The 60948-nt window shown below is 41.4% G+C and overlaps 1 protein-coding gene across 1 annotated transcript; it reads right to left on the reverse strand.

Moving 5' to 3' along the window:
• Positions 1-26206: 26206 nt before the first annotated feature.
• Positions 26207-60470, reverse strand: SLC28A2 (solute carrier family 28 member 2). The gene is made up of 17 exons (XM_087814195.1): positions 60390-60470; positions 60166-60254; positions 50062-50156; positions 48777-48960; positions 46504-46645; positions 45783-45896; positions 45354-45431; positions 44223-44303; positions 43700-43780; positions 42127-42252; positions 41914-42044; positions 41323-41491; positions 40909-41106; positions 40230-40311; positions 38810-38908; positions 38489-38600; positions 26207-26321 (listed from the first exon to the last, which is right to left on the reverse strand). The coding sequence occupies exons 1-17, from the start codon at positions 60468-60470 to the stop codon at positions 26207-26209; spliced, it is 1977 nt and encodes a 658-aa protein (XP_087670321.1).
• Positions 60471-60948: the final 478 nt, after the last annotated feature.

Genomic DNA, 60948 nt, shown 5'->3' on the forward strand with positions numbered 1-60948 from the left:
TGCTCTAACTGTTGAGGACATTGGGAGTAATATCGATAGTCGATTAAATAAGAAGGCAAATGACTTTGAGTGGTTTTCTTAGCTTTTGATGGGTCAACAGATGTTACTGATACTGTTTAGTTTTTTATTATTTGCAAAGTTGAGACTGAGTTTAAAATGACTAAAGAATTTTATGAATATTCCAACTCGCCCTCCCCAAAAGCAGTTCAATGCTTAGCAATGGTGAAGTGTTTATTGCAATTTTTAAATTCAGGCTGAGATTGAAATTTTTCTGCAAGAGAACTGCTCTTAACTACTTTTACTGAACACTAAGTAAGCAGCTTTGGATATTAGCTTTTCCTGTAGGCTTGCTAATGTTTAATAAACTCAACCTAAAGTTCAAGGCAAAACAGTGCTTATGTGCAAAACTTATAGTATGGTAAAGTCATTTCGATGACAACTAATGCTGTTTCAATCACAAGTCACATCCAGTTGCTTTATGCACAGATATGTTTTCTGAACTTGAACTACAGTTCCAGCAGTTTTTTAAAACTTAATGCAAGTACAAAGGAATTTCCACATTTAAAAATTAATTTAACTGTGCAGTTTATGAGTTTCTACCTAATCTTCGATTTAAAATGATTAATTTGCAATGTAATGACATGCTAAAAGTAAGCTACGATGAGGAGTCTAATAGTACTTTCTCTCTTCCTGGTCACTTAATGATTACTGGAGAAAGTCATAAAATTTTCCTAACTTTCTTCTCTATTATTTTTTTCCTGATTCCTTTATATTGGAATTGATCCCTTTCTTCTTATGTTCCCCTTTTGTATGTTTAAACATACAAAACACTTAAATGTGCATAAGAACCACCTAGAACTTTTGCTAAAATATAGATTTCTGATCCCTACAACCAGAGATTCTGATTTAGTAGGTGGTCTCAGGGGTACTGACATAGAACATACCGCATTCCAATTTGTATTATAATCTTTATGTACAGATTTTATTTCCTTGGTACACTTCTTTATGTGTGTGTGTGTGTGTGTGTATACTTTAAAAATATATGTCTTTATTGATTTCAGAAAGAGGAAGGGAGAGGGAGAGAGAGATAGAAACATCAATAATGAGTCACTGATCGGCTGCCTCCCGCACGCCCCTGACTGGGGATCGAGCCCCCAACCCGGGCATGTGCCCTGACCGGGAACTGAACCTCAGTCTGGATCCTAGATGGATGCTCAGCTGCTGAGCCATGCTGGCCGGGCTCCTTGGTAAACTTCTTGAGGTCAGGGACCATTAATTTCTGAGCCTTCCTTGCCACCTCATACTTAGTAGGTACTCTAGAGATACGTAATCGTTATTGAGAGAGAGACAGAGAGAGAGACGTCATGACAATTTTATTCTAATAAACAGCACTGCCAGCCATAATTATGCTTCGATCAACACCTAAAAAATGAATAAAATTGTCAACAATTAGCAAGAGCAGGGGCAGAGCGCCTCTAAGAAAAAAAACCCTGGAAGGGCTCTTTTCTTGCAAACCCATCTTTCCCCTTGCTCCACTACACAAAGTTGGAGGGAAAGATAGGAAAAAAGTAATTAATTTAGTAGCTGGGTTAAAGATGAGAAACAAAGTGGAGAAAGAAGGGGCCAGTGGGGGAGAGAACCAAAGTCATTATCAGGGTGCTATCTCCCAGCCAAGAAATTAATGCCCTAATACCAGCTGGCGTGGAGAGGGGTCAACTGAGGTCTTATACATGTCATAGCCCTAGAGCAGTTCTCACCTTTCCCTCTCCCCAACACACACAGATTCCGATTTGTTCTGTTCTCAAGCAGCGGCGCGCTTATTCTTGCTGGGATTACATATATTATAATTAGATATATTGTGACTGTAGCATTAAAACAGGGGCTTTCAAAGTTCTACAATAACTATGGCACATTTTCAGAGTGTCAGTTTCATTCAAGGTTTTGGAGGAAAATTGTTTAAAGTGTTTGCCCCTTAGAAGGGTTTTGTAAAAAATAAAATCAGCGAAGTTCAGCTTTTCCATGTCAAACTTGTGTTTTTCTGGAATGCATACTAAAGGGTAGAAAACTTTTATGTGTAGAGAGTGGTTGAAAATTCTGACTTTTTTTTTTATATAATTGGAAAACCCATTGATATTAACTCTGGAGTCTCTTTATGTGAATGCAAGATATTATATGAGGCAAGAACAAGTTTTGTGGATATCTGTGGCCCACATGGTTTGTACTTTGACCAGAGTAGACAAACTAAGACATGTGACCTGCCCGGGAGTCTGAGAAGGCTGAAATAGCTGTTGTACAACAGACATTTATGTCTATCATAGAATAGTTTGTCATCTTATAAATCATTGTTATTACTTGGGTTGTATCCAAAGCCATTGGCTCCTACAAACAATTTAATTTACTGACATAATTGCCCTTAGTCAAATGTTTTGGTATATGGTAAGTACTTATAGATAAAATAATATGATATTTAAGATTCAGTTCAGAATAATGTGATGGGGCAAGAAAAGAGATGTGACAAAAAAAGACAAAAACCTGGATAGTCAGACTAAGGTGTTCATCTTGATGATAAAGCCTCACTCAGTTGTCTTATTTGATAGGTTTTGGTTTAAGTTGGAACAATTCCAGAAAACAATTGCAAAGCAAAGCTTTGCTTTTTTTCTGTGTATCAATAAATTTACTATAATAAAAATAAAGATTGAGAGTTAGATGAAAAGCAGGAGTACTATATCATTAGAGATCCTTAAGTCACTTAAGTGTAGGGAACGTTATCGCTTTAGTAAAATAGAAAACGCCATCAGTCATCTTTCTTGAACGTAAAATTCCGCGGATGCAGTTACAGGGGCTGAGCAGCAGATCAAAGACCGGATCATATGACACGGGGCACTTGGCCTGTTAGCAGGATGGTGCAACCATGAGGATTTTCTGTCACAGGATCCTAAAAATGCTGCACCATAACTTTCTCTCCTGCAGCATTCTGAGAATGTTTCCTCAGAATTTACCCTTTCTAACATAGAGCAGTGGAAAACTGTTGCCATTTTATTAGTACATATTTTTGTGGGTGTGGGTTCTAGACACTGAGACTCTAAAACAGAGAAGAGAAATTGCCTGGATGATGATCCTGATATTGGTGTCAGCTGCCTTCAGATCAGCCCAGTTTTTTGACATGGACAAAATATATGAAAAGCAATTTCTTCCTATTAAGATAAAATATTAGAGGAGAAAGAAATCCATAAACTTCAAAAGATATTATCCCCATATGTTTTCTTAAAGTATTTCCTACAATCACATCTGAGTCTTGTCATGTCATGCATAGTGTTGGCATATCAAGCAAGAATTAAACTTCATTTTAGACATTTCAGACAATAGGAATACTGGTCTCAGTAATGGTCCATAGCGATGCGTGTCTATTCTCTTCTTTCCTGTAGAGTAAAATTTAACTGGTAGATTTAAAGCAATATTATCTGTATCAAACAAGCGCTGTTACAATAGGGCCTGCATCTTTCAGTGCCCCTGAGAGTACACAGTCCTTGAGTAACCCACACTTGTACCTCAGGGAAGCTTCAGAAGACTGTAGGCTGGCAGAGGTGGGGATGGGGTGAAACTATTCTAGCCCACAACTATTCCAAGGAAGCTCTGTTTTTAATTCAATTAAGCTCCAAGTATTCTGAGCCAACCTGGAATGCCCTGGAATTCTTTAAAGGAAAAATAAATGCACAGAAGACCTAGAATAAAACTGTCCCATTGGAATTCTCCTAATAGCTAGCACAAGACTTAAGAACCTTTTGCCCCAAAGCTTACCCTGAATGTATGAGATCCCTTAGCCACCCTAAAGTTTGTGGACAGGCTAGCACTTCCCAGTCTCCTCCCAAGATTAGGACTGGATGGCAGGACAAGTACACCGAAGGGATTTCTTAATTCTTAACATCTTTATCGTGGTGGCTTCTGAAACATACACACTGGAAAGTTAGGCTACCTTGAAAATAGTTATTGATATTTAGGCGATGTTCTCAGGGATAAATTATACTGGACAAAAAGAACACCGTATTTAGGGTACTTGCAGTCTAGGAATTCAATGGGAAATTTCCCCGGGGTTCTCATTCTTTTACCTTAGTGTCCCCTAAAGGACATAAGTTCTTATTAAACCTGGTAAGGAAATGCCTACATATATATTCCAGATCCAATTCTCTGGAAGGGGCAGGTATATGACCGTATTACATGCCTAATATGCAATATTAGTTTACATTTCCTCAGGGGATCAGCGCCTAGTGCTCTGGCTTTTGCCAAAGGCTTAACAAAAGACATGCAGACATATGTCACACTTCTTGCAATGCCCCCAGTCATTAAGGCATGGATTTTAGAGAGCAACAGTCTGCAATATACGAATGAGTTAGTAGAAGCGTCTCTGTGACAAACAAGAAAGATAACCAGGATTGGGATATGGGCAGCCACAAATTAAAGAACACTCGCTACTCTGCTCATGAAACAACTCCAGGAGTGGAAGTAACAAGTTATTTTAGTGTGGGAACCAGAATTTGGAGAATTACACAGTCAACCATCAGAAAGGCCTGAAGCGAAATGAACAGCAGGGATGACTTTCTATCGTTGTGAAAAGTTCTTACAAGAAAATTATTGAAAACCTTCTAAACCCAGCAAGGCTTTGGGGACTCTGAGATGTTCTCATGAAAATACCTGAGGTTACCTAATGAAAAAGATATATATACTACTGACCATACTCCCAAAAAATGTTTCCTGCTACACTGAGAGTTTCTGTGGTTACTGTGCCCAAAATAATCTGCAAGCAAAATGACAGAATAAGCACAATAAAAATGTATTCTCCTTTTTACCTAAACGGATCCCTAGAACTATACGCTGGTAACATATGAGTCACCTAACTGGTCTGCACAGTGGTTTTACTTTGGCTTCAGTCAATCCCCCTGGAATCTCCCAGTGCAGAGATGGCTGCTTGAGCCGGCTCAGGGAAAATTGCTTCATTGCTATTGACCTATAGAGTAACTCAATTTTCCATGTGCAGATTATCACCCTGAGGTCATTTATAAACCTAACTGTCCCATCACATAGACTCTTTTATCCAACCACAGGAGCTGAATTAATTTTTTCTAAATTAATATATTTACTCCCTTACTGTAATGAAAGTCAAGCCTCTTTATTTGCTCTATAACGATGAGAGTTAATTATTAGTCTGCAGCAAGCATTCTAGAGAGGGAAGGAAAGACATAGCGCTACTATTCCTCTAAATTTATCAATTTCACATAATTACTCTTTCAGTTGAACTGAAGATCAAGTCAAATTACCAAAAAAAAAAAAAAGAAAAAAAAATCCAGTTATAGTTTCTAGTGAAATTTCATTGATACCATAGATTAATGCAGGAGAAATGGATGTATTTATAATATGGAGCCTCCTGATCAAGCCTTTTTATATCTTCTATTATTTTTATGTTTTTCTTCATCTATGTCCAGCGTACTTCCTGTTGGGATTTGCTGTTATTGTTTTGATTTGTGATTGTAATAATTTTACTTATGATAATTTTGAACTGGTTTGGGTTGGAATATAATACTATCGATTTTTATACATTTATTGGTAATGGCTGTCTTATTGAATGGTCCAATTATTTCTAATAACTTTTAAGTTGATTCCCTTAGGTTTTCCAGGTATATTATGTCATCTGCACGTAATGATAATTTTGCTTCCTCCTTTTCAATATTAAACCTCTTATTTTGTTCTTTTGGCTGATTATCAAGCAGTTATCCTTTTTATGAGAAAAACCTGGAAGTAGGAAAAGTCTTCTGAATTGGGAGAAAAATAATATTTAGGAAAACTATTTTACATATTTATTATTTAGACTGAGATGTAAGTGCAGTGTGACATTTCCAAACCACCCTTCCCAAATGCTTTGAATCAAAACTTGCTCCATAAGTAGCTTCCGGGACTTGTAGTTTATTTAAATATCCCATATCTGCATGGCTCTGAAAGAACTTTCTGCAGAGTCTGGCTTCCAGGCAACAGCCCTTTTTTCCTTATTTACCACTTTAGGCAAAGGTTCAAGGGGGACTTTTCATGAGACTTTAAACAAATCATTTTCCCAAGGAGTTTATTACATAACAAACTTTGGCTCAGAAAAACAAGAATCACACATGTAAAGATAAATACAGACAGATTCCTCTGAAAATCCAGAATGCAGACCACAGCACAAAAACAACACAACCGGGGGAGCAGGGAAGACAAGGGGCGAGAGACTCAGCCTCCGGAGGAAAGCTGCACCCTGTGCCAGGCACTGGCTCCTGTCCTTTGACAACAGTTGTTAATCTCTAGAGCACTGGGAGTGCCAGATTTTTTACATAGGTAAATACATTATGGGTAGCAATCTGGGAAGGGGAAGCTAGATGATTTGCCTCAATTTAGTACTGCTCCTGTGTAGTAAGCACACAGTTTTTACTTAGATTGCATGCTATACAACAATAAAAATAACATTATCTAAAGATGCTTTTACTTATAATTTATGAACCTTTTTCTTTTTAAATACATGAATTATGATTCTGGAGGGGGGTTATGGAGCTTATGAAAATTGGTGGTGGGATTTAATGCTCTCCTAGGCCACTCCTTCGTATCACTAATCTATAAAGCACTGTTCTAAATTGTATAAAGTATAAAGTTTCAAAGGATACAATTCTTATCCTCAAAAAAAGCAAACAGTCCAAAGGCGCAAACAAATGGGTACAAAGAGAATGCAAAGAGTGAATCAAAGAAGGTGACTGAGGTGGCTGTTGGTTACGGGCATGATACAGAACTACTCGGCCTCTAGGTTACAAATGAAAACACTGAAAAACATTGGCCTGTCCTCTTTAGCTCTCAAATGGCCACTTCAGGAAAAAAAACAAAGCTATAAATTTAAGCTGATTTTGCTATTACTCTGGAGGAGGCAGATTTAACAGCATTTTTAACTTAATGCCAAATGTGAGGCAGTTTAAACCAAGAATGTCAGACTAAGCCTTTCAATTGCTCATATCAGAGCAAACCCCACCCTAGCCTGGATCAGTGATATCCACCAGAACTCAAATGTATGGGGGAGAAAGACCAATTTAATTAATGTTCCTCACTGAATTCTTGATTCTATCCACCATGCCCTCCTCCAAAACCTTTCTCTCCACACCTCCTCCACTTGAGAAAATGTGAACCCATCCACCCAGCCATTTGCTCCATCCAGAGAGGTTAATGCTCTAACCTCCCGATTCAGACAATGACCAAGTCTTGTCAATTCTACCTCCGATACAGGTTTACAGATATTCCTATGGAAAATAATAATAAATAATACAAGAATAAACTATTTCATGCATTCACAACTGTAAACCTACCTTTGCTTGACCCTATATATATTGAATTCATCTACTTCTCTTTCCCCTACCATCACCCAAATCCAACTCACCTATATCTCCCACCTGGGCATCTGCAATAGCTTCCTAACTGGTCTGCTTACTTCCACCCTGACCTCTATCAAATTCTTCAGATATATATATAATTTAATTTGTTTATTGGATATTTCTTTCCTCAGAATGTATGCTTTGTGGAGACAGAGACCATGTCTGATTTTTTTTTTTTTAAACTGGAGTGTTCCTAGGGCCTAGCACAGTGCCTGGCATCAATAAAACTTGTGAGAATGAATGGTTTGTAGAATCCTTGCACGACAGAAGTCATGTCCATGACAGACAAGCTTAGAGTCCATTCTTTTCCATCCCCTCAAAGCCACAGGAGCCAGGTCCTCAATGAGAATTGAGTCTTTTTTCTTCCTTCAGGCTGACTGTATGGTGATCTTTTAGGAGAGCCTCTCAGGAAAAAATCAGAGTGAGAGCTTTGATAAAGCATGACTAGATGTAATGTATTCAGACTGAGCCTCCTGTTTTCTAGCTTTGGAAAGAGATGAAGAAATTTTATGAAAACACCCTCCCCCTCTCCTCCCACCCCTTAGAAATAGAGCCTTTGAGACATCACTGCCATCTGGTGGCAATAATGTACAGGCAACCAAGAACTTTTCTTCGTTTCAATCTTTCTGAAATTTTACGATTTTAGCTTGGATAATGCCTCCTTTGATCCATCATGTCTTCCTTCTGGAAATGCATGTCTTTCAGTTCTAGAAAAATTTGTTGAATTATTTCTTTGAAATGTTCTCTGTTCTTTTGGCAATTTCTATAATTCGTATGTTAGAACTCTTGAATTGATCTTTTAATTTTCTTACCTTTTTTTTCCCTCCCATGTTTTATTTTGCACTACTTTTTCAGAGATGATTCTCTTGGCTCTACCAAATGTCACCAAACAATGTGTCGATGAAACAAAGCGGAGTTTTTTCTTACCGAAGTAAGGGAGAGCACTAACTTTGCATAGTCTCATCTCAGTAGCCTCTTAGAGGGGGAAGGGTAAAGTTGAGATATTTATGGGGTCTTCAAGTCTGAGTCAAGGCAGCTCTTACAATGCTAGTGCTTAATTAGAAGTGGGCAAGGACAACCTTTGGTACCTACTAAGGTCTCAATACACGTCACTTTCACCTTTCTGAGTCTCAGTGTTTTTATTAACCTAAAAATGAGGGGTGCCTACTAGATTATCCTAAAAGCCCCTGTGCCTGCTTTATGTATCTATAAGTCTATGGCTCAAGGACAGGTGGAGGTGGGGCGGGAGGGCGTACTACTATATAAAATAGTCTAACATGAAAGTCAATGAAAGGAAATTCATCAGAAAGGTGGAAATCAGCAGAAACCGTCTTCAGGGAGTTCATGTCAGAGAATGTGTCCGAGGAGCCAGAGTGTCCTGTAAAGGCAGAGGTGGAAATAGAGATGCTCCTTTCTCAAAACCAGAGGATGCGAGAGTGATCCTGCAGTAACTCGGGGTGAGGGAGAGAGAGGCATCAGTTGGTGGCCTCCCGCACTCGCCCCGCTTGGGACTGGGGATTGGTGTGTGGGCTAATGCTCTAACCACTGAACACACCGGCCAGAGCAGCTTTCCCCGATTTCTTTAGCTGGACTCACCCAAGCTTTCATAGTACCAAATTACAGCACATTTCGTACTGTATTGTGTGTACTTAAGCACACGTTTCTCCAATTAAACAGTAAGCTCCTCATTTTATCTCCTGGGACTGGCTTGGAGTCAGTGCTCAATAAATGTCTGTTGGTGATCTTCCAGCTCTGTCACCCCTTGAACACCAAGTTCCATTAGTCTACCACTCACTGTTTCATGTGATCTTCCCTTAGGGGCCCCTAAACTCTCTTTTTGAAGCTCCATGGCATATCCCCTTCTTTTAATATTGTAGAATTTGGTAAACAAATGCATGTTCACTCATGATTTTACTAACTTCAGCATTATTTCTCCTGAGTCTTCTGTAGTTCTAATGTAATAATTTATACTTGAGCTGAGTAAGCTTTAAAAGCTGAGTAAGATTTCCAGAGTGAGGAATGAAAGGGTGTGGCTCTACCACGTCCTCGCTGGATGATCTCAGGTAAGCATCTTAACCTCTCTGAACATCACTTCCCTCATTTATAAAATGAGAATGCTATGAAAACTTAAAAAAAAAACCAAAAAACAGTTAAAATGTGCTGACTGAACACTAGTGGGAAGCTGGCTGGCAGAAGGGGAAACGAAGACCAGTTCCATGGAAGGAGCAGCGCTGACTGGGGCCTGGGAGGGCTCCCCTCCCAGCTCTTCGTGGTCCAGCATGGGCAGATGGAAGAAGGAAGATGGAACTGACTCCCTGGTCAGACTGGAATATCCAAAAATGACTTAGCTGCAGTAGACTAAGGCTCAGCTATTGCTTAAGCAGATTAACTTCCCAGGAGGTTTCCCATGTGGGCTGAGAAATAGGGAAGAAGTTCGCCTTCCAGGGTGGGAAGTGGTTTGGGGGGACAACCCACTGGTTCGGACTCCATACTTGGTGCAGAGTTGCTTGCCTGCGAGTTGACAGCAGGTGCAGTAGTAGAGAAGCAGCAGCAACTGAAGAGCATTTACAGCCCTGGAGAGAACGACACATTCAGTCTCAGGGGGTGGAAGGACTGGAGCAGAGAAATTCCCGGGCAAGTGCATGGCTCAATGCCACCCAAGAACTGAGGTGCCCCTGGAGCAACCCACCAACACCTGAGAGAGAGGCGACTCCTCAAAACGAGGCTGTTGAGGGAAAACACTTATGTTCAGTCTTTGTGTTTCCAAGTAGAGAGACTTCAGCCGGAACGAGTTTCCCTCCTTCCCTCCTCCTTGGGTACTGTATTTGGGATGTGGTGAGTTTGGGAGAAGGGACAGAGCCTATAAGGCTCAGCCTCTAACTTCCTCCTCTTTGGAACTGGGCCTAATCTCAGGATTCAAGTATTTTAGTGGGTAGAGCAAAGAGACTGTTCCTTAGGGAGAGACCTGAGGTTGTCCTCAGCCATTTGTCATGGGTGGGAAAGTGCTGCACATTCTTCAACTTAAGCTTTCATCATCATAAAAAAAAAAAAAAAAAGCTGATACTCTCTTTTAATTATTTTTTAAAATAATTTTTTGAAATGGATAAATTACTAACTTTATTTTATTTATTAAAAATAAATTTAAATTTATTTTCAGACCTTCAGAAAAATTAATACACTTAAAAATGCTTATGTCTAAAGAGGCAAAACTATGGGCTTGTTTTTAAATTTCCACCCCCTTTATACTCTCTTTGAGAGGTAGTCCCACTGACACAACCAGGGTTCAAACAAAAATCCCTCAGAGGACTGTGATACCACACCAAAGTAATCCCAATAATGTGTTTACTTCAAGATATTTCCCCGAGGGCCATCCCAGGTCATCAGGACATAATTTGGCAAGTAGTTTGATGAGGACAGATGGTGCTTTTTGAGGTGAGGAAGTGAATGACAGCTAGCAGCAGAATGAAGAATACTAGGCTGTTTGAATTTCAGTTTGTGAAAGTGCAACAAGTCTTTCTGGAGAATAGCCAAATATAAAATAAATAGATTTTTGCTTCCCAGGAAATTAAATTCCACTGCTGAAGTTTTGCAAGCAATGGAGGGAGGATGCCAATAAAAAACATCCTTCTTCCCTGACCCGTTGAGGGTCAACTGGAGGCCAAAGAGGTTGGTTAGACAGATATTTTTTAATGCGATAAGATCTCAATTAGGAATCTGAGTGAGGGGAATATGGATGTTCTTTGTACTGTAACTGGGTGCCCCGTAATTTTATTTGCTAAATCTGGCAGCCATAGGGCCCGACTGTGGAAGACTTTATTACATACTAAGAAATTTAGACTTTGTTCCATAACTAATAAGGACCCATTGTCACAAAGGAGTGACATCGATAAAGTGGTATTTGAGACTGGCCAGAAGACAATGACAGCTGTCCAGGTATGAAATTCTGAAATATACGACTAGGACGGCAGAAGATGGAAAGAAAAGAGGCAGGATATAGCAGCTGGTTAAATATGGGAAGATGACGAATGACAAGAAATCTAATACGACAGGTTTGCCTCTGGGACAGCTGAAAGAATGACAGACGTACTGATGGAAAGAGACATATCTGGAGGAGGAACGGCTTTGGAAGGAAAGAAAAATTGACTTTGAGACGATGCGTGTATGTTTAAGTTAATTTCACAACAGGAAAAATAACCGTCACCCTTTCTTGAGCACCTTCTCCCCGGTACTGCGGAGACGGGGTGCTGCTCATCCTCGCAGCTGCCCTGCCAGATGGGTGTCATTACTGCAATTTTCTAGTAGACAAAACCAATGCCACCAGTAGGTGGCAGTGTCAGGGTTTAAAGTCCCAAGCTACCTGACTTAAGAATGGGCCTATTTCCACTACTTCACACTGCCTTTGATTAGAGAAATAGAAACAGAACTCCAGGCTCAAGCCGTGGCTGCTGAGAATTGAGAAGAGGGAGCTGAAACGCAGGGACAGTTTGCTAAGAGGACACGGAGGAGGCAAGCCAGAGAGAGCTCTGGCAAACCCCTGGCAGGGAGAACCGCATGGCAAGGGAGGCCTGAGTGAGCCTAGCATTTCGAAGCAACAGCATAATGTGAAGTTTGTAGAAAATGGGATGGTTAAAGGAAATACTGGAAAGACATACAGCACGTCACGAGGCCTTGTATGCCATGTCCAGGAGTCCGGAATTATCCAGTTTTAAGCAAAGGATCAACATAAAGAGATTTGTGTTTTAGAAGATCATGCTGGTGGCAGTGGTGTGAGAGGACAACTGAAGGCCAGTTAGGAAGCAGCTGTGATGATCCAGGAGAGAAAGAATGAGGAGAGGAAATAGATGTTTGAGAGAATTGACAGGATATAAAAGAAAAGAGATGTGGGGTGACAAAGAGAACTTTTCCAGGGTGACTTGGAAAGGTGATAATATTTACAAAACAGGGACTGCAGGAGGAAGAGCACTTTTGGGAAGGAAGCGTGAAGTTGCTCACCTTGAATGTACACCTACAGCATAACTTAGGGCTGGCAGAGTAGGCAAGCACTAAATGCATATTTGATTTGAGTTTGAGTTTGGACATAATTTAGTTTGCGATATCACTAGAACATGCAAGTGGGAATATTTAATAAACTGTTAGAAATATAGGTCTAAGTAGCTTAGAAGAACTATGTAAGCCCGTGAATTAGCTCTGTTAATTGAGACATATGTTGCAGAGTGAGAAAAGGCCATGAACACAATCCTTGAAAATACTCAGCTTATAAAGAACAAGTGGGGAAGGAAAAGCCACTGAAGCAAGCAGAGAAGAGGCAGCCAGAGAGGGAGGAGGGCGAGAGAGCCTGGTGTGATGGAAACAAAGATGTGAATTTCAAGAAGGGAGAGGTTTGCACACCCATGCTCACTGCAGCAGTATTCACGGTGGCCAGGTGGAAGCCACCCGTATGTCCATGGATGGGTGAATGAATTAAGAAAATGTGGTAAATCCAACCAATGGAATATTATTTTAATAGCCTTAAATAAAAAGGAAATCTGTTTTATGCTACATCATGGGTGAACCTTGAGGATATTATACTAAGTGAAGTAAGCCAGTCACAGATGGGCAAATACTGTACGATTCTACTTACATGAGGTATTTAAAATAGACTCATGGAAGCAGAAAGTAGAATGGTGGTTGCCAGGAGTTGGGGGTGAGGGGGAGAAGAGTTGTTATTCAATGGATAGAGAGTTTCGGTTTTGCAAGATGAAAAGATTCTAGAGAACTTTTTAACAATGTACATTAAGTTAACACCACTGTACTATATACTTCTAAGGAAGGGATTGTTTGAAGGGTCTTTCTGCGAGATGTAATAAGGTCTAGTGAGTATGTGTACATTGTATCTAACAATTAGGTTGCTTTCATTGATCATTTTAGTGAAAGCATTTTATTAAATTGTTAAAACCACTTTATTTGTGGTTGTGGTGACAATTAAATTGCACTTGGTTAAGGGGTGAACGGAAGGTGAGAAAGTAGAAACAGCAAGTGAGCCCTGCTGCTTCTGCAAGAAGCTTGGCCACAAAGGATATGACTCTTTTCTGGGCAGCACAATATTAAGGGAAGATTGATTTAGGGCCCATTTGCTTGCTTCCATTATCTCAGGGGTCACAGTCCTTTGCTGACTGTTATGTAATGTCTGAAAAGAGTCATTTCATATATTTTGTCCAGTTTTCTAATTGTTTACTATGGGAGGACATTGCTCACAGCAGTTAAAATGGGCGGAATGAAGGGAGTCTCTTTTTTGCATTTAATGTAAAAAATCATTTTGAAAATAAAAAATAAAATTAAATGGAGTGGGAAGTCAACAAAAAAATCAATCACATTCCAGATCCTCTCTTTTTTCAATATCTCCCTGAGGATTACCGAATGGCCAATTTTTATAATCTTTAATAAGTGACATTTACATTCTGCGTCCTCATGAACAGGGCTGATAGCACCTGCCTGGAATTGCTAATAATTTGTCATCCTTCAAGCCAGTATTTTAAGAATATTTTTTGGGCGAGAAACAAGATGGCGGCATAGGGAACAGCTGCACCCGCCGCCTCCGCAACCACATCAAAATTACAGCTAAAATACAAAACCACCGTCACTCAGAGCCTCCTGAGGTCTTCTGAACAGAAGCCCCACAACCAGGGGACCTGAAGGAGCATCGAGACCGGGAGGAGGGGCGGAGATGCGGGCGGATCGGGGCTGAATCGTGAAGACGCGTCCGCAGGCCCACATCTGATGCCGCCGGGGTAAACCCAGGAGGAGATCTCGGCGGTGGGGGTTTCCCGGAGGAGGGAGGGGGCCCAGCCCCACAGCAGGCCCCCAGCCCAGGGCTCCGGGACCGGAAAGAGACGTCCCCACAACTCCGGGCTGTGAAACCAGCGGGGACTGTCCCTGAGGGTCTCGGAGGCTGCGGGAGCCCCAGCAGCTCCTCCTAAAGGGCCCGGCACGGACTCACTCGGACGCTCCCTCTGAGCCCAGCGCCGGGCAGCAGCCTGAAAGGACCCGGGACACTCGGGAGGAACTGACCTGCCTGAGATCCGGGCGAGAGCTGGAGGGCGGCTTCCTCCCAGGCAGAGGAGCTGGCAGAGGCCATGGCTCCTTTGGCGAGTCCTCCCCGCACACAGCCGGCAGGCAGGCGCCACGTTTGAATCGCCAGCACCTGACTCTCCCCTTTGGCCCCGCCCCGTGATTCCCGGAGGCCCCGCCCCTCCCCACCTGCAGCTCATCCAGGCCCTTTCCAGGGTCTTTTCTGTGCAAGTGGCCTCTTGAGCCTCATCCTTAGGACTTTCCTCAAATCTCTCAAACAAGCAGCAGTGAGCCCCATACAGCTTGATAAGTGGCCCCAGGCCTGGCACTAGCAGCAGCCTGCATTGGCTCATAGCTTGGCCCCTCCTGGACAACGCCAAGCCCAGCACAAGTAGCAGCCAACTATGGTTTGCTGTGTAGCTCATGCTGGGTGGCCCTGGGCAAGGCACTGGCAGAGGCTGACTTTGCACCTCCCCAGAGGCCCAAGAGACAGTGCACCTGGTGGTCAGACTCGACCACGCTGGATTACAACCCTACCACATCCACGAGTGACACTCAAGGGGGGCACTTGGTGAACACCAAAGCTCCACTGAAGTAAATCCTGCTCCATAGGGGTGTCTCCAGCACAGCAGCTCTTTGGCTGTAGTTGCAGCTGGTCCTCACAGCTGATTGTCCGGGGGATCAATTCCTCCCAGTGATGCCAACAGCAACCAAGGCTCGACTACAACAGGACAGTGCACACAGCCCACACAGGGGAGCACCTAGAAGGCCAGCTCAGATGACTGGGGAGGCTGAGCCACTGGACCCTACAAGACACCTACTACACTAAGCCACTCTACAAATTCCAGGAGACATAGCAGCTCTTCCTAATTCATAGAAACAAACACCAGAAAGCAGCCAAAATGTGGAGGCAAAGAAACATGTCACAAAGGAAAGAACAGAAGAAATCTCTAGAAGAGGAATAAATGAAATAGACCCAAGCAAGCTAACAGATACAGAGTTCAGAATTTTGTTTATAAGGGTGTTTAAGCAGACTATTAGGGAAATAACTGAGAAAATTGATAACATAATAAAGTACCAATTTGAAATGAAGGCTATAGGAGCTGAAATGAAGAATAATTTACAAAGAATCAACAGTGGAGTAGAGGATGCTGAGAATCACATCAGCAATTTGGAACAAGAGGAAACAAAAAACACCCAACCAGAAAAGCAAAAAGCAAAAAGAATCCAGAAATATGAAAATAGTATAAGGAGCCTCTGGGACAACTTCAAGAGGCCCAACATTCATATTATTGGGGTGCTAGAAGGGGAAGAAACAAACCAAGAAATTGAAAATCTATTTGAAAAAATAATGACAGAAAACTGCCCCTACCTGGGGAAAGAAATAGACCTATAAGTCCAGGAAGCACAGAGGGTCCCAAATAAGAGGAACCCAAAGAGGCCCACAGCAAGACACATCATCATTAAAATGCCAAAGGTTAAAGACAAAGAGAGAATCTTAAAAGCAGCAAGAGAAAAGCAGTTAGTTACCTACAAGGGAGCACCTATATGATTGTCAGCTGATTTCTCAACAGAAACTTTGCAGGCCAGAAGGGAGTGGCAAGAAATATTCAAAGTGATGAAAAACATGGAACTACAACCAAGATTGCTCTACCCAGCAAAGCTATCATTTAGAATTGAAGGTCAGATAAAAAGCTTCACAGATAAGAAAAAGCTAAAGGAGTTCATCACCACCAGACCAGCACTACAGGAAAAGTCTTTAAGAAGAAGCTAATGAACAAAAGAATCTGACGAACTAAATAGATCCAGAGACTTTGACGCATGCAACAGATGCTCATATTTCAGAGGAAAGAGGGAAGGGGGGTAGAGGGTGGGAAGAGGTTAACCAAAGAAGTTATATGCATATATGCATAACGCATGGACACAGTCAATAACGGGGTAAAGGCCTGGGGAGGCAGTGGGAGCAAAGTGGAGGGGGTATATTGGGGGGGAAAATGGGACACCTGTAATACTCTCAACAGTAAAGATAAATTTTTAAAAATTAAAAAAAAAAAAAAGGAATATTTTTCAATAGTATGTAATGAATCTAGAAGAAGTGTATTTTCCATTATAAAACTGAATGTTGCCCTGACCGGTGTGGCTCAGTTGGTTAGGTATCGTTCCTGTGCACGGAAAGGTTGCTGGATTGATTCCAGGTCAGGGCATATGCCCAGGTTGTGGGCTCTATCCCCACTAGGAGGCAAACAGAAGGCACCTGATCAATGTTTCACTCTCACATAAATGTTTCTCTCTCTCCCTTCTCCCTTCTTCTCTCTCTAAAAATCAATAAAAAATATTTAAGTTTTTAAAAAGAATGCTTTTCTCACAAAAGAGCATTAGTAAATGAGGTAGAATTATCAACTTCTTGAAGTATACCCTTTATTCACTCTTTCAAATGTATAGGAATAGAAAATTCTCAGTCTTTCTTTGTCTGAAAATATCTTTAGCTCTCCTTCAGCTTAGCTAGGGATAGAATTCTATATTGTCCATTATTTCCCTCGGTACTTGGAAGAACTTATTCCATTATATTAAATTATGCTGTTAAGTTTTTTGTCAGTCTAATTGTTGTGTCTTTGCAGTTAATTTGTCTTTTCTTTCTTCCATTGAAAATTTGTTCTTTGTATTTGGAGATCTGAAGTTTCACTACAGTGTGTCTAGCTATACATTTATTTTGAGTTGTCCTGTTCAGGACCTAAGGATTCATGCCTTTCATCACATTGACACCAATTCCAAATTATGAGACATTTTATCCACTACATCAGTGGTCTTGTAGTTTTCTTTTGCTGCTACGATAAAATACAACAACTTTAATAGCTTAAGACAACACAACTGATTATCTTACAAATCTGTAGGTCAGAAGAGCAGGACCTGTACTTCCCTGCTCAGGCTGTGCAGAGCTCTGTCATTGGTTATTAGACTGTAGGCGAAAAAGGGTGGTGGGGGCACGTCTAGAGTAAAACAAGAGTTATCTTGCAATAAATCTATTTCATGTGAGTTCATATATGGTCTTCAGGCAAGGGAAGGCTGTTGTCCTCTGTGAAGAGGAAATGGACAGCTGCTTCTGGCCAAGAAGATTTAGGGACAGTTATGAATTCAAAGTTCTCAGGCTCATGCACCCAGATATTTCTTGCCCAGACCTTAGGTCTCACATTTTTCCTATCTAGAAAAGACTTTGACATGGAAGACCTGTTGAAGCTATGCATTCTCTCTCTCTTGCAGCTCTGCCACTCTGGATCCTGAACCTAATTTTCAACAGTGTTCAATTTACTGCTACAGAGTTGGGAGTCTCCTTTATGGCTGCCACAGAAGTCCTATGGCTTTCATAGTGTTCCTGAACTGGCAATCAGCTGCTTCGAATTATTGTCTTCCTTTTGCAAGGCTTACAATGCTGTCAAAAGCAATCAGTCTATTCTCCAGTTCTTATTATTACCATTTCTTCCATACCAGTCAAGTAGAGCATCCACTCGATATCCCAATGCCTTAACTTCCACCTGCACCTCATCCCAATTAACTATAGGTGAAAGCTTTAGTAGCTGTGATGCATGCCGCAGGGATTGTGTGTTATCTACTTACCATGGGAAAACCATGCCTTTGCCTTCAGGTAGGTGGGCAATTCAACCCCAAAATCCTATTTTGAGGGTCTACTCTTAAAGACCACTCCTGGTACCAGCATTTTGACCGAGGGTCCTAAGGAAACAAAGCTTGAAGCAAAGGATTATGTGTTAAGGCTTTATTGATGGGTGAAATTCCAGGGAAGAAAGTGTGAGAGATAAAGGAAGTGAGGCAGGAAAAATGTGAAAACAAACACGAGAGGTGTGTTACCAGGGTGGCCATAGCTTCATTGCAAACAAAGATGGTTGCTTGATCTTCCAGGGCATCTCCAGAGAGTTCTTATGAAGCGACTGCCCCTCAGAACTGTCTATCACACAGGAGGAGAGAGAGAGAGCAATGCTGGCTTCCTTCTGTCTCCATCTCTCATTGGTTAAGGTTTACCCCACCCCAGACGTTAATTCCCCCACACTTCTAGATTACATTGCCTAGCCCCTCCAGGTAGCCTCTTGGGAAGCCAGAGGCTCTGTATTCCATTCTGGCCAATTTTCAGGTGCTTCATTCCTTCCTTTTACTCAGTACTACATGTGGGAGCCCCTTAGTTTGTGGGGGCCAGATGGCAGCAGGGGCTGTGGCTTTATGACTACAGGACACTTCCTAGGGTTTTTGTGAGGACCCAGTCAAGCAGTACCCAGTGCCTGGCATTTAGTAAGTACTCAGCAAATGTTAGCTATTATTAGGAATAGTAATGAAGTGAAATTTTTGTGTGTGATTATGTGGCATGGCTGTTAGGAGCATTTTCTCCACCCCTTCTAAGCCTTTGTTAAGCAGCACTAGACTCAGTGAGCACTCTGATAGAGAGCCAGACTCATCTCAGTGGTTCAACAATGCCATGGGCTGCAGTCCAGCCGCAATGGCGGGGGAGGGGAGAGCAGCCAGGCAGCCAAATGGTTTTGCAACAAATTCCCAACAGTTGTGGCCACCAGCCAGGCAGCATCCAGCTATGCAATAAAGCTGAGTATTTTGCTTTTATAAAAATATGACTAGTGATAATGCCTTCCATTGTACAGCCACCTTAAAATATTCTCTTAAACATTTAACTTGTCTCTGGAATCCACTACAGAAATAACTTGATACTGTTTTTTGTTCTATAAATTATAGCTATGTAGCTGAGGGATGATTTTCCTATTCACAGAGTCATAGATTTCCTCCTGAAACCACCAGTACAGGAACTCTCAAATGTAAACTATCTGAAGGATAACATTTTCCTTGGGAAATATGCGATGTCATCCTTTGAGCTAGGTTAATCATAAATAAATATCCTTCATTTAATGAATCATTCAAACTTAGTCTTGTCACCATGGAAAAGAGGGCTCCCTTCTCTGTTTTTCTTTCTGAGACACTCAGTGCTACGGACATAATATTTACTTCCCTTGAGGGAACAACAGCTCTTGACAAGTGGAAATATGATTTCAGCCAAGAAATTGCTGTTCTGTGTGATAAAAACAGCTTCAATAATCTGTTTTGATTCCTGTTTAAAATATATGGAGAGGATTTTTACAGTCAAGGTAAATCTATGTACTGGTAAATGTAATAGACATGGGCCTTGAGACTGTGAAAAAGTGAATTTGGGGCTTTGGAAAATATGCCTTTTGCTTTTCTGGAAGCAAGAGTAATGTTTTAAAAAATAAAACTGGTAGAAGTTATTCAGTCTAACAGAAAACATAAGCTGTAACATGGTGGTTTCTAATAAATTTCCTAAATCATGCTTTTCTTGTTGATAAGAAATGTTTATCATAAGAGCCTGATCTTTGCATTAAAACCCTTTGATGATCTAGTTGCCCCTGTTCCCAGATCTATATCACTGCCATTACCTGAATACAGATTTGGCTCTCTCAGCTCTGATTTTTGGACTTGTACCTTAAACATGGCACAGGGCACCTGTCTGGATGCCTCAGGCCACCCCCAACAACTACCAGTCAGACCTAATCCAGCCTCTAGCCCCACCCTTCTAAGGCTACCTTTAGTCCTAGGAGAGGAGTGGGATATGCACAGGACATGGAGCCAAGTGCCATCAAAGTTGCAAATAAAGCCCTAGCCAGTTTGGCTTAGTGGTTAGAGTGTTGGCCCTTGGACTAAGGAGTCCCAGGTTCGATTCCAGCCAAGAGCACGTACCTCAGTTGCAGGCTTGATCCCTGGCCCCTGGTCGGGGAACTTGTGGGAGGCAACCAATTGATGTGCCTCTCTCGTCGATGTTTCTCTGTCTCTCTTCCACTCTCTCTGAAAAGCAATGGAAAAAATATCCTCAGGTGAGGGTGAAAAAAAGAATGTTGCAAAGAAATGTGAGAAATATATGGTAGCATCTCTGTGTTCCAAGTGCTTTAACATTAAGACATTTAATCTGCACAACCCTTTAACGAAGCCATTAGTATCTTAATTTGTGTAACTGTGAGAACAGAGGCTCCAAGAGAGTAGGGACCTTTTTCAAAGTCACTTAGGTATAGATTTCTTAGGGAAAGGCAGTAGTTCTCTGTGGTAGTTACATACCTGGATGGGTGGCATGGGAGTGGTGAGAAAGCGATTGGAAAGCTAGATTTCACCCAGGTAATGGAAAGCCACTAGGCCGGCTTAGGTCCTTGCTAGCTCTGTAGCCAGCACAAGTGTGCTTAACCTCTCTCCACCTGAATTTCCTTGTCCTTAAATTGGAGGGCGGGGGGAGTGATGGCATCATACCTGCCAGAAAAAGTTCTGTTACAGCCAAAGGAGACAAACTCTCCTGGACGTGAGGTGTGGGACAGTCAGAATGGTCAGGAGCTGTAGCCCAAGGAAAGAGCCAGGAAGAGGTGGCTAGAAAGAGGCCCAGACAAGTGGCCGAAAGGGCCTAACGCCTCATTTTAGTATCCAGGGCCTCATCCTCTATGGCAGGGTTTCCTGTAAAGGGCCAGATAGTAAATGTTTGCAGCTTTGCATAGTCTCTATCGCAGCAACTTCACTGTGCCCAGAAGCAGCCCTAGACTGTAGGTAAATGAATGGGCAGGGTGGGGTACCCATAAAACGATTTATGGACATTGGGGGGGGAAACAACAAAAATACTAAAAAATGTGTTAGTTCCAATGAATTAATGTAAAGAAGACATTCATACATAGAGAAATGGCATACAAATTCAACCCATTTTTCATTGTTTCTAGTTGTAAACATTTGCAAACCAGCTGGGAAGACATGTCATAAACACAACCTGTTTGGAATAACCACAAAAGTATAACTCAAGGTTAGCTGCCTCGATGTCCCCAAAGTCTGCCAGCCTACTGGAGAGCCCTTCCTCCTTTAAGACTTAATAGAAATGGTCTCGATCCCCCATCCTCTATCAAATGAGAAAAACCAGTATCGTTCCCAGTATTTCTGAGTTTCTTGGACGTCTTACCTTTCCCCCTGTAATCTCTGACTCTGTTTTGCTCCTGCTGACTGCTTTGTCCCGCTGACCGGACTGTCCACATCACACCATCTGCACTGGACGCTGCCCGGGTTCATGAATTCTTCAAACTACCACGGGCACCAGGCCCCACATAGAGCAGACATTTACTGAAGATTCGAGGGCAAAGCTGGTGGGGCTACAGCAGGACAAGCACTAGGTATCCCTGTCCGGAAACGCCCTTTGCCCATTTCTGCCTTTGAGGGGTCCTCACTGGCCACCTCCTCACAAGCAGCCCGAGCTCAGCATCACTTGGCTCCACTTTTTTCCTCTTGCCTTCCCATTTTCTACCTGCCCGCCTAAGCCCCACCCCATTCCTATTACAGGTATGTAGCAATAATAACTAACACTGATTGAAAGCCTACTTTGTCTCAGGCAGTATAAGTGCTTTATGTATTTGCTTTCATTTAGCAGACATTTTCTCCATGTTTGTTTTGCCCCAGGTGTAGGGCCAAATCTTGGAGCCTCATCTTTTTTATTCCTCAAACAATATTAAACGCCTTTTTTGTTCTTTTGGCTAGGCTGTGCTAGGTCCTGGGCTCTGGTAGCATAACAGACTTGGTCTCTTCCCTCATGGAGCTCCATATTCAAAGAACTGATAGAAGTAGCTTTTTAAATAAAGACAATTTTTGTCTTCAAGGAAATCGCCAGATTTTTTAACGACCATTGTTCTACTTGCTGCCATACTGCAAGAGAAAACAACAATAAGACAAACCGCAAAATAAAGCAAAAACACAAGATGCCACATAACAGGACATGATGGGCACACAGGTAGTTCAGGATGTATAAGTATGTTAGAAGCTGATGAGGTAACGTGGGTTAAACCGGCAGGCCTTGAGGCACAGGGTGAGACCAAGCAGAGGAAGGCGAGGAAGGCTGAGGTCGTATGAGAATTGACACAGTGGTTAAGAGCAAAGGGGTAGTGGGTAGGAAGAGATTAAAAAAAAAAAAAAAAAAGATAATAAAGAAATAAGATTAAAAGATAAATAAATAAATAAATAAATAAATAAATAAATAAATAAATAAATAAGTAAGTAAATAAATAAATAAACAAACCAAGGCTTTTGGAGTCAGACAGAGCCTGGGGTCATCAAATCCCAGCTCTGCCACTTTCTATGCGACTCTAGGGACAACTCAATCTCTCTAACCCTATATTTCCTCCTTTGGAAAACTGGGATAGTAACAGTATCTTCCTCAAAGGGTTGATGTATGGATTAAATGGGGGTAGGAAGCAAACACGTACATTTCAGTAGATAAGCAATGCCAGGAGTGGCACCAAGCGCAAGTTCCTGTATACAGGAGCAGACTCTCTAAGGTCCTTACACTTAAAGTACTTGTGAAAAGAGTATCTTTGGAGCACCTTACCATTTCCACAATGTGGTTTTTCATATACATTATTAATTCAAATTTTCTAGCAGTTCATAAGGTAGGTATAACTATCATCACTTTCATTACTCAGAAGTGGAAACTGAGCTTCAGAGAGATTAAGAGTTTTCACAAGGCTTCAAAGGGACTCAGGCCAAGACTTTGAATCCAGATCCTCTGGCTCCTAACCTTTGTATTTCTGTCTGAAAGGTCAGTTACTCCCACAGAGGTGATAACCTGGCTTGACAACCAAAAGCTTAGCCAAGAACTTTCACCAAGAGTAGACCAGGCACCTAAAGCAGAGTCAGAAGTGGGAGTCAAACACAAACTTTGTGCACCTCAGGCTTCTAGAAATAATTGGTCAAATATAAGTCAATATAAATGTCCATGAATAGGAAAAAGAATAGATAACTTGGGTACCTCTCTACATGGGATGCCACGTGGCCTATAAAATGAATGAGGTACATCTATAGGCACTGGCCTACAAAGGCGTCCCCACACCTTAAGCCAAAAAGGCAGGCTGTGGAACCGTATGCGCAAGAGAGACTCAGGGCGCAGTGTTTAGGGGAAAGAGATGACCCGCTCAGTGACTCAGTCGGCCACTGCCCTTTCCCCATCCCACGGTCCCCTCTCCACACTGCTGCTTCCACAGCCTCCTTTCACAGCTCCCATTTCCCTCCGTCCCCCTGTCTTTTCTCTTACCCACTCTCTCCTTCGGGTTCCTCCCCTCTCTGCCTGGGGCTTCTATACCTGGGACTCAGAAAGCACTGGTTTGTGGAAGCCAAGCGCAGGAGCCCTGGCGCCTCCCGGGCCCCGGAGTGGGCACGTCTGCCCCCAGGATGAGTCCGAGAGTGAGTGATCCCTGCTGCATCTCCCAGGCTGACCAGGCACTTCGCACCCAACCCCAGCCCGCCTGGCCCACGTCCACCCAAGTCACCTGGGTGCTCCGGAGTGGGCCTCGAGTTTGCTGAGATCGAGTTCAGCCCCTGGTTTTCCCGTTCGCTTCTCACGCTAATCAGGCTCCTCTGTGTTACAGGTTGTCAGGCTTCCTCTGTTACAGGTTGTCAAGAGGCCTTGGTGGTACAAGTTGTCAGGCTTCCTCTGTTACAGGTTGTCAAGAGGCCTTGGTGGTACAGGTTGTCAAGCTTCCTGCTGTTACAGCTCGGCCCTCTTAAGTGTGGGATTGTAAACCAGATTTGCTTTAAATGGGAAATTGAGAATTAGAAATCCCACCCTTTCCCCTGAAAGGAGATAAGGAGTTCCCTCCGTGCTACAAGCTTCCTTGTGTGGACTGAATTGCATAGATAACTCAATAAATTGATAGTCCTGAACTACGATCCTTACGTAGTAATGATCAGTAGCAGCTAACCCTTGCATTGAGCCTGCAGTGAGCAGTCAACCTCACAACCTTTCCCTATAAGGTAGGTCCAATTTTCCCCATTTTACAGATGAAGATGGCAAGGTACAGAGAAGGTAAGGAACTCGCCCAAGATCACCCAAGGATAAGTGGCAGAGCCGGAATCAGAACCCAAGTAATCTGGCCTAGTGTCCAGCACCACCAACCACTGCATTCTGCTGCCTCTCAGAGAGAAACCAGGCCAGGGTAAAAACCAGGGTGCAGGTCAAGAAGCAGTTTACTGAGGCTTCTTTTCCTTTTACGTCAACTTTAGAAAATATGAGAGAGGAGATAGGAATGGAGACTGGAAGGAAGACCAAGAGGTTCTGAGCTCAGATAATTGTGAAGTGGAAGAAGGTAGATTAGTTTGGGAACATACAAGGATCTACATCCATTTTTAAATACATATGTAATTTACTGAGGTGAAATTCACATAACATAAAACTAACCTTTTTAAAGTGAACAAATCAGTGACATTTAGTACATTCATAATGCTGTGCAGCCACCACCTCTATCTAGTTCTAAAACATTTCCATTACCCTGAAGTAAAACTGCACACTCATGAAGTGGTCACTCCCAATTCCCCACTCTTCCCAGCCCCAATCTATACTGTCTCTATGGACTTATCTGTTCTGAATATTTCATACAAATGGAATCATACAAAATAGAATCATACAGTAACAAGCCTTTGTGTCTGGCTTCTTTGACTTAGCATAATGTTTTCTAGGTTCCCCTTTGTAAGTAGCATATATCAGTACTTCATGCTTTTCATGGCTGAATAAAATTCCATCATATGTACATAACATGATTTATTTCTCCGTTCAGCCACTGACAGACATTTGGGCTTGGGCGGCTTCCATCTTTTGACTACTGTGACTAGTGCTACTATGAACAAGTATATGTGTATAGTTGTTTAAATACCTGTTTTCAGTTCTTTTGTGCCTATGCCTAGGAGTGGTATTGTGGGGCCATAGGGTAATTCCATGTTTAACTTTTGAGGAACTCTACATCCCTTTGAAACTCTTACTTAAGGCTATAATATTATTAATATTATAAATAATATTAGATATAAGGCATATTTTAAACATTTTAAATCAGAGTGTCTCAGTCTTAACACTGTTGATATTTGTGGCCTGAGAAACCTATGCATTGTACTATGCTTAGTAGCAATCCTGGCCTCTACCCAGTAGATGTCAGTAGCATCGCCCCCATTTGTGATGACTAATAGTGTCTCAAGACATTGCCAAATGTCCCCTGGGGGGCAAAACTGACCTCATTCCCACTGAAAACCACTGTTTTAAAGGATTCCTTGTAAACTTGAAACAAATGTGGCTTTAAAGCAGAATATTAAAACAAAGTAAGGGCCTTTAAGAAATGAACATTCCTTTCATGTTTGCATACAGGAAATACTTTTTGTTTACTATGTAATGTTAAGGAGTTTGTATGTGTGACAACCAGAAAAAATTTTATTGTTATATATTCATGTAATTTTCATATGTACCTTTAGCACCATAAATCTAGCTCATTCACAGAACTCCAAGAAATACAGCTTTTCAACGTAGTACACATTACATACCAAATCACATTTATAGCAGACTGCATCACATAATTTTTAAGATGACAACTAGAAGCAAGATTTGCAAGATATTTTTGATATGGTAATATTTATTATTTCACATATAAACTCAGACAGAGCCCATAAGGAAATTCCTATTTGGTTCAGCCAAATAATGGAAAGACAAATGCTAATTTTCATTATTGGCATATAGTGAACCAAATAAATTTTTTTCATTTACTGTTGAAAATCATGGTGAGTTAGTTGAAGAGTGGGAACTCTTGAGTACATAAATACCTTTACAATAAAAAATCTGTCAAGATCAATACTGTTCTGAAAATGGACCAGCTTTAGGGACACACAGCATTGGGGTAGAATTCACAGCAGTTAGCAAGGGCTACAGCACTGAACTCGTTGTTCTCCCATGGACCAGAAAAAGAAGGAGCGTTGGTGCCATTCAGCGTACTGAAATGAAAGGCCAGAGAGATACGCAGTGGGTCAGGTAAATTTAAATAAAAATACATCAAGACATATCACTAAGTTCTGCCCAGCAACTTCTAAAAAAAAGACCTATAAATGGATCTGATCACAATGACCAATTAAATAGGACAGAATTAAGTGTATTTTCTCATTCATGCCCAAGATAATACCTTTATGCTAGCTTCTCTCTATCCAGCCTCCCCACCGCCAGTCCCAGGCAACCACCAGTCTACTCTGTTTCTATGAGTTTGACTTTTAAAACGTGTTTTTCTTATTCTACATACAAGTGATACCATGCAGTATTTGTCTTTGCCAGTCATTTCATTTTGCTTAATGTTGTTGCAAATACCAGGATTTCCTTCTTTTATAAGGACAAATAATATTTCATTATGTATATACATATATATGTATATATATGCATATGTAGATCACATTTTCTTTACCCAGCCATCTTTGAGTGGACACATAGGTTATTTTCATACCACGGCTGCTGTGAATAATGCTGCAGTGAACATGGGGGTGCAGAGAGTGCTTTCATTTCATTTGGGTATATACCTAAAAGTGGGATTGTTGGTCATGTGGTAGTTCTATGTTTTATTTCTTCAGGAACCTTCATACTCTTTTCCATAGCGCTTGTACCATTTTATATTCCCACCAACTGTGTATCAGGGTTTCCTTTTCTCCACATCAGCATTTATCTCTTGTCTTTTGATAACAGCCATCCTAACAAGTGTAAGGTAATATATCATTTTGTTAATGGTTTCATTTGCTGTGCCGAAGCTTCTTAGTTTAACGAAATCCCACTGGCTTGTTTATTTTGCTTTTGTTGCCTTTGCTTTTGGTGTCAAATCCAAAAAAAATTATTGCCAAGACCGGTGTCAAGGAGCTTACTGCCTCTGTTTTCTTCTAAGAGTTTTAAGGTTTCAAGTCTTACATTCAAGTCTTTAATCTATTTTGAGTTGATTTTTGTGTCTGATATAAGATAGGGGCCCATCCAGTTTCATTCTTTTGTATGTGGATATACAGTTTTCCCAAAGCCATTTATTGAAGACACAATCTTTTCCCCATTGTATATTCTTGGTTCCTTTATTGAAAACTAATTCACCATTTAGCCATGGGCTTATTTATGGGCTGTTCTTTTTTTTTTTAACCCTCACCCAATTTTTTTCATTGATTCTAGAGACAGAGGAAAGAAAAGGGGGAGAGAGAGAAACATCAACATCAATTGTTTGCCTCTTGTATGCACCGTCCAAGGATGGAACCCGCAACCTGGGTGTGTGCCCTGACCGGGAATTGAACTGAAACCCTTTGGTGCTCAGGACAGTGCTCTAACCGCTGAGCAACACCAGCCAGGGCTGGACTATCTTCTGTTCCCTTGATCTATGTGTTTGTTTTTATGCAAATACCATACTGTTTTGATCACTACAGGTTTGTAATATAGCTTAATATCAAGAAGTGTGATGCCTCAGCTTTGTTTCTTCTTTCTCAAGATTTCTTTGGCTATTTTGGGTCTTTTGTGATTCCATATGAATTTTAGGATTGTTTTTTTCTGTTTCTATGAAAAATGCCATTCAGAGAGATTGTACTGAATCTGTAGATTGCTTTGGATAGTATAGGCCTTTTAATAATATTAATTCTTCTAATCCATGAACATGGAGCATCTTTCAATTTATTTGTGTCTTCAATTTCTTTCATCAATGTTCTATGCTTTTCAGTATATAGATCTTTCATCTCCTTGGTTAAATTTTTTCCCAAGTATTTTATTTTTTTGATAATATTGTAAATGGGATTGTTTACTTCATTTCTCTCTGCAATAGTTCATTGTTAATATATAGAAATACAACTGATTTTTGTATATTGATTTTGTATCCTGCAACTTACTAAATTTGTTTATTAGTTCTAACAGTTTTTTGGTTGAGTCTTCAGGGTTTTTATATATAAGATCATGTCATCTTCAAACAGAGATAATTTTACTTTTTTTTTTTTTCTGAGTTGGGTGCCTTTTATTTCTTTTTCTTGCATAATTGTTCTGGCTATGATGAATAAAAGTAGTGAGAATGGGCATCCTTGTCTTATTCCTGGTCTTAGAAGAAAAGCATTCAGCTTTCTACCATTGAGTATGATGTTAGCTGTGGGCTTGTCATACAGGTTGGGGCAAAAGTAGGTTTACAGTTGTTAATATGGAAAATAATACAATAATTAATAAATAATATAATAATAAACTTTGTGTTTTGTGTATTCACAACTGTAAATCTACTTTTGCCCCACCCTGTATATGTCCTTTATTATGTTGAAGTATATTCCTTCTATACCTAATTTGTTGAGAGATTGTGTGTTTTTTTATCATGAAACAATGTTGAATTTTGTCAAATGCTTTTTTCTGCATCTACTGAGATGATTGTATGATTTTTATCCTTTTTTTTTTTTAATGATATATCATATTTATTGGTGTGTGTATGTTGAAACATCCTTGCATTTCCAAGAATAAACCCCACTTGATCATGATATATGCTCCTTTTAATGTATTATTAAATTTGGTTTGCTAACATTTTGTGGAGGAATTTTGCATCTATATTCATCAGAAATATTTGCCTGTAATTTTCTTTTCTTGTAATGTCACTGTTTGACTTTAATATCAAGGTAATTCTGGCCTCATAAAATGAGTTTGGAAGTGTTCGCTCCTCATGTCTTTTGGAAGATTTTGGAAGATTGGTATTAATTCTTCTTTGAATGTTTGGTAGAATTCATCAGTAAAACAATCTTGTCCTAGGCTTTTCTTTTTTTGCAAGGTTTGATTACTGATCCCATCTCCTCGCAAGTAATCACTGTGTTCAGATTTTCTACTTCATGATTCAGTCTTGGTAGGTTGTATGTTTCTAGGAATTTGTCCATTTCTTCTATATTATCTATTTTGTTGGGGTATAATTGTTCATAGTACAATTGACTCTTGAACAACATAGGAGTTAGGAGTGGAAACTTCCCGCACAGTTGAAAATCCACATATAACTATAGTCAGTACTCTGTATATGTAAATTCACAGAATGACCCTTGAACAACTTGAGTTTGAACTGCATGGGTCAATTGAACTTCAGTCAATTGAAAAACAATTTATGTATAAGTTGACCCACACAGTTCAAATATGTGTTGTTCAAGAGTCATCTGTAGTTTCTTATGACCCTTAGTATTTCTGTGTTCAGTTGTAGTACCTTCTCTTTTATTTCTGAATTTATTTATTTGAGTCTTCTCTCTTTTTCTTATTTTAGCTAGAGGTTTGTTTATCTTCTCAAAAAACAGCTCTTCATTTCATAGGTCTTTGCTGTTGCCTTTTTTGTCTCTATTTCATTTATTTCTGTTCTGACCTTTGTTATTTCCTTCCTTCTACTAACTTTAGGTTTAGCTTTATCTAGTTCATTGAGATGTTAAATTAGGTTGTTTACTTGAGATCTTTATTTTTTTCTTAATGTAGGTGCTGATCACTCTATAAACTTCCCTATTAGAACTGCTTTTGCTGAATCTCATAACTTTTGGTATGTTGTGTTTCAATTTTTCATTTACCTCAAGATTTTTTTCACATTTTTTCCTAGTTTTATTGAGATATAATTGACATACAACATTGTATAAAGTGTGCAATGTAATGATTTGATATATGTACCTATTAGGAAGTGATTACCAAAATAGATTTAGTTAACATCAATCACCTCACATAGTTACAATTTTTTCCTTGTAAAGATATTTTTAAATTTCTCTTTGATCTATTTTTTTGATCCATTGTTTAGGAGCATGTTTAATCTCCACATATTTGTGAATTTGCCAGTTTTTTCTTGTAACTGTTTTCAACTTCATACCACTGTGGTCAGAAAAGATGCTTGATATGATTTCAATCTTCCTAAATTTTTTAAGACTTGTTTTTTTGCCTAACATGTGACCTATCAGATAATTTTCATGTGTACTTGTGAAGAATGTGTATTCTGGTGCGGGATGGACTATTCTGTAAATGTATGGTAGTCTATCTGGTATAACTTGTAGTTTAAGCCTAGTGTTTTCTTGTTGATTTTCTGTCCATATGACCTACCCATTATTAAAAGGGAGTACTGAAGTCCCTTACTATTATTGTATTGCTACCTGTTTTTTGTAAGGCTGGTCTGGTGGTGATGAACTCCTTCAGCTTTCACTTGTCTGTAAAACACTATTTCTCCACTTCTGAAAGACAACTCTGCTTGATGAAGTATTCTTGGTTGGCAATTTTTTCTTTTGAATCTATCATCCCACTCCCTTCTGAACTACAAGGTTTCTGCTGAAAAATCTGCTAATATTCTCATGGGGGTTCCCTTGTACATAACAAGTTACTTTTCCCTTGCTTTTAAAATCCTCTCTTTGTTTTTAACTTTTAACAATTTAATTATGTGTCTCTGTGTAGGTCTCGTTAGTGTCCCAAAGGGGAGGTTTGCAGTCAGCACCTGAATGCAAGCTAATTAGAAGCCGAGCCTCAGGTACCAGCTGGGAACGTATGCAGTCAAAACCGTTTCAGGGAGCTACTGGGAGATGGGCATTTTTGCCTGCTCCCTCTGTGCTTCTGTGCCCATTTAAAAACTGCACCTTTGTTTGCTATATTTCCTGTTGGACTTAGAAATGCAAGCCCAGTTTACTATCAGGTGATCTGGGGGTCCATCCCTTTGGTGGCAGCCATAAAAATTGGGGCATTAGACGTATGCACATGCTTCTCCAGGGAGATCCTGGCAAATTTGGTTTATTGCTGGAGTGAGCTAGAGGGAGAAAGTGTGCTCCAAGGAGGATCATAGTCATCCCCTAGAAGTTGCATCCTAATTAGAAGTTGTACCCTCAGGCACTGGTTTGTAAACTGTGCAGTCAGTTTCCTTCCAAGGAAAAACTGGGAAATGGGTCTTTTTACCTGCTCCCTCTGCACTGGGGGATGGCTATGGAGAGTGCTCTCACACACACATCTATTAACAACAGCTTCTTAAAAAATCTGCCACAGCCCTGTGGGACTCATGAATACAAGCCACGTTGGCTATCAGAGCCAGGTGATGGGGGCTTGTCCCTTGGGCAGCACCACAAAAACTGTGGCACCAAACATATGTACAAGTTCTTTCAAGAGAAATACTAATGACCTGGTTTTATCATTGAAGCAAGCCTGAGGGAGAAGGTCGGGAGGAAGTGCCCATAGGCTTGTTTGGGCTCTGGGGAGGATTTCAGTCAGCACTTACATGCCTGTTAATTAGAATGGCAGTCCAGGCAGCAATTTGGAAAGTATGCTGTCAAACCCTTTCCTGGGAAACACTGGGAGGTGAGCAATTTTGCCTGTTCCCTCTGCACTGAGCCCTGGAGGATAGCTGCAGTGAGTGCTCAGTGCCTGTTAAGAACTGCTCTTTGTTTGCTATAATTCTGGGAGACTCAGGAACCCAAGCCCCATATATTTTCAGAGCTAAGTGTTTGGGGAGCCTGCCCCTCAGGTGGGAGCCTTAAAAGTTGGTGCCCTAGATGTGCAGTCCAAACCCTTCCCCCCTCTGGGAGAAGGTGAATTGGGAGTTCCCTTGATTATATGGTGCTGTGCCAGGGGTGGGGTTTATGGTGAGACTGTGTCTTAGCCTTTCCTACCCAATTCAATGTGGGTATTTTCTCAGCTGCCCAATGTGTAGGAGTCACTCAGTTTCTGGTTCTCTCAGAGGGAATTACTACGTAACTGTTCATTCTGTGCAGCCTGGAGGAGGGAAATTCAGGAGCCTCCTATATTGCCATCTTCATCTGGCGTCACTCAAACCTTATTTAGTATAAATAAATTGGACAAAAACATGATCTCTTTCAGAGTCTAGATGCTAATGACACTAACTATAGACAAAAAGTCAGTTGCAGTTTTGAAGGCAGAAATGAGCAGGAAAGAATATTCTACTAATTTTTCAGTGAAGTTCAGTGATGGAAAGACAACTCATTGTTAAACAAAAATTAGCAATTTTCACTTTATTCATTTACTTTAGATTATGCTTACAGTGAAATTCACTGAACTGCCACAAGAACATAGGAATCACAACTATGCCAACCTATCCAGTTTATAAATCATCTTTAATAGTACAATAAAAGGATTATTTTTTCAAAGATTGTTGGTTGCCTACTCTAATAATAACCCCCAAACACAAGAGGTACATCTTGTGTTAACATCTGTTAACTTGACATAGTAACCTGTTGAGCAGTTAGCACCCAAACATCTACATATATAGTGAACATCTATCTATATAGCGGTAACATTTTTTTAAAAATATATCTTTATTGATTTCAGAGAGAGGAAAGAGGAGGGAGAGAGAAACATCAATGATGAGAGAGTCACTGATGGAGCCTGCAACCCGGGCATGTTCCCTGACCAGGAATCGAACTCCTATCGCCTGGATGCTAGGTGGACGCTCAACCGCTGAGCCACGCCCGGCTGGGCCTATAGCGGTAACTTTCAAATATATCTCCAGGTCTGATTTCTTTCCTGAACCCCAGACCCCAGGTGACTTGTGAGTAGCTTTACATAGTGGTCCCACAGGTACCTCCAAGTCAACATATCCAACTGAATTAATCTAAGCCAATATCTTTCCTCTTTATTCCCATTCCTGGAACTAGTCCTCTCCTCAGTGAACTAATGGCACCCCTTAGGCCCACTTTTACAAGCCAGAAAGGAGACAGCCATTTGAAGCTCCTTTCCCTTCCTTACCCCATCTTTCCCTCCCATCTAGCAATGACCAATCCTGTTAATTCTCCTTGGTCTAGTGCATCTCCATCCTCATAACCACTTAGTGTCAACTGTCACCATTTATCACTTAGACTATGATAGCAATGTGTTTATTGGTCTCCCAGACATCTAAATGGCTATAAAAATTATCTTTTTTCTTAAAAAAAAATCTTATCATGCCAATGTTCAGAATTCTGTAAGTCACAATATACGTTCCTTAGCATTTTGTACAAGGCCTTTTAAGACATTTTTAGCTTCATCTCCCAGAACTCTCTTCATTGTCTTCAGAACTCTCTTCATTCACCCATGTATCACTACTACATACATCTTTTGCTTTGGCAGAACCAAACATCCTAGTCCCTCAAATCTTTCTGTTTGTGTATCCTATAACTAGTTCTTTCATGATATATATCTTTCATGATATATGCTCTTTTTTTACTGGCTTCTTTCAGTATTTTTCTTTATCTCTGATTTTCTGTAGTTTGAAAATATGCGTAGGTGTAGTTTTTTGGCATTTATCCTGCATGGTGTTCTCTGAGGTTCCTTGATCTTTGGCTTGGTATCTGACATTAATTTGGGGGAATTCTCAGTCATTATTGCTTCAAATATTTTTTTTTCTTTTAATATATCTTTATTGATTTCAGAGAGAGGAAAGGAGAGGGAGAGAGAGAGATAGAAACATCAATGATGAGAGAGTCATTGATCAGCTGCCTCCTTTACTCCCCTGACTGGGGATCGAGCCCGCAACCAGCATATGTGCCCTGACCGGGAATCGAACCCTGCTCGCCTGGATCCTAGGTCTATGCTCAACCTCTGAGCCATGCCTGGCCTGGCCAAATATTTTTTCTATTCCTTTCTTCTCTCTCTGGTATTTCTATTATGCGTGTTCCACCTTATGTAGTTATGCCACAGTCCTTGGATCGTCTATTTTATTTTTTGGATCCAGTATTTATTCTCTTTGCTTTTCAGTTTTGATGGTTTCTATTGATATATCTTCAAGTTCAGAGATTCTTTCCTCCTCTGACTCTATTTTACTAATAAGCCAATCAAACACATTCTTCATTTCTGTTACAGTTCTTTTTTATCTGTAGAGCTTCTTTTTGGTTCTTTCTTAGGATTCCTATATCTCTGCTTATATCACACATCTATTCTTGCATGCTGTCTGCTTTATCCAGTAGAGTCCTTAGCATATTAATCATAGTTGTTTAAAATTCCCAGTCTGATTAGTTCCAGTGTCCCTGCCATGTGTGGTTCTGATACTTGCTCTGTCTCTTCAGGTTGTGTTTTTTGCCTTTTAGTGTGCGTTGGAATTTACTTTTGATAGCCAGGCATGATGTATCCATACAAGAAACTGTTGTAAATAGGTTTTTAGTAATGTGATGTGGTAATAAGATGTGGGGGGAGGGGAAGTATGCTACAGTGCTCTGACTAGGTCTGAATCTTTTATGAGCTGGTGCCTCTGGACTGTGAACTTCACAAGTACTTCTCAGGTTTTTCATCCCCCTTAGGTGGGACAGGATGGCTAGAGTGGGCTGAAGTTGGGTATTTCCCTTCTCCCAGGTCAGTTAAGCTCTGATAGTACCCTATAGGTTAGGCTATGTTTAACTAGTTCCCCCTGAGGGCAGTCCTTGTTAAAAAAACAACAATGAAAACAAAAAAACAGGCTTCTGGTCAAGATGGCAACATAGGTAAACATAGTCCTTGCATCCTCCCACAATCACATCAAAATTACAACTAAACTACAGAACAATCATCATTCAGAACCACCTGAAATCTAGCTGAACAGAAGTCCTACAACTAAGAATGGGGCAGAGATATGGAATGGGCTAGTCCTACCCCATAGGGGTAGGAGGGATATCTCAGCTGCAGAGGTACCTCCTGAGGAGCAAGAGGTCCCAGCCCCATACCAGGCCTCCCAGCCTAGGGTTTCAGGGCCAGAAGGAGAAGTACCTATAACTTCTGGCTGTAAAAACCAATGGGAATTCTGGCTGAGTGAGACAAAAAGCTGCTTGAGTCCCAGGTGTTCTTAAAGGGCCAGTGCACAGACTTACTTGACCTCACTCGCTCTGAGCTCCAGCACTAGGGCAGTAGTAGCTCAAGAGGCACCAGGGAGCCTTCCAGTGTGGCTCAGTGGTTGAGTGTGGACCCATGTACCAAGAGGTCTCCAGTTAGATTACCGGTCAGGGCACATGCCCGGGTTATGGACTCAATCTCCAGCAAGGGGCATGAGGGGGACAGCTGATTGATATTGATGCATCAGTGTTTCTATCCCTCTCTCTTTCTCTCTCTAAAATCAATAAAAACATATAGAGTGGTACCTCAGTTTTTGAAAGTCTCTGTTGAGGAACATTTTGGTTTATGAATGCTGTAAACCCAGAAGTAAATGCTTCCGTTTCAAACACACCTCAGAAGTCAAACATGCCACACAACTTCTGCTGAGTGCAAGATCCTGAGGCCTAGCTGTTGGCTGTTGATCCCTTGGTTTTCGAATGTTTCAGAACTCGAATGGTCTTCCAGAACAGATTACATTAAAAAACCAAGGTACCACTTTCATTTTTAAAAGGGTACTGGGGACATACAGGGAGGAACTGACTTGTCTGGTATCAAGTTGAGGGCTGGAGGGGCAGCTTTCTCCCAGACAAAAATGTTGGCAGAGGTCACTGTTCCTTTTCTGAGGCCTCCCACCACAGAGCCAGCAGGCAGGCACCATATCCGAGTCTCCATCAACCTGGCTCACACTTTTAGCCCCACCCTGGTGATTCCTGAGACCCAGCCTCATCCAACTTTTGGGCCCACACAAGCTGGTTATAAGGATGCTCAATGAACTTAGAGAAAGAGTAGATGAACTTAGTGAGAACTTCAACAAAGCCATAGAAAACATAAAAATTGAACTAGAAAACATAAACAAGAACCAGTCAGAAATGAAGAATACATTAACTGACATGGAAAATACATTATAGGGAATAAACAGTGGAGTAGATGAAGCAGAGGATCAAATCAGATATTTGGAAGATAAGGAAGCAGAAAACACACAATCAGAACAGCAAAAAGAAAAAATAATCCAAAAAAATGAGGATAGTATATGGAGCTTCTGGGACAGCGTCAAGTATACCAACATTTGCATCAAGAAGAGAGAGAGCAAGGAATTGAAAAGCTATGTGAAAAAATATTGATGGAAAAGTTCCCTAACCCGGTAAAGGAAATAGACGAGTCCAGGAAGTATAGAGAGTCCCAAACAAGATGAATCCAAAGAGGCCCACACCAAGACACATCATAATTAAAATGCCAAAGGTTAAAGACAAAGAGAGAATCTTAAAAGCAACAAGAGAAAAGCAATTAGATACTTATAAGGGAGCTCCCATAAGACTGTCAGATGATTTCACAACAGAAACTTTGCAGGCCCAAAGGGATAGGCAAGAAATATTCTAAGTGATGAAAAACAAAGACCTACAACCAAGATTACTTTACCCAACAAAGCTATCATTTAGAATCGAAGGACACATAAAGAGTTTCCCAGGCAAGAAAAAAACTACAGGAGTTAATCACCACCAAACTAGTGTTACACGAAATGTTAAAGGGTCTTCTTCAAGAAGAAGAAAAAAAGATAAAAAATATGAATAATAAAATGGTAATAAATACATATCTATGAGCAATTGAATCCAAAAAAAAAAAAACCCTAGCAGAACAGAAACAGACTTATAGTCCTGACTGGTGTGGCTCGGTTGGAGCATTGTCCCATACACCAAAAGATGGTGGGTTTGACTCCCAGTCAGGGCACACACCCAGGTTGCAGGTTAGATCCTTGGTTGGGGCACATGTGGGAGGCAACCAATCAATGTTTCTCTCTCACATCGATGTTTCTCTCTCTTTCTGTCGCTGCCTATCTCTAAAATCAATAAAATAAAATAAAAACATATCCTTGTGTGAGGATTAAAAAAACACAACACACTTATAGATACAGAGGACATTTTGACAGATGGGAAGGGTGTTGGGGGAATGGGTGAAAAAGGTGAAGGGATTAAAAAGTACAAATTGGTAGTTACAGAATAGTCATGGGGGTGTAAAGGGCAGCATAGGAAATACGGACAATAATATTATAATAACTATGTAGGTTGTTCGGTAGGTATGAGATTTATCAGGATAATCACTTAGTAAGTTATATAATGTTTAATCAGTGGGTTGTACACCTGAAATTAATATAATTTTGCATGTCAACTATAAATGAAAGATAAAAAGTTACTTAAAGTCAAAAAAAAAGAAAAGAACTAATAGACAACTAAGATTCAATGGAGCACCTGATAAAGTGATTGCATTTGACCACACAGTTCTAGTGCTCTACAGACCAGCTTCCCAATGGCATATTTTTCATCACACATTTATCTACTCCAGGATCCAGCAATTTTCCTGGTATTCACTCAAAATAAACAAAAATGTGTCAAAACAACCAACCAACAAACAAGCAAACAAAACCAGAGTGCTCTGGTATGTTTAAATGGTCTCTTTTCCCCTTCACCCAGCTGGAAACAAAAGAAAGGGGGAAAAGAAACCATTTCGAAGTACGCCAGAGCACTCTGTTTTTTTGTTTGTTATTTACTGTGAGAACCTGATCTATCTCTTGGAGGTAAAACTCACAAAAGTGTGGAAGCACCCCCTGTGACTGCCTCCCCTCCCGAGCCTTTAACATTCAGACTTGTCCTCACTATGCCTCCAGCAATTACGGTTTCAGTTCCTACCCCTGCATAGGTTTCTGCAGCAGTTTCCACTCGTGAGTCTCTGCTCCAATAACCATGACTCCCTGTATTCACCTGTCTCTCCAATCTTGGGGACAGTGGTTTGCCCTGTGTCCTCAGCTCTCTTATGAGTCTAAGAAGAATTATTGATTTTTCAGATTGTTCAGTTTTATACTTGTTAGAATGGAGTGGTGACTTCCAAGCTCCTTACATGAAGAATCAGAAAACTATTAAAACAGATTCATTTTTACACTATCTGAATGCATCATGATTTTATCAATTCAACTTTATGCTCTTTCAGTCATCATTTCTGTCTGAAGAAGCCCATCATTTTTTTAGTCACTTAGGACCATTGCCAAGTCTTCAGCCACAATATTCCAGTCACAATAAATACAGTAACTTCTTGTCAGGGAAACCACACTTCCTTTCTTCTCCCTCTGCCCTTCCACTTCTCAGCATCCCACCAATACAGGTAAAATCTGTCACTTGTCTATACTAGAGATAATACAAACTAGAAATAATAAGAGAAAAGAACAGAGATCTAGACCACCACAAATACCCATCTTCCTTCTTAAACTCTCTATTCAGCATCCACATGATTACTCTCAAGAACCTATTTCTCCCCACTCCCAGAAGATTCCTCAGTTGAGGATAGCATGTAGGAAGAGGAAGCTGGGACGCTGGTGCTCACTCACCTCTGAAAGAGCTCTCTGCAGCACACATAGGCCTCATAGGTTCTATTGGTGAAACTTGTGTTTAGGAAGGAGACACAGTCAGTTTCAGCTCCCCTGGGAACATAGAGGATTCCTAGATAAAGGAGACAGAGATACTAAGGGGAAGATTTTACACATGTTCCCGAAGGCTCTCAATAATTTGTGTGTAAATTGGAGAACATTGTAGATTAGGTGCCTTTTCTATGCATCTGTGAGGTGGATGGTTAAATCAACATTCTGAGAGCAGTTTTGTCAGGACTTAGGTGTGTGATTTCTGCCAAGAGACTAAACTGAGGTACCTACCTGCCATGCAGGCACTGATAAGGGATACACAGGCCCCTGTGAAGAGGGCACTGATCACAACCTTAGACAAGTCACTCTTCCGGTGAGGTACCATGGATGCTGCACACAACAAAACAAAATAATTTCATCTCTTCTTCGCCAATTGGTATTTCCCATGAGCCCCAATTAAAGAATGCAGAAGAACAAAACACAGCAGATGAGTAGCTTTCTTACCACTAACCACCAGAGGCAGGCCAGCGGTATACACACTTAAGAAGTGTGTGTATACGTTAGTCCTGAGGGTTCACTAACTCAAACATTTTCCAGGTCAAGGAATGTGTGTCTGACCCTAACTTCGGTGGTTCCATGAACATTCCCATGATGTATCTGAATCAAGGAAAGCTCCGGTTTGCTCCAGACAGGCACAAATGCCTGGTGTTCACTAATTGAGATCTCAAGCTAGGACCAGAATTGGATGGACTTTTTTGAACCAGAGGGATATAAGATAGGCCACATTCACCTAAGCCTTAGTCACAAAACACACATCCCACTGCTAGATGGCAATCTCACAATCAAACAGTAATCAGGCTTCAGAGTTGGAACAGTACAGACAAGTATTTAACAAAGGGGCGGGGGGGAGAACACAAAAGGAAATTGTTTCACCTTTAAATTGTTCAATCAGCTACCAAATAAATCAACTTAATGAATCTAGCACAGAATATGGACACCATAATAAATGGACACACTGAGCTCTATTTCTTCTTATACTCTGTTTCTAACTTGGATCTTCCAAACTCTTGGAGTCTGCTAGTCATTCTCCCCACCGCTGTTCTCAAGGACAATTTCACTTTACTCATATTTTTTCATCCAACCATTACCCACAATATAAATGTATCTGTGTCTGCTTCAAATACTCCTACCACACCTGGTGATTTGTAGCTTTTAATACCACACTTGACACCACTTGCTCTTACTATCTGTCTGCCTTATGCATCTGATGATTTTATTTGTCTTTTGATTCCTTGTGCAACTCTTACTTCTGTGAAGACAGCTGGTGAGCAGCCTAATTTTAGAAAGTACTTTTGCTACTGAATAAAAAACAAATTATCTTTACTCATGTATGCCCTATGCCCATTTAATGGCAAAATAAAAGTAATATCATTATCATCTTCCTCAAAGGGAAAATAAAAATAAAATAGGTCTTTTGGGCTTTCAAGGAAATGGAAAAAGAGTAACAGGAATTGAGATTGCAAACCCATCGTAGGCTCCATGCATAGCCAAGCAGCACAGCTGCCTTAACTCCAAATTAGCTGCACCTGAGAGGGCCCATATCCCATCAGCTTCTCTATCTGGTCTTAACTTGTGAGGCACCAGGACTGCCTACTATGGAAGCTGGGATCTGTCTGGCTTATTGTGTAGTTGGGAAAATGAATTAACTCACTTAAGCCTCCCAGTGTGATTCCTATGGAACTAAAATTGGCAAATCCACAGAGTGAAAATGTTGTAATGATTTCAGCTCTCACCTAGGAAAAACGAAAGTAAATAAGTAAATAAACTCAGTCCCATATGCGCAGTCATATAACCACAATAGATGTTCCAGAGATCATAGAACCCCCAGTCTTTACCACACTACCCTAAGGAACATGGAAAAGATGCTCAGAAAATAACCACTTGCTGAGTTATTACAGGAATAATGATATGGCAACCACGGTGGGCCTCTCTGCCCAACACTCTTCTTGTTGACACCCACAGATAAGGAGCGGGCCTAGGAATGAGGATGACTGAGGGGGGAGAGAGAGAGGGAGAGAGAAAAGGAGACCAATTTGTAGCAATTTAAACTTACAAATTAAGAAGTGGACCTTAGACCATCAAAAATAGTGTGCACCCTGGACTGCCCCAACTGGAAAGACCCAGAAGTTGCGTTATAGAGAGAAGTTGGGTCAGAGTACAGGGGAGCAATGGCACACAGACCTCAGGGCGGCTGGAGCTAAGCATACTGTTATGCTTGTTTTGTGGTTAGGCCTGAGGCATTGGAAAGTGATCCGTGAGTGTGAAACAAACTCGTGTAATGCTTTCTGTCTGCCCACAGATGGTTTATGCTTTCCTCGATTGGCACCTACAGAAATCCACTGTTTCTCGCCCCCGATCCACTCTTCCACTCCAGAGAGACGTTTGTTCTTGTATTGAGACAGTCGCTGATAGGCCACAAACTCATTTGTGAAGAACTTGATCCCCACCATCTCAGCCACCATTGGACAGTCTGCCCACTCTACACCCATCATGAAGACCATGGGCCTTAGGATGTAGGAGCAAATCACCTAGGTGAAAAGAAAGAGATATCCCAGGAAAAGAAAGAACAAATAACACAGGTCAGGACCCAAGGACTTTCTCTGGAGTCTTGTCTCAGACTCCTCCTCCCTTCTATCTATGCTCTCCTTTAGCTCACTGTGGGTCAGGAGAGCATGCACAGTTCAAAGACTACTTAAATAGTAGTCTTCTCCTGGAGGGAGAGCCCAACAAATGTAATTCTTTACCTGGAAAGTGAGCCCCTGTATGTCTACCAGTTCCCCTAGCCAGGAGAGGGCAGCATTGACGAAGGCCAACACAGCCAGGAAGGCAATCAGGTTGGCCGCTACGTTAGCAGCAAGCCCTATGGCATCTGTGGCTCCATTGCTGGCAGCTTCCAGGATATTCTTCTCCTTCCTGTGGTTATTGGGCAAAGGAGAAGAATAGGGTGTCTGGATTAGTCTCAGCCCCTCCCAGGAGAGAAACCCCACCTTCCCTGTGGTGCAGGAGGAAGGTGAAAGACCAGCTTGAGAGGTGATGGGGTTCCTTGGTGACCCTTTTGGTAGAAATTACACTGAGGCAGTATCAGATTTAACTGCCATGGAATTGCATTGACACCTAGGACAGAGGATACTGGTATGCAGAAAAGAGAAGCAGGTGAAGGGTTAAACAAACAAAGGAAATCAACAGGATTAGCTAGAAGGCAGAGGTAGCCAAGAGGGGACATGGAATCAGAGCATTCCTTCTCCAGGAGACTTGAAGCCTCGCCGCCATAGCACTGCTCTTGACTCTGCACCTGACCTCACCATCTCCCAAATTATATGCCTCATTGGACTCACCCACGGAGCAATTTTACCCCCTCCTCATGCTTGAACTTGGATTCCTCCACTTCTGGGTATACCAACTTCGACAAGGCGAGAGCACAAGGGGCAGCCATCACAGACGCAGAAATCAAGGACGAAGCTTCAATCTGTAAGGCCAGACGTGCGAATGAGCATCTGCAGAGCCCAGGCTTGGGCTCACCCAGGAGTGATCAAACAGACTCTGCCTACCCCGAAGGATATGAAGGCTCCCAACACAGTGCCCGAAATGGTGGCAAACCCTCCGGTCATCACTGCGTGGATTTCAGAGAGTGTCATGTCTGCAAGGTATGGACGGATGAGAAGAGGTGCCTCTGTCTGTGAACAAGGGGAAGCGAGTCAGATTCAAGAGGGTGTGACTCCCCACCCTAGGGTGCCCACCCCAGCCCCGGGGACATATCCCTCTAATGTGAGCGCCCTTCCAGCACGGAGCTCTGCTTTTAGGCCCTGCCAGCATCTGCATCACTCTCTCTGGCACCTAATCATATCCTGGCTGTCATTGTTCTCATCTGTTTTCATACATGTTTGTCTTATTTATTTAAATTCTAAAATGTTACGGAAGAGAAATGGTATATTTTGGGGTATGTTCTCCATGTCTAAAATCTTATACAGTAAGTCCTCAACATTGATAGGCTCTGCTACTTTAAGCAAAACAGTGTATAATGAAACCAATTTTATCACAGACTAATTGATACAAACAAGAGTTAAGTTCCTATGGCATCTCTTTCAACTTTATAATGAAACAACGTTGAATGAAATACTTTTTGTCCAGGCATTACTTGACTACCTGCTATACTTAAAAATGACCTTATGAAATAGAGTGCACTTCCTGAGTACATATTAGTACCTTAAAAAGTACTCATTAAATGAATTGCAAGTAGATTATTAAAGCCCAATGTTGATGAAAGAATCGTAAGAAATGTTCTTGAAAATGTTAGGAAATTATGAAGACCCAACTCTGTAAACTGTATTTAGCACCAACCTAAGATAGTTATTTATCATTCAATGAGTGACAACTGTGTGCCTAGTGCTTTACTGGATGCTAGGAATATTAATATAAATAAGGCAAAGATCCTACTCTTAGGAGCTTAAAGTCTAGCAGAGAAAACTAAGCTAATTATGGGTAATTTCAGTAAAATGTGGAGTTCTATGGTGGGAGTATGCAGAAGTACTCTAAGAACACTTTAGTAACAGTTAATCAGCTTAGGGCCTTGAGAGAGAAAGACTTCCATACTAACTCCTTGTCAATTTGACAAGACATTGTCCCTAACATTGAGCTATCCAGTCAATAGCATTTATTGAGCACCTATTCCATATAAACGTATCAAATAGTGTTTTATGGGGAAGCACCTTGGGGTTAGCTCTGAGCAAGGCAAACTATTGCCTCCTTAGAGACCCTGGAAAACAAGGATCACAGGGAGAAACCAGAACCATAGAGCAAATATTCTTCATAAACACTGAAAGCAGTAAGATTTGGACCAGGATGTTTCCCTAAATTCCTGTGCAAGAAGTTGGATCAGTGATTAAGGATGTCTAAACTAAGCATGCACAGGTAAGTATTATTACACATGAAGGGTAAAAGCAATGAGCTGAGTTTCCTTTGAACTTCTGAGTTTTCTTTGTGACTGGCTGCCCATACAGTGATTGGCTGCCCATACTGTTCATTTATTTGACTTTTCAGAAGGAAAATCTACTTTTCTCAACCTGTTTTCTGCCACACTATTTGTTCCCAGGAAAAAAGATCAGAAGGCCTGAGTGTACTTACCATACCCACAAAGATGTTTCCTGCCACAGACAGGGTCTCTGTGGCAGTGGTGCCCATGGTGATTTGTAAAAACCAAGCAATCTAAAGAGATACAAACACCTAAACCATTAACATTAGCAGGAATCTTAGAGAGTATCCAGCAAATCCCCCACCCCTTTCTCTAATTTACTGGTAAGGAAATTAAGGCCTAGAGAAGTGAAGTGAGAAGCCCAAGGCCACAAAGCAAGTTAGAGAGCCTAGACCAGAACTCAGGACTCTTGGCTTCCAGAACTAGTAGATTAAAACTCAGTATGAAATGGTAGTCCAGCCCATTTTCTCTTCCTGCTCTGCCCCTCAGCCCACCTAGATCCTGGGCCTGACCATCCCGTATCAGGCATGATTGAAAGAGTTTGCCCTTTTACATTGGTTCTAACATCTAGATCCTATTTGTGAGCATTCTCCCAAAGTAAGTGTCAATTTCATGCTTCTTGACAGATCACAAGATGAAAGCCCACCTTCTGAGTGGTGTAGGAGAATGACTCACCTTCTGAACTATCCACTGCACGAGGCCCAGGTAGTAGAGAATGGACATCACGCATCCAAAGTAAATAATGATTGGTAAGGCCTGTAATGAGAATGACAGGTGACTAATCATATGTTACAGTAGTCCCCCCTCACCCATGGTTTTACTTTCTGTGGTTTCAGTTACCCACAGTCAACCATGGTCAGAAAATATGTAACGGAAAACTCCAGAAGTAAACAATCCATAGGTTTTAAATTGTGCGCCATTATGAGTAGGATGATGGGATCTGTGCTGTCCTGCGCCGTCCTGACTGGGACATGAATCCTCTCTTTGTCTAGTGTATACACTGTTTAACACTACCCGCCAGCCTATTAGTCAATTAGTAGCGGTCTAGGTTATCAGACGGACTTTCACAGTATCTCAGTGCTTGTGTTCAAGTAACCCTTATCTTACTTAATGGCCCTAGAGCATAAGAGCAGTGATGCTGGTAATTCATAAAGTGCTTCCTTTAAGAGAGAAAGTAAAAGCTCTCAATAAGAAAAGAAAAAAATCGTATACCAAGTTTGCTAAGATCTACGGTAAGAACGAATCTTCTATCTATAAAATTGCCTAATTTATAAATTAAACTTTATCAAAGTCATGTAGGTAAAAGGGAAAAAACAGTATTTATATGGTTCAGAACTATCTGCAGTTTCAGGCAACCCCTGGGGGTCTTGGAATGTATCCCTCGCAGGCGAGGGGGGACTGCTGTAGGAACGTGCTCATGTGTGCCACACATGGACTGTGTTTCCAGCCTCTAAATTAAGCTCTGAGCCTTCCAAGAGCAGCTGACACAGTATAGATACTCAGAGGATATTTAAACACAAGCTAGTTTAGGAATAAATTTTAAATGTATTATATCTATTATCCCATTAGTACTAAAGCCACAAGGAGATGTTCTCTGAGCCTTGCTCACTCTTATTTTAGCCCAGTTTCAGGATGGTAATGATCAAAGGGCGAGAGATTGCTGCTGTGCCTTCTCCTGATGGGGTCAGATCCTCTTCTTAGGGTCAGACTGGTCTGTAAACTGATCTCTTGGACACACATTTTCATCCTCTGCTTTACATCTCTGCCCATACTGACCCTCATTCCTGCCTACAGAACAGACATGACCTGAAAAGCGAAGACGTCCTTGACCAGCGTATCCCCAAAGACAAAACTGGAGCCAGCCACAGTGTAATTTAGGAAAATCTGAAAGAAAAGAGAGAGAGAGAGTGAACAAGAGTGAAGCCAGGTAGGACACAGTGGAACATGCGATCAGCCTCATGCATGATTAGGTCCTACTGCTGTTACTGAAGTTGGTCTCCCTTTGACAGCACAGGACAGGCTATGTCCCCATGAGCTGCCCACTGAATGACAGAGGACTCAGCAGTTCAGTTCTCTATTCATATGATTAGTTGTACCCCAGTATACTCTGTCCTTTCGCACCAGATCTCCCACCACCATCATTAACAAGACATAGTCCAATCTCTGCACACTCCCCCAAAACTTCTTTCTCTAGGGTTCTGAAAGAGCAGAGCCCCCACATTTAATTTCTCATACCTGAATCTGGTCTCCCAGCCACTGAAACGCATTAAATCCAGTATCAGTTCTGATGACCAAGACCCCAAAGACAAATTGAAGACCCAGGCCCCAAAGCACCGTCCTCCAGGACACCTGGGACCAATAAGAACATTATTCCAATGTGAGTTCTAAACTATACTTGTGCGTTACCTGGTTGGAGTTTTAAACATGGGTACATGTCCTCTGGGTGAAACTAACCTAGGATGTTAACAGGAAACCTGGGGTAAGGTGTAGTAGAGAACAGGGGGAAACAGGGTGGTAAAATGTAAAGAGCCACATATGCCCATATAGTTTTTTAAACTATCTGCAGGATAGATGACACACATGCATACATACATACATACAAATAAAAGCATCGTAAGCCAATACTTTAATATTACTACATGCAATGCAAGCTGGTTCTCTATTGTATTCTATTTTCTTTCTTTCCTTTTTTTCTTTTGTTCTTTCTTGAATACTGGCCTAGAGCCACAAATTTGATATCAAGGCTCACTGATGGATTAGAACCTACCATTTGAAAATAAGTGGTCTAGGGCCTCTGACAACTTTAATACTTCTCTTAGGAGTAAAATCATCAAAAAAGCAAATTCCAGAGACTGTAAAAAGTGTAGTTCTACGCTGTTGTGATCAATACTTGACACATGCACTTTGTAATCAGTAACGCACGGCCCTTGGCCCATCCTGTGCACCCCAAACTCACCGCGCTGTGGTGCTTGGAGCAGGCAAAGAGCGTGAGGATGAATATGCAGATTCCCGCAAAGGACATCAGCTGCTCGGGCCTTTGGGCTGTGTCCAGAGCCAGCCACAGGATGAGGCCAACCAAGGCGGCTCCAGCGAACACCCTGAGGAGGGGAGGCCCATACCATGTTATCAGCTCAGTGAAATGAATAAGATAATTAACCTTATCTCTAAAAAATAGAAGTTCACCCCAAGGGTAAGTGAAATAACTCAATAGGTTAAACACAGAAACATATCTTGGGAATCATTGATTCAGTAGTTTCTTAGCTAGCAGCTCTCTCTCCAATTCTCGTATGCACAGAATGAAGTTGAAAGAGTCCATCCATATAAAGACTCATTCTTTAAGCTTGTCCTAATGAAGTAACCAAAATATTTTTAAAAGGAAGAAGAGTATGCATAGTCCTCCCCTATGAATCTTCACCCAATTTCCAACCACTCCAAGTGCAAGAGTAAAGGCTAAGCTACAATCCAACCTCTATGGTCTTCTGGCCCCTTGATGTACCAAACATGCTTGATCAATACACAGACTGCTCATCTTATGTCTGAGTATTGGAGTCATTTCAGTTCAAGGGAAAAGAATTAGAAGGGAGAGCACGAATGAAAGGAAAGCAAAAGAAAAAGAGCTCATTGTCCACTGAGATGCTTTAGGAACAGCAATCCTGGACAACAAAATGCTTTGCAAGTCAGGGTTGAATTTTGGAGCTGTTCTTACTGTGAACTCTTCTCACTGAAAGTGAATAAAATCCTGTTTCCGGAGTCTATCCTGTTAATGGATAGTGTCATTTTAGCTCTGGCTCCTCAGTGTCAAATCAATGATCCAAAATTTAGGTTGCAGTCTGGTGTGTTTCTCCAAATAACTGCTGTTGCAGATACATATTTTTTTAAGATACACATTTATTGATTTCAGAGAGAGGGAGAGAGAGAGAGAAACATCAAGGGATGAGAGAGAGTCATTGATCAGCTGCCTCCTGCACACCCCTGACTAGGGATCGAGCCTGCGGCCAGGGCATGTGCCCTGACCAGGAATCGAACCTCGATTTCCTGGATCCTAAGTGGATGCTCAACTGCTGAGCTCCGCCGGCCAGGCCAAACATTCTTTTTCTTTTTTTTTTTTAATATATGTTTTTATTTTATTTTTTAATATATCTTTATTGACTTCAGAGAGTGGAAAGGAGAGGGAGAGAAAGAGATAGAAACATCCATGATGAGAGAGTCATTGACCGGCTGCCTCCTGCACGCCCCAGACTGGGGATGGAGCCCACAACCTGGGCACGTGCCATGACTGGGAATCGAACCCTGATCGCCTGGATCCTAGGTCGACGCTCAACCGCTGAGCCACATCAGGCCAAACATTCTTAACACCTATTTTCTGTGCATCCATTGGAGAATAGGCAGAAACAGGAACTCTATGAAGAGTATGAAAGTTATTCTGTCACTCCAGGCCTGTGATCCAAGGACATATGCATGCTATATGGTTAGTTAGATGAGCTGTGGCTGCCACAGAGTCCACTTCAGTATTCACTGAACAGTAAGATTGCTGGTTAAACTCTAAGGAATTGTAAAAGACACCAGTGGGTGGGGAAAGCCTGAGGGACTAGAAGAAAAAAAGACATAAAAAGTATCAGGGAGCCGGCTGGCATGGCTCAGAGGTTGAGCATCGACCTACGGTCCAGGAGATCACAGTTTGATTCCTGGTCAGGGCACATGCCCGGGTTGCAGGCTCGGTCCCCAGTAGGGGGCGTGCAGGAGGCAGCCAATCAATGACTCTCTCATCAATGATGTTTCTATCTCTCTCTCTCCCTCTCCCTTCCTCTCTCTGACATCAACAAAAATGTATTTTTTTTAAAAAGTATCAGGGAACTAAGGAAGGCACGAATGACCACCAAATCAATTTGATGGCTTAATGCAGCTGCAAGCCTCTTTGTTTTGATTATTTCATTGCAGAAGAGTATGGTTTTCCTTATTTCTGTCACTAACCCTGACAATAAACAGACTGAAACTCCTCTCTGAAACTCAGCCACTCCTGCGCACTAGCAATGTTGATACACAAGGCTACAAGAACCTGGACTGAAGTCCAGTGCTCTGAGGCCTGTTATTTTTTCTCTGGGCATTGATTTTGAAAAGCGTAGGTGAGGGTCTGAGAGACAGCTCAGGAACTGTGAAAGGGGAAAAGGAGAAGCAGATTGGGGTTTGGGACAAGTTTGGGGACCAGGGATATTGAGATTCTTAACCCACCGTTTCATCCAAAGCTTCAGGCAGGAGTTTTTAAAGGGCTTCAGGCATATTGTTAATTTTTCACCAAGGAGCTTTTTCAGAGAGCGGTGAACCAGGACCAAGAGCACCAAGCAGGTCAGGACGAACAGGGCCAGTGCCCTCTGGAAATCCAAGATGCAGGCTGCCAGGAAGTAGGCAGCATAAGCTAAAAGAAGAAGGGGCGGCGTGAGGCTCGACAAGTCAGAGCTCCCCCAGGGGCAAATGAAGCTCTAGTCACAAACGCCTGGGACTTAAAGCAAGAAAAACCCTCCAGCCATGTTCCCACTCAGCCCAACTGAGCTGTGGTTCCCAAGGCCAGGACAGACGGCTGTTCTCTTCCTGAGGATACCCAAGGGAAGTCCCACTTAGTTTGAAGACTGCATTTTTCACTTGTCTTTAATGAACTCCCTTGAAGTTACTCTGATATCTTTTTCAGAGTAAATTTGGAGTAGATTTGATCGGTATCTACCTTTAGACACTCCAACAGTCATCTTTTCTAAAACTTTATAATCCCAGTCATTTTAACCTTTCCTCTTGAGCAAAAAAAAAAACAACACATAAACAAGGCCACTACTAGGAAATATAGCAGGCCCTCGTAAGATGTCTTTCATTATAACATTGATAAGATGCCATAGGAACTTATAATTGTTTATATCAATTAGCCTCTGGTAAAATTGGTTTGTTATATGTCGTTGCACTTAAAGTGGCAGTATCTCTTAACAATGCTAAGTTAGGACTTACTCTACAGCCATACAGTGCTCACCCTGTGGCTCCTTGACTGACTCCCAAATATAATTTTTGTCCTCATCATCCCACCTGCCTCTAATATTGACATCAAAGTCCCATATATCACGGACAGCATATTTTAAACAGAGGTTTGCTGTTTTAAAAAATTATTTTATGTCACTGATCTTACTAGCAAACCAGCAAATAAGTAAAGTATACTAGAGGATTCTCTTGTAAAGGCTATAAGAACCATGCCCTGCATTGAATCAAGACACTAAAATAAAGACAAGCCCAGATTCTCTGAAATATTTAAGTCTATCAAACAGTTCTGAAAAATAGTTTATGCTCAGATTGTACTTATTCCTGGAAGTGCAATTCAATAAATATAGTTCACCTATAAATAAATAATAAGATCTATACATCAACTGGCCCTTTAGATCAGTGTGTGAAAAAGTTGCATCCCATCTAGAAACATCTTGACACAAGGTCACATTCCTAAAATGATTGTGTCTCTCGATTCCAGGAATTCTCAGCACCTCACCCAAACAGAACAAGCCCAGCAGGATCTTCTTGAACAAGCTGGCATGCCTTTTGCAGAAACTTTTTGCCTTGGCAAAAGGTCGTAGTAGTCTCCTCCTGATGAGAACCCAAAAATAAAAATACAAAAGTTACTCCATCCCTTCGGTATCAATTCTAGAGCTTAGGTTACCTGGCCCAGGGAAGAATTTTCTCTTAATCAATGAGGAAAATTATCCAGCCAGGGGAACACTGGGTAGTGTCCCAGCAATGCCAAAAAGGCCAGATCGAACCTTGTCAATGGGCAGCAGTTCAGAATAACCCTACCCAACCTAGACTGGCAACATCCTCGGTAATCTCCTACCACAGAGGTGGACACTGGTCACATCATAGGGAGACTCCTGGGACCTACTTCATTCCTGTTCCCTGGGGACCAGGCATTCCTCAGCTTCCATATTCAGAAAAGGGCCTTTTCTTCTGAGCGGCAGCTTTGACCATTCCTTCCCAAAACTCACACAAACCCATAACTCTGAACAGTCGATCAGATGTGCACTGACAGACTGGAAGGAAAACACCCAAAATCCCTGGGTGGGCATGGGCTGAGAGAAGATGCCCAACAAGGAGGACTATTCAAGTTTGATTTAACAAACATTTAGCCCGGCCAGGCGTGGCTCAGCGGTTGAGCGCTGACCTAGGCAATCGGGGTTCGATTCCTGGTCAGGGCACATGCCCGGGTTGCGAGCTCGATCAATGACTCTCATTGTTGATGTTTCTGTCTCTCTCTCTCTCTCTCTCTCCCTCTCCCTTCCTCTCTCTGAAATCAATAAAGATATATTTTAAAAAAACAACAAACATTTAGATAGCACTTCCTACGTGCTGGGCTCTCTCTAACAACTTTACCAATAGTAACCCATTGACTCCTCCTAAAATTTCTTGAGATGGCTACTGTTATTATTCTCATTTTACAGATGTGGAAACTGGAAAACAGAAGTTAAGTAACTTTCCCAAGGTCATGGAAGCTGTAAGGAGTAAAGACAGAATGTGAACTCAGGCAGTCTGGTTTCAGGATCTGAGCTCCTCACCATCACCCTATGCTGCATGTTACCTAGATCTCAGACTAGCCTGTCTCTGCCATTCCTCAGTATCCCCAGCACACTGCAGTCATTCGAGCAAAAAGCTCTAATTTCCAAACTCTTAAAGCTCCAGAGAAGGCAAGCCCAGGAAGAAAGTCCCAGTTGGCCATCATGCTGAGGCAGGACAGCTTAGCCAGGGCTGGGACCAGCCACTCACTCCAAATGCCTTGAGGTCTTGGCTCACGAATGTCCATGGCTCTCTCTCCATCGCTGCCTTTCCCATCTAACACCCCCCCTCTTCTTCATACACAGTCTTCCTTTTTCCTCCTTCCTCCTCTTCTTCCTCATTTCCCTTTCTGCAGGGCGCCCTGCCTATTAGCGGAGTAGAACATGTTTTATCAGATATAGGTCATTGGGAAAAGGGGGAAACAATCTGTTTCCACATTCCTGAATCAATTCAAGAGGATACTTTAGGGTCCCAAGGACTCTGCTACCTTTCCAGGCTTAATAGAGAATGTAGTGAGTAAAAGAAGGATTGCTCAGAGGTGTCAGTGTGCCTGAAGGGCATCATTATCTTTGGAACATCTTTCGCAAAGCATGTCGAGGAACAAATTTAATTTTAACCCTAGTCTTCCTGCGTGTACTGGATATATTTGAATTCCTCCTCCAGTCCCACTCTCCACCTTGCTCTGTGCCCAGGGAGTCTTACCTTATGGGCTAAACCAATGGACTCCCGTGCCCTCTGGCTTATCTAGTTGGGTTCCACCAGGGGAACCCAGAAGGGGATCAGGGTATAAGAAAAGACTGAGGCCAGCATATTGAAGTCTTCTTTATCTGACTCTCCTAGGTTCTCTTAATCTTGTCCCTTCCGGCTTGGGAATAGTAGCAGCTCCCCGCTGCTAGCCTCGGGTTCTTGCACTGTCCTTCCTTGTGGTTCCACTGCATCTCGCACACATCTTTGTAATGGCCTCTTTGCGAACCTTTTCTAGGTATCCCAACTTAAGTATGCCATTTGTTTACTGTTGGGACCCAAACTGATACACTAGGTGAAGCTGATATAAAAGTATGCCCAGTCAAGCAAGTTCAGCAAGGCCACTGCAAAAGAAGAGTGGGCATGCACTAGTCCAAGAGTGAATATAAATCACATGCCTAGAGAAGGTTTCTGCCATCACCTTGTAATCAGACTTGACCATTTCCTGGGAACTAAAGTTCGGTGGGTACTACCAGAAATCAATTAAGAACACTCATTTCTGCAAAACCCATTAACAACCTACCTGATCATAGACTATCAAGTTGGAACTGGACCTCTGGTTTAAAAAAATTAAAATTAAAAAAAAAAAGAAAGAAAGCCATGAGAGGCATCCAAATGAACAAAGAAACCAATTGAGAAGCAGTGCAGAGGCATCCGAGCAGGTGTTCATGATCCTGGTATTCTGCTTGGCCTAGGATCTTGCTAATACTACCAAGCCCTTCACTTTACATAATGGTATAGCTTGAGGGTTAGCATTATGTTATATCAGGAAGCTGAACTGAGAAGAAATCTGATAGATGGTGAAACCTGATACCTCGACCACACTTGTTTGAAGTACATACCCGCTGTTAAGTTCTGCCAGTGTGTACATGGGAGGCTTTTCAGATGTGGACTAACAATAACCCTCTCACTTACATGCTTACTGCCTGCAGCCTCAAGCGACAGAGCAAGAAAGAGTAGTGTAAAGATGAGAGGTCACGCTAGCTGTACATAACATTAGAGGGCACTATACGTCTGGCCTAGCAGCAAGAGTATGCATCCATCTTCTCAGTGATGTTATCCGCAAGATGTGGAAACTCCCCTAATGAAGGGAGACAGAGTTATGGAAACTCCTAGGGTCTGGGGTACTATCATTTCTGAATTAGAGTGGGAAGCTTAGCACAGCTTTCTGAAAATCCATCTGCAATGACCGTTGACATTGTAGTCCTGGGTGAATCTGCTGCTCTAGCTTGAAGAACTAAAAAGAAAGGAAATGACTCAACCTGGAATCAAATGATGGTCTGAGTAAAGGGCAAGGGCCTCCAGGCAGAAGTGACCAGAATCTTTTCAAGGGCTCAAAGGTTTTACTTTAAAGATGATATAAAAAGAACTGGTCAATGAGTACTGTACTTGTACCACTTTGCCAGATTCAAAGTTATGTACGCAACTGGTTTCAAACTGAATGGGCAAGAAGAGCTGGGTGATGTTGTATAGGGTTTGAGGATAGTTATCAAAAGTGTCCAAGGGAGAGTGGTGACAGAGTGAGAAACAAAAAGCTTATCAATACACCACAGTGGAAAGCCAAATAGGAGTTTTTTGGAAGGTAAGAGAAAGTTCTGACAAATGGAAGCCAGAAAACTTACATTGGAAGCAGAGACTCTGTGCATCTGGGGATGTCCAGTTCTGAGAGTCAGCCTAGGTTGAATGAGGAGGGAACCTAAACCAGAACACAGCCAGGTCTTTAACTGCTGAGCTGTGATGGATGTATTGCCTTGAAAGAGCTCTCCCTCCACACTGTACCCAAATCTCTGCTTGATGTGCCCATTTCAGATAACAGAAAACATCAGGTCTTCTTCACATTGACAGCAGAGAACCAATGCCAAAGGTCCACAAAGACAAGAAGGACCTGTATGATGGGATTTCTAACAGGCCCTTCAACCCACGCTCAAACTCTTCCTTCCTGAACTCTGTTCTCTCCAAGTTAGAGGTAGCGGTGGTTCTGACAGGGGGTGGGGTCTTCACCGATAAAGTGCTCTCTCTCATTATGAGGAGTCATGACTACCTTCAATGACCTTTTCAGCCAGACCCTTTAGTTGTGTTGTTAGCAAAAGTTTCTCCTGGTGTCTAGTATATGGTTAATGCCCATCATGGACTTCCTGTGCTAATACAGCTTGCCCCTATTTACACCTTTTAAAAAGATTTCACTAGGAATTTGAAGATGAAGGAGATCTACCTCATTCAGCTATTGGTATCAGGCTCTGGCCCCAATGAGAAACAAAACAAAGAGGGAGTCGGGAGGAGCTCTCAGCAAGGGAGTGCTGCCTAAAATTCTTCACTTGGGAATTGCATTGACATGCAACATAGGCTGGAGGCACCCTTCCAAACCTCCCTCCTGGTAACTTATACAGATCACATCCACCTTCCTATCTAGCCCATCACTACCAGGTTTACCACCATCCCTCCCAGGAAGTCAGAACAGTTGCTCTGATAGGGCAGCCAGAAGACACAGCAGACAGTAAGAGCAGGTGGAGAGCTAGGAGGAAAAGTGAAAAAGAGAAATGATCTTTAAGAAAAAGGAGAGGTCAGTGAGTCAATGGTGATTAAATCAAGCAGCATGGCCAATGAGAAGAAGATGCTAGATTCGGCAGTGAAGAGGTGACTGGTTCAGTCTGAGAGAGCTGTTTACAGGACAGTGACTGGGCAGAAGCAGAACTGCAAGGGACTGAGTGAGTGTGAGCATATACAGACTACTTTTTTAAAAATTTTGCCTGTGAAGAAAAAGAAAAACCAGATGCTGTTTATTAAGCACCTTTTACCAGGCACTGCAAGACCTCACCAACCATCCTCCCCTAAACCACAAGGTGCAAGTAAGTTTATGAGCAAAGGAACTGAGCCTGCCAGCAGGTGGCAGAGTAAGGATTTAAAACCCAGATCTTTCCATTACTCCATGTGGCTTCTCCTTAGAGATGCAAGACTAGAATTTCAGAGGGATCATTCCACAGTTCCAAACTTGTGATTGCTAAGAGAGCAGAAAAGAAGAAGCGGGTAACCAAGTCTGTGAATGTCGAAGAAGCTTTCACAAAGGAGAGGGCCGATGAGCTGACAGGAAAGGGGAAGAAGTTTGCTAAGTGGATAAGGCAGTTAGAAGAGAAGGCTGGGGTATCTCTAGAAGAGGAAACGCATACCTGAGTGAGCTTAGCATTTTGAAAGAACATTATTATTTTTCTGTCGCTGGGAAGCAGGGAGCATGTGGATGGATGGTGGGAGGAAAGCTGGTAAAAAAGGCATAGAAACCAGGTCGTGTAGATATGTCATGGTTAGGGATTTAGACATTATCTTGAAGAAGTGGAAAGCCATTGTAGAATTTAAGCAAGGTAATAATGCGAACAGATATCTGTTCTAGAAAGATGACTCTGGTGGCAGTGGGTTGGGAGATGGGCCGGGGGCCATTTAGGAAGGAACAGAGGGTGCATGGGAGGACTCATTTGAGGGATGAATGGCACAGGCGTTAGGAGAGAGGATTAACATCAAGTGGAGGGAAACTGGGATGATAATGACATTCCTGCCATGGGTGACTTAGGGTGAAAACACCCACCAAACTAGAGACTACAGGGGAGAAGCAAACCAGAGGGGAGACAGACGTGAGGAGGAGATGGGCGTTTATTCATCTGTGTGCCTCGAGCCCAGCCCAGATCTGATGTAGTATGGAAGCCTCAAACCTATGCTGATAAGGGTTTGGTGTCAATGTGTAATTTGAAGTATGTATGTGACATCTAAGTGTTTAGATATTTGGCCAATGGTTAGATATATATGGCTGAAGCTTAGAACAAAGGTGCAGACTTCAGATGTGGCTTTGTGAATCAAGACATTAAGTGTAGGCATGAGAAGAGAAGACAAATAACAGACCCTGGAAAAGTAAAAGAAAGGACCTCCAGAGAGGTGGCAGAATGAGGAGGGTGTAGTGTCCTTAAAATCAAAACATTAGCTTCAAGGAAGGAAAGGGTCCGAAGGGTCACGCTGCAGAGATTTCCAGTGAAAGTGTGTGTACATTGGACTTGATAAGTTAGTTTAATATTACTTATCTGAGTAAGGAAATTGCAGCTGATCAGTGGTAGTAAGAACTAGATTACACAGGGTTGAAAAGTGAATGGAGAGGTGAGAAAATGCTGTTGCAAGTAAATCCCACTTTTCTGAGAAACTTGGCCATGAAGGAAATGGATAATCACAAGGTTGAGGTAAGGTTGATTTGTTTGTTTGTTTATTATAAGAAAAAATATATATATGAGTACACTTACAGATTGGGGAAGGTTCTACTGAGGAGTAATGGAAGATATAGGGGAAAGAGAGCTCCATAGAAGGGGATAGAGAGGATGGGATTAAGAAGATGGGTAATGATGTTGGCTTCAGACTTGTGGAGGGTAGACCTTCTGATAAAGGAGGGAAAGAGATAAAATTCATGCAGGTGCAGCTACATTTAAGTTGGAACATATGGGAAGATAATTCAGTGTTTAAACAAACATAATAACAGTGTAAGATGGGATTTATAACACATAGAAATAAAATGTATAAACATAAACAATTTTAGTATAATGGCTGGAAGGGGAGATACAGAAGTATACTATTATAAGGTTCTTATACTTTATGTGAAAGGATATAATATCACTTAAAGATAGACTTGATGGGTTGAAGATGTACACTATAAACACTAAAGCAAGCACTAATATAACAAAACAAAGAGCTATAGCGAATAAGCCAACAAAGGAGATAAAATATTTTAAAATATTGGGCCAATCTGAAGAGAGGCATAAAAAGAGGAAAGGCATTTAAAAAATAAAATGGAAATACATCTTGTGTTCATGAGTCATAAGATTTAATATTGTTAAAATGTGCATACTGCCCAAAACCATCTATGGATTCAACACAATCCCCAACAAAATACCAATGGCATTGCTCACAGAAATAAAAAAAACAACCCTAAAATTCATATGAAACCACAGAAGACCCCAAGTAGCCAAAGCAGTCCTGAAGAAGCAGAACAAAACTGGAGGTATCATACTTTTTTGTTTCAAAATATAATACTGTACAAAGTTATAGTAATAAAAACAGTATGGCATGTTATAAAAAGACACATAGACCAATAAAACAGAATAGAGAGCTCAGAATTAAACTCCCACATATATAGTCAACTAATATTCGACAAGGGAGCCAAAAACACCCAATGGGGAAAAGATAGTCTTTTCAACAAATAGTGTTGAAAAAACGGTAAACACATGCACCACAATAAAATTGGTCTTCTGTCTTACACCACTCACAAAAATTAAGTCGAAATGGATCAAAGACTTAAACATAAGATATGATATCATAAAACTCCTGGACAAAAATGTAGGTAAAGAAGCTCCTTAACATTGATCTTGGCAATAATTTTCTGGATATGACACCAAAAGCACAAACAACAGCAGCAAAAAATCAACAAGCAGAACTACACCAAACTTAGAAGCTTCTGCATAGCAAAAGAAACAGTTAACCAAATGAAAAAGCAACCTACAGAATGAGAGAAAATTTCTGCAAACCATATATTGGATGAGGAGTTAATACCCAAAATATATAAAGAACTCATAAAACTCAGTAACAAAACCAAAAAAAATACAAACAATAAAATTAAAAAGTGGACAGGGGAACTGAATAGACATTTTTCCAAAGCAGATATCCAAATGGCCAACAGGTATATGAAAAGATGCTCAACATCAGTAATCATCAGAGAAATGCAAAGAAAAATCGCAATGAGCTGTCATCTCACACTTGTTAGAATGGCCATTGTCAAGAAGATAAGAGATATAATTAGTGTTGGCAAGGATGTGGAAAAAAGGAAACACTTGTACTCTGTTGGTGAGAAGGTAAATTGGTTCAACCAGTGTGGAAAACAATATGGAAGCTCTTCCAAATATTAAAAATAGATCTACCATATGACTCAGCAATTTCACTTATAGGTATATGCCCACAGGACCCACAGGAAATGAAAACAAAATATTGGAGAGATGTATGTACTCCCATGTTTATTTCAGCATTATTCACAACAGCCAAGAGATGGAAAAATCTAAGTGCCTGTCAATGGATGAATGGATAAAGATGTCCTGTGAATATGTATGTATATATGGCTAAGTTCAGAAAGAGTAATGAAAAGAAAGAGAAGCTAACATCAACTTACATTGCAAGATCAGATTAAGGATTTCCTGAGGAACCAAAAACAGCAGTTAAGAGAGGCCATAGGCAGGTCTGAGTGTGAGTCCCGAAAATGGTTGGCCTTCAGATAATCACTAAAATCTTGTCAATTCTACTCTAAAAGTGTCTCTGGGATTTAACTACTCTAATAGATTCGCACGTGACCATATTCTTTTTTTTTTAATCCTGATCCTCACCCGAGGATATTTTTTCCATTCCATTTTGGAGAGAGTGGCAGGGGTGGGGAGGGGAGAAACACTGATGTGAAAGAGACACATGGATTGGTTGCCTCCTGCACACACACACCGGCCAGGGCTGAGGACAAGCCTACAACCAAAGTATGTGCCCTTGGCTGAAATCGAACCCTGGACAATTCAGTCTGAAGGCTGACACTCTAATCATTTAGCCAAACTGGCTAGGGCCATGACCATATTCTTTTAAAAGATTTTTTATTCATTTTTAGAGAAAGAGGAAGGGAGAGGGAGAGAAAAAGAAGCATCCATACGACAGCAAAATGTCAATCCCCTGCCTCCTGCATGTCCCCAACAGGGAACAAGCCTGAAACCAGGGCACGTGCCCTGATGGGGAATTGAACCTACAACCTTTTGATGCATGGGATGACACCCAACCAACTTAGCCACACTGGCCAGGGCAAAAATCTGTAACTGGCTGTGATCAATTAATTGTAGGCACCACTGCATTCGGGCCAGCCATGTCCATATTGATATATATATCAATTTGTATACCGAAGTGAATTTCTAGAGAAGAAATAGAATTTAAATTTTTAAGCTTATTTTCTCTGTGAAGTCACTAAGTTAATGCTTGAAAATAAAGAAAACAAAAGTAACTTTTTGTTTGGGAGTATTACCTTTAGAAATTATTCAATAGCTTCTTTTAAGCTTCTCAACGTATGACTTCTGCACTTTTTAAATAAATATCTGGACCCTTTTCCACACCATGCAACATGGCTTCCATTGGACCCCTTTTACCCAAACAACTTTCTTAGCCATTACTTCTGGGACCAAATCCATGATCAGATTCAAAGATTTTTCTCACTCCTTCCCTGACCCTTGTTTCAGACAGAACTGTGAGCTGTGCCTTCATTCGATGCTCCCTTCTCCTTTGACTTTCAAGACTGTACTTTTCTACTTTCACTACTATCCCTCATGGTGGTCCTTCTCTCTTTCTTTCTTTCTTTCTTTCTTTCTTTCTTTCTTTCTTTCTTTCTTTCTTTCTTTCTTTCTTTCTCTTCTTTTCTTTCTTTCTTTCTTTCTTTCTTTCTTTCTTTCTTTCTTTCTTTCTTTCTTTCTTTCTTTCTTTCTTTCCTTCCTTCCTTCCTTCCTTCCTTCCTTCCTTCCTTTCTTTCTTTCTTTCTTTCTTTCTTTCTTTCTTTCTTTCTTTCTTTCTTTCTTTCTTTCTTTCTTCTTTCCTTCTTCCTTCTTTCTTTCTTTCTTTCTTTCTTTCTTTCTTTCTTTCTTTCTTTTCTTCTTTCTTCTTTCTTTCTTTCTTTCTTTCTTTCTTTCTTTCTTTCTTTCTTTCTTTCTTTCTTTCTTTCTTTCTTTCTTTCTTTCTTTCTTTCTTTCTTTCTTTCTTTCCTTTCCCTTCCTTCCTTCCTTCCTTCCTTCCTTCCTTCCTTCCTTCCTTCCTTCCTTCCTTCCTTCCTTCCTTCTTTCTTTCTTTCTTTCTTTCTTTTTCTTTCTGATTTTGCTTTCTTTCCAACCCCTAAATCTGAGGAGAGCTCTTTTTTTCCTTTCAATGATATAGGCAAGTTATTTCTACGCCTCAATTTTCTAATTGGAAAAAAGGGATTAAAATCAGTATCGGCCTGTTGCCGTGAAAATTAAATGAATCACATAAAGCATTCTGCACAATAGTGCGTACTCAATAAGTGTCAGTTCTTATTCTCGTTGTTATTTTTGTTGTCAGTCCAACCAACTCCCATTATATATGGCACAGGTTTAGATACAAATACAGATGTGCATAGGGTAAGGTGAGGTGGCTGTGAGTCTTACTGCCACAATTACCGTGAGCTTCCTTAGTCCGGTGGCCACGATTAACCTGTCCTAGTCCTTAGGTCCTAACTGAACCAATTCTAGAGCACACATACCTCCAGGGAGTGGAAGGCCCCGGCCCATCGCCGAGGCTTTGTCCCGGCCCTCCAGTCCTTCTGGTTCCCTCAGGATTTAATCCTTCCTCCTGTAAGCACAGGCAGAGCTGCAGTCAGTCACAGGGCCCTGCCAGGGGTGATGGGGGTTGTGAGCAGCCAAAGACCCTACAAGAAGGCCACACAGCAGACCCAAAAGCTCTGCAGAAACTAAACCGGTAGATTACCGTGAGCTCCAGCCCTGGGTTCTCTATGCCAGTCTCCACTATGGACAGAGCAGTGGCCTCTTTTCCATTTGTTTTCTCCATCTCCTGTTCTCAACTGAAAAACAAATGCAGAGCCGAGGCTGAACGATTGGTCATTCTATAACATGGGGCTAGGGAGAACTTTTAGGGCCATTTACCCACAGGAGAAACAAAATTAAAAGTCTTTAGAGACTTAGTTGATTTCTTTAAGAACTGAAAATTGGAAAGGTCAGAAGCATAATTTTAATAAAATAATGAAATACAGACTTCTATTTCCTATTGTGAATAGGTAGGGAAGGGTAATAAGATAGGAGAAGAGTAACAAAGGGCAGGAGGACTTGAAATGAATCAGTGGTTTACCCAGGTCCGCAGGACCTAGACTAAAAAAGGATCCCATTGGGCCCCTTAAAGGAAGAGTCAGAGGGCAGCTACTCCTGTTAGCCTGGGAGAGGCCCCACTGACCTGGACCAGGTAAGAAGTAAACAGAAAGGAAGGCGGGGGCTGGGAAGGCCCCAGACCCCAACATATTGCTGAGAAAACA

This window comes from Miniopterus natalensis, chromosome 1 (assembly GCF_054644295.1).
Source record: "Miniopterus natalensis isolate mMinNat1 chromosome 1, mMinNat1.hap1, whole genome shotgun sequence".
NCBI classification, from domain to species: Eukaryota; Metazoa; Chordata; class Mammalia; order Chiroptera; family Miniopteridae; genus Miniopterus; species Miniopterus natalensis.

What these genes read in the sequence shown, in the direction of transcription:
- SLC28A2 (XM_087814195.1), bottom strand. Translation starts at nt 60,470, where the DNA reads ATGGAGAAAACAAATGGAAAAGAGGCCACTGCTCTGTCCATAGTGGAG. An exon ending in GGGCCTTCCACTCCCTGGAG is followed by an intron (nt 50,157 to 60,165) that starts GTATGTGTGCTC and finishes GGTTCTCATCAG; the next exon opens with GAGGAGACTACTACGACCTT. An exon ending in TATCAGTGCCTGCATGGCAG is followed by an intron (nt 38,601 to 38,809) that starts GTAGGTACCTCA and finishes TCCTTTATCTAG; the next exon opens with GAATCCTCTATGTTCCCAGG.